This window comes from Triticum urartu, chromosome 7 (assembly GCF_003073215.2).
Source record: "Triticum urartu cultivar G1812 chromosome 7, Tu2.1, whole genome shotgun sequence".
Classification (NCBI taxonomy): domain Eukaryota; kingdom Viridiplantae; phylum Streptophyta; class Magnoliopsida; order Poales; family Poaceae; genus Triticum; species Triticum urartu.
This window is the reverse complement of record NC_053028.1, coordinates 11,171,394-11,243,482: the sequence shown is the minus strand read 5'-3', so window position 1 is coordinate 11,243,482 and position 72,089 is coordinate 11,171,394. Positions and strand designations below refer to the sequence as shown.

The 72,089-nt window shown below is 45.8% G+C and overlaps 3 protein-coding genes and 1 long non-coding RNA gene across 5 annotated transcripts; 3 read left to right on the top strand and 1 right to left on the bottom strand.

Annotated features, from left to right (window-relative positions):
- Window positions 1-12,236: 12,236 nt before the first annotated feature.
- Window positions 12,237-14,091, top strand: LOC125525135 (benzyl alcohol O-benzoyltransferase-like). The gene is made up of 2 exons (XM_048690156.1): window positions 12,237-12,684; window positions 13,064-14,091. The coding sequence occupies exons 1-2, from the start codon at window positions 12,244-12,246 to the stop codon at window positions 13,991-13,993; spliced, it is 1,371 nt and encodes a 456-aa protein (XP_048546113.1). The 5' UTR covers window positions 12,237-12,243; the 3' UTR covers window positions 13,994-14,091.
- A 31,367-nt stretch (window positions 14,092-45,458) lies between these two features.
- Window positions 45,459-52,061, bottom strand: LOC125525957 (F-box protein At3g57580-like). The gene is made up of 3 exons (XM_048690957.1): window positions 51,708-52,061; window position 51,601; window positions 45,459-46,279 (listed from the first exon to the last, which is right to left on the bottom strand). The coding sequence occupies exons 1-3, from the start codon at window positions 52,059-52,061 to the stop codon at window positions 45,459-45,461; spliced, it is 1,176 nt and encodes a 391-aa protein (XP_048546914.1).
- Window positions 52,062-60,203: 8,142 nt separating this feature from the next.
- On the top strand, window positions 60,204-61,613 carry LOC125518099 (aspartic proteinase nepenthesin-1-like). Its single transcript, XM_048683037.1, has one exon. The coding sequence runs from the start codon at window positions 60,204-60,206 to the stop codon at window positions 61,611-61,613; it is 1,410 nt and encodes a 469-aa protein (XP_048538994.1).
- A 228-nt stretch (window positions 61,614-61,841) lies between these two features.
- Window positions 61,842-64,053, top strand: LOC125523293. 2 transcript variants are annotated; one of them, XR_007290161.1, is made up of 3 exons: window positions 61,842-62,154; window positions 63,189-63,639; window positions 63,719-64,053. It is a non-coding gene; the product is annotated as an uncharacterized LOC125523293 (long non-coding RNA). The 2 variants fall into 2 exon arrangements; XR_007290160.1 differs by lacking the exon at window positions 61,842-62,154 and adding an exon at window positions 62,610-62,765.
- The last annotated feature ends 8,036 nt before the right edge of the window (window positions 64,054-72,089 follow it).

Below are 72,089 nucleotides of genomic sequence, written 5' to 3'. Positions count from 1 at the left end.
CGCTATTGGTTATTGACCGGAGACGTGTCTCGGTCATGTCTACATTGTTCTCGAACCCGTAGGGTCCGCACGCTTAAGGTTTCGATGACAGTTATATTATGAGTTTATGAGTTTTGATGTACCGAAGGAGTTCAGAGTCCCGGATGAGATCGGGGACATGACGAGGAGTCTCGAAATGGTCGAGACGTAAAGATCGATATATTGGACGACTATATTCGGACATCGGAAAGGTTCCGAGTGGTTCGGGTATTTTTCGTAGTACCGAGGAGTTACGGGAATACGGGAGAAGAAGTATATGGGCCTTATTGGGCTTTAGGAGAGAGGGAGAGGCAGGCCGCGCGCCCCCCAAGGCCTAGTCCGAATTGGACTAGGGGGAGGGGCTGCGCCCCCTCCTTCCTTCTCTTCCCTCTTTCCCTTCCTTGTCTCCTACTCCTACTACATGGAAGGACTCCTAGTTGGACTAGGAAAGGGGGAATCCTACTCCCGGTGGGAGTAGGACTCCCCTAGGGCGCGCCATAGAGAGGGTCGGCCCTCCCCTCCTCTCCCTTCCTTGTCTCCTACTCCTACTACATGGAAGGACTCCTAGTTGGACTAGGAAAGGGGGAATCCTACTCCCGGTGGGAGTAGGACTCCCCTAGGGCGCGCCATAGAGAGGGTCGGCCCTCCCCTCCTCCACTCCTTTATATACGGGGGCAGGGGGCACCCCATAGACACACAAGTTGATCTTCATGATCGTTCTCTTAGCCGTGTGCGGTGCCCTCTTCCACCATAATCCTCGATAATATTGTAGCAGTGCTTAGGCGAAGCCCTGCGACATTAGTACATCAAGATCGTCACCACGCCGTCGTGCTGACGGAACTCTTCCCCGACACTTTGCTGGATCGGAGTCCGGGGATCGTCATCGAGCTGAACGTGTGCTAGAACTCGGAGGTACCGTAGTTTCGGTGCTTGATCGGTCGGGCCATGAAGACGTACGACTACATGAACCGCGTTGTCATAACGCTTCCGCTGTCGGTCTACAAGGGTACGTAGATCACACTCTCCCCTCGTTGCTATGCATCACCATGATCTTGCGTGTGCGTAGGAATTTTTTTTGAAATTACTACGTTCCCACCAGGGAAGACCTACTCCAGCCGCCGTTGCCGTCCCCGGCCAGTCCCAGTGGCGTCTTGAAGGAATCAGGACGTCGAGAAGAACCTCTGCTTTGACTACATCACCCCTGCATCACGCCTGCACCGAGCAGGCGATCATGTCGACTCCCGTGACGTGTAAAGGATCTCTAAACCCTCTATGCTCATGTTTATTAGGTGATCTAGATGCAATCTGTCTTTGCTAATGGCATCCCATAGATGCATAATTAATCCAACATTATCTAGATGAGATTTAACTAAGTAACATCTAACACCTACACCACTTGATTTTAGGCGAAGATTTGTGATGATTTTTTCCTTTTTTTCTGTTTGATTAATCAAATATTGTAGGTGTTAGATGGGACTTTGTTAATTCTAATCTAGATTAGAATTAATCTAGATTAGAATTAGTAAATCAGTTAGTTTATTCCTCCATAGCAACTATGAGTGAGTCGGCAAACTAAAACATTAGAACCCCAATAACATCTATACATAAACAATATCTAATTAATAGATTATCAATGGCCCAGTTGCACCAATGCTGAGGATATTTCGATGAACATTTATAAATTTCGATAAATCAACCTGTAAACTCCCATGCGGCATACACTAGCTATTACAAACAGAGATCGGAGGCATACCTATCTTCTCTGCAACTGTAATCTCGCCATGACGGTCGGAGGCCTCTCGGCAAGCCGGCGTGGCTGCGTGGGAGAGGCAGCGACCTAGTTAACGCCGGCGGTCCGGCCCTTCCCCGACGGATGAGGCTTGCCTGCTCCCGCCGCCTGCTCCCATTTATGCTTCCGCATCACTCGTTTTTAATCTAACGGCTGCTTCCCGCTTTCCTCCCCCTATCCCTTTTTTATAGGAAAGAAAAACGAATAATTCCCGTATTTCCCTATCCCTTCCATACACAAGTCTGGACTCTAACAAATCATACGCAACCCGTGCAATCCCGGCGGCGAAGTGAGGATACAACTTGGCGGCGAAGTGAACCGTCAAAATACAGAGCATTCGTCAAGCTCATCCTGCCGTCGTGGCGACGGCGGCGGCCACCAGGGACTGCTTGTTCTCGACCAGGGCCTTCGGCACGAGCGGGAGCTGCAGCCCGATGTTGTACGGTTAGGGCATTGCCCCCACAACGTCCGCCTCGCCGCCGACGTCGCTGAGAACGGGCATCGCCTGCTGCTCATTAGGGCTGGACACGAGCCGAGCCGAGCCGGGTTCAGTCCGAGCCTGCCTTTGGCTCGCCTAAAGCGAGCCGAGCTCGGCTCGGCTCATTGGTTGAACGAGCCTATTTTTTATGGCTCGGCTCATTTTGCCACTGGCTCGGTCCAGCCTGAGCAGCTCGTCTGTGCACTCCTAATGCGTGTACAAGCCTGTGCAGTGTGTGCATGTGTGTGTCGGGGCAGCCGATGCTTGGCTAGGCACCATAGGAGGGACGAACGGCGGCATCGCCGTGTCCGCCGTCGTTGCCGAGAGCAAGGTGTCCAGTGTCCCGCGCGGTGAGGACGAGGGCGGCATCAGGCCCGGCAAGGAAGACGGCAGCTACACTCTACACAATCAAGCATAAGCATTCATCCATCCATCGATCTAGCCCCACATCCATCCATGCATCCCTCGCGTGCGTGCGCAGCCATGCAAGGGAGCGTGTGTGTCGTCTGCCGTCCGTGCGCCTGTGCAGGGGAGCGCGCGTGATTGCATGCACCAGCTACTGCTAGGGATTGGAAGGAAGGAGAGAGTACCTGCTCGTCATGTTCAGCGAGAAACCAGGGGAGGCGCGTCAGCCTGCGTTCGGGGTGGTGAGGAAAGGCCGCGTCCGCCCGTCGCCATCGGTCCAGTTTTGCGGCACGGCGAGGAGATGGATGAGGCTGCGCCGAACAGAGAAAGGAGAGACTCTGCGTCGCTCGTGCCCTAATCCGACGATGGCGGATGGGAATTGGGCTGGGCCTCGAGCGAGTCACCGAGTTGGACCGAGTGAAGGTCGGCTCGGCTCGGTCGGGAATCGGGCCTCATTTCACCAACTCGGCTTGCTCATTTTCCTATCGGGCCGAGCTGTAACGGACCGAGCTGGAGCGAGCTTCGGGCCGAGCCGAAAAGCTCGCTCAGACATCCAGTCCTACTGCTCATCAACATGATATTTAACCAATTCTGCACCCCCACAAGGCATCGTGGGTGTTCGTCAACTCCTTCGAGCCATAGCATGACATGGTTAATATGCTCCCAGGCGTCGCACCGCCGCTCATCCCCGTGGGTCTGCTCGTCAAGCTCAAGAAGAAGGCCGCCACCCGTGGCAGCATGATGAAGGCGGCAGACAACTACCTCGATCGTATGGCTGGATGCTCAGGAGCTGCCCTCCATGGTTTAGGCATCGCTCGACAGTGTCATGTGTTGCACGCGGCGGATCTGGCCGAGATGGCGCACGGCCGGGCTCGCGTCAATTGGCCGCCCTTGCCTGTTGGTAGTGCATTAGTGCCGCCGGACATCAGCACGTATGCTACTTTGTCGGACATGGCATGCTGGTGTTGTGGAGACCGCGGGACCTTGTGCTCACGCCTGTCGAGCGCAGCCGTAGAGCAACCGCAATGTCTCATGCATCAGCGGTGATGCAACAGCTTGCTGAGACTATGGTCCTGTCGAGCGCGGTCATAGAGCACCGTCGCTTGCACAGGCGGTGGTGCAACAGCTTGCCGAGACTATGGTGAACTGTTCTGTTTGTGCCAAGTTAGAAGATCTGCATGCATGCACGGGCTCCGTCCTGTATACGCGCGGGGAAGACATGGAAATACAACACTGTTTGCATTTTTTTTTATGGAGAAAAGGGTATGGGAGAGGAAAGTCCGTTGGATGGAAAATTAGTAGTCGGGAGCACCGATGGGAGCAGGCAAGCCTGGTCCTTCCCCGACTCGGGTCTCTACAGGAGATGGATATCAGGGAGCGATCTATTTTCTCCCTCGATCCACTTGGCCTGGCTTTTTTTTTGAGCATCAGTACAGACACAAGCGCTCATATACACTCCTCCCACTGAAAGCGCATCGCCGGAAATCCTGAAATAAATCCAAAAATAATGCGAGCACCAAGATTTGAACCTTGGTGGGTTAGGGATACCACTGTCCACCTAACCAACTCAACCACAGGTTGATTCGCCACTTGGCCTGGCTGTATGATGCTAGTTAGTCCAAAAATTAGGCGCACATCTCAAAACAAAATAATTGGACGCACAATTTTTGGTTGGTGGATAAGGCGGGAAATCAGGAGTATTTTTGGCAACAACTCCTAATCATTCGCATGCAAAAACTGATACACGCATCAATTGTAGCGGCAAGGGGATCTCAAATTCAATCGTAACAGGAAGGTAATCAGGGGAAAACGATCTACGCCCATTTTTCGCGGCATCTGTTTTATCATTTGGGTCAGGGCGATAGGCGCCCATGGAAGAGCACAGAACATATCCGGGGGGCCCTTGGCACCGAGGGGCCCGGGTCGGGCCTGCTCGCTAAGATGGTGGTTGGCGGCGCCGATGGATAGCCGCGTCCAGTCTGGCGAGTGCATCCAAAGGGGAAGGTAACAGATGGGGATGGAGATGACAGGTGGGCCCATGTCGATCTGCCTGGTTGACGTGGTGCCACCTAGGCACAAAACCAGGGTCAAAACTGGGGAGAGGGTTGTGTTGGGAGTTTTTTTTGAACACAGTACAGACGCAAGCGCTCATATACACGCGAATACACTCACCCCTATGAACCCTGACGAGCTGGGGATACCACAGTCTCTTTAACCATCCAACCACAAGTTGGTTCGCATTGTATTGGAAGTTGAGGGGTATCTAAGCTTCGGTTTCAAGGACAATGGACTATATACTTCTCGGGGATATATCATATGGGGTTCGAAAGGCGGTGTCATTCGAGCCGACCTCCTCCCTTGGTGGCCGCGGCATCGTCAACTCACGGCTAGCGTATTTGCCGACGCCATCGCCAAGCGCGTACAAGGCCTTGTCATCGTCGAAGTCGTCCTTCTTGGTCTTGAAGGCAAGACAGAGCGGGAGCGCAATGGCGATCTAGTATTACTCTTCCCCATGACCATCCAAGGGCTCTAGCGCCAATCATGCACCCAGGGTGCTTCTTCCAACGAACACATACAAGAGAGAATTAGCTCGATGAACAAGACACAAGTGTTCTGCTCTGTTCAAACTTTCACAGCTTTTTCTGCTTCTTCTCGTTGGTAATTTGTAACTAACAAACACTAATAGAAACAACCGAGAGTTCGGTGATCGTGGGTCTTGTGTGAATCATGTCATCCTATGACTCGAGGATCACCCCCATAGCTCACAAACGGTGCTAGACTTGGCGCACCAGCAAACTCGACGTGCCCGCTATGATATTTTGTGTGAGAAAACAAAAGAGAAATAAACGTGTCAGGGCATTGGGGTTTATGTCAATATTAGTGTACATGATCTTTAAGCTAGACTACTCTCTGCCCTACCAATCCCCCCAAAAAGATCACTCTAAACTACACATGCAAACAAACACTGCGGTAATATATGACAAACGTACTTTGGTACTTAGTCATGGAGAGTGGGCAAGCGGCAAGCCTCACGGACTACGGGTTGCCAACCTACTTTTATTCTAGATCTAAGGATGTGGTACCAATTGTTGTTCCAGATTAGAGGGGAGGCGACAAACTACTAATTATAGGGTAGGCATGGAGGCTAGCGGGTGCTAGCGAGAAATTGCAATGGTGCACAAGAGAAGACGACACGACGAGGCGATACCAACTCAACATTCAAAGGATCGCTTACTCCCGACAATGTCTTACACCATGCCTCAAAAAAGTCAAGATGAGGCATCACATCCCCTCCCTTTAATGTTGGTACCCAATAATATATGGACTCCTTTAACAAAAGAATCGTTGGTTACAACTTGATTACAAGGGAAAACTCAGAGAAATTGTGGAGATCAAGGAGGAAGATGAACAATGTAGATAGACGGGGAAGAGAAGAACAACTAACACATGCCGACCAGGCCTAGGCTGAAGCCCTTTCCATATGGGGTTTCGTATTCGGTGTGCAGGTCGCCTGCGAAGAGCGACCTGGCGTGCACCCCCTTGCGCGCTGGCGCTCATATGGGCTGACCCATTTGCTGGTTTTCTTCTTTCAGATTTTCTCTCTTTTTATTTTTTATATTTTTTCTTTGCTCTTTTTTCTTTTTTGTCACTTTTATTTTTTTCAAATTCCAAACATTTTTTTTGTTCCCCGAATTCAACAAATGTTCATCAATGCAAAAAAATGTTCAGCAATTCAAAAAACCTTGAATTCAATTTTTTCATCATCGGATTTAAAAAATGTACATCAGAATTCAAATTTTGTTCATCAAATTAAAAAATTCATCATATTCAAAATGTGTTCACCCATTTTTCAAAAAAAGTTCTTAAATACAATTTTTTTCATCAAGTTGAAATATGTTCATCGAATTCAAATTTTTTTCATGAAATACAAAACAATTATCATTATTAAAAATGATCATTATTTTTTTCATTAAATTCAAAATTTGTTCATCCATTTTTTATAATGTTCTTGAATACAAATTTTGTTCCTCATGTTCAAAAAGTGTTCATCAAATTCAATATTTGTTCATTGAAATACAAAAAATGTTCATCAAATTCAATATTTGTTCATTGAAATACAAAAAAATTTCATCATTATTAAAGAGTTTTTCATCAAAATAAAAAATGTTCGTTAAAATTGAAAAAATGTTCGTTCTTTTGAAATCGCGAACATTTTTCAATTCAATAACTGTTTTTTACAATTCACAATACATTTTTTGCAATTTAGAACATTTTTGTAATGTGAATTATTTAATATAGAATAAAAGGAAAACAGAAAATATAAATGAAAACAAAAAAGGGGGTGTCCCGCCCCGTACATGGGTTGACGAAACAGGGCACACCCGGGGGCGTGCGCATTATCGCATCCTGGGCGCACAGGTCGCCAAATAGGACCTCCCTTTTCATCCGACCACCCTTCACCTCTTTCGTTTCTCCTATTAATAGTTTTTTAGGGGTGAAACCAAGTTTATTCATCAAAGTCCACATGGTGTGGGATACAACTTTGGTCGTGGGGTCCGCCAAACCAAACGCAGCGACCTGGACCTCTCGAAAGTGAAAACTAGGCTAAGCTTGGTGCTTCATAAATAACATCACGACTCTAAAAAAGAAAAGTTATAATAAAAGGTAGATGCCTTAAGGTTTATTTCAGTGATAATTGCTCCATATGTCCCCCGTGCGCTCCTGTTGATACTTGCTGACAGTCCAAAGCCACAACAAAGTTTTGGATACCCAAGTCCTCTGCAAGAGAGAGAGAGCCTCCTGGCAAGCTACAACTTCTAGGGTGGCTGGATCAAGAACTTGTTCGACAACTTGTGTCGAACTCCCCTTATATATAGTTTCCCCCTCAACTCTGCAGACTGCCACTGCTGAGCCTCCTCTTCCTGCTAAACTCCTACATCAACATGTATCTTACAAATCCCAAGGGTGGCTTTTTTGGCCTTTGCTGAACAAGCTACAGTAAAACAACACTTGTAACCGAGCTTCTTTGATTGTCTCTAATGATGCCTAGGTCTTCGGTGAACCTGCCAATGAAACTTTAAGTTGCTTGAGGGCTCTGGAAGATAGACTCATGAATGGCGTTGTTTAGCAGGTCCATGAACAACTGAACAACGGGCCTCCAGAACTCCAAATGCCCTCCCGGCATCCTTTTTAGCTACTTCTTGTCTTTGGGTAAAGTGAGCCTTTTTCTGGTCAACTAGGTTTGAGATGGTGCTGACAAAGGTAGTCCATGGAGGATATATACCGTCAACCAGATAGTAGTCCATGTTGTACTCATATCTATTGACAATATAGTGGTAATGAAGAGCTTTTCCTTCAGTCGGCCTCGCAAACAATAGCGATCGTTGCAGCACATTGATGTCATTGTGACACCCGGGCATGCCAAATTGAAAGATTATGTGATGCAACTACTTCAAAAATGATGGTGGGCTTCTTAATATGACCCTGATATTGTCCTTGTAAAGTCTTGCCTTCAAAGATTCAGGCTGCATTTTGTCTAGTACATACTGTGATTGCTTACCTAACATAAACCCTTGGCGTCGTGTTAGTTTCTAGGTTAAGTAGTCAACACTTTACATCTGTGTACACAAGTGTGATTGGACGTGAACTGTACAACCTTGTAATTCTGACAGCGAATCTTTATTCTCTCGTTTTCTTCAAACTTTTAGACTGACTGTTCAAACTGTCATTTGAATCTTAACTGTCATTTGTTGGAACAACGCAGTCCATGGCCAAGGCTATCTCGTACGCACGGGAGAAGGCACCTCCTAGAGCAGAGCAGGTGGAGCGGCAGTTGATCCCTTCCTTTGTAGGAGAAGCTCCAATGAGAGAAGAATTGGCATCCCCTTTTTGTTGGAGAAAAAATTGTCATGTTAATTATCCGTAATCCAATGCAAAAATGTGTGTAGAACACAAAGTAGTAGATCTTAGAAATCCCTTCAGAATTACAAAGCAAGGCGGAAAACGATGACATCAGAAACTGTTTTCTCGAGGCGAAAAAGTGTGGGACATATACCACTCATGCACACTAAGGGCATGTTTGGTTCGAATAAGTCACCTGACTTAAAACCAGTGACTTATAAGTCACGCATGTTTGGTTGTCACCTGACCACACCTTTTCACCTTGTTTTTAATGTAAAGATGATGAGACCCACGCAAAAAGAGTGAATTATAAGTTTTAAGTTGGGGTGAAGCAACTTATGACTTATAAGTTGGGGTGACTTATAAGTCGGCTCCGTTTGGCAAAATAAATCACTTTTTTCACTTTTCGACTTATAAGTTGATGACTTATTTGGAACCAAACAGGCCCTAAACACCACATTCACGCACACAAGCAAATTGGGAGTGTGCACGCATGCACGTACGGAAGCACATGATGCAAGCGTGCAGACACGCACAAGCATAACACCTAGAAACAAAATTTGCAAAAAAAAAAGGCACGCACACAACGCACAGAGCATGCGACACATGCAAGCAACGACCATAGACACAATATAATAGGATACTCTCTCTGTAAAAAATAATATAAGAGCTTTTAAATCACTACATATATTTTCTTTTGTTCGGTTTGAACACAGACTTGTCTGTCTTAACTGGCTAGGGCTGGGGTTTAAATCCCGCAGAAAAGTTTTACTTCCCCTTGTTAACTGATGCTTAGTTGGTTGGACATGTGGTGGAAATTGGTTGTTGGTTGCTGCTTAGTTGGTTGTCAGCTGATGCGTATTTCTGTAGTACTCCCTCTGTAATGAATACTATATAGTGTACTCGGATTGAAATTATAAATCAAAGGACCATGATGCAATGTGAACTATTAATCGAGTCCGTAGATGGTTGACAATGCTGCAATTCAAAGTATAGTACCTACTACAGTACACCAAAGGTACTGTTATTTACTAGGGTCATAGAAAGAATGTAAATGTTGAGCTGCTCGCGTCTGTCATCCATCTGTGCACATACGGCGTACCTGGACTGGCCAGCCGCTCCGTAGATGGCACACGCACTGATAACTGAGCCGTGAGACTGGCAACTATGCTCTGCAGGGTGTACACCAATCACAGGCACTTTAGCATGTATTGAAAGATATGGCTAAGAAAGAAGTTAAAGCAATAATGCTTGCAACTTGATAGTTGTTTTTGAAAGGTTTCGGTTGAGATTGTTTAAGATGGATGTAGTGCAAGTACGAATTTTGAGTATGCAAACCTTGCTAGTACCCGTGTAATATTAACTGGTGTTGTGGTGGGGGTTGACAGTTGGCTTGTGCGCAGTTAGCTGGTGGTTTAGATAAAGTTGGTTGGTAATGTCAGTGGCGGAGCTAGATGCAAGTTATGTCTGGGGCTGTGCTATGTTGAGTGATAAACTTCTATGATTTTCTATACTTTGTATGAAGAAATTATAAAGGAAGTTGTTTCTAGGCCTGGGGCTATAGCCCTAGCTGCTCCAGGCCAGTCTCCGCCACCGGTAATGTAGTCAAATGTTGGTTGTGGCTCGGTGGCTAAGAGGTGTATTTAACTTTGTCGCGACAAAAAAGAAGTCAGTGTGTAAAATTGCGTGATGGGTGGTTGTCTTTCTCTTAAGAGGTGTCTTGTTTGAAAACATCAATGTCGGTGATGTGGTAGTTAGGGATGCTGCTTTCAGGGTATAGTTTTCCTCGCAAAGCATCTTGAAATCATCACTAGTTGTTCTTGTAGATTCGTCTAGGTTCTTCTCTGCCAACGATCTTAATGGGTCGAGAACTTCGAGCCTCTTGTCCCTAATATTCACGTTTTTTTTGCGAGGTCCTGATATTCACGTTGAATAGCCAGTAGTGGTTTGGCGCACTCTCGACGCCTTGGACTAGCAACTATATAACTAATATCATGACCTCAAGAATTTGTGGTATTAGATAGGTCATCATGAGTATACTTTTTCCCCACTATTCCTATCTAAAAAAGAAAAAAATGTAAATGCTAAGAAAATGAATATCATATCTTTGAGGTCAAGATGCATACTCTTGCTGAATTTTGCCAGACTTCGTCACCGATAGTTTCAAACTTTTTCATTTTTCTCTACATTTTCAGCATATAACAAAAGATGGTTTTCATGTTTAATCACGTTCTGAAAACAGCTTGTTTATGTGTTTTCGTGTAGTTTTCAACCTAATTATGGTGATTATTCATGTAGCGTGTAGTCTAAATTTAATCATATATATTAAATGCCTAGGAATGCACTTAATAGATTAAATATAGGAAACACGCACGGGTAAATGCATATTTTACATGATACGTGTAATGGCATGTGTTGAGTGTGGAAAACATTTGAAGGACAAAGGAGAAGAATTAGTCGCTTCGTAAACAACCCAGATTCGCTCCCTTCTGAAACCTAGTTTTTTTCATAGACGGTCGGTCTTGTAAGAAGTATATGTGAAAAAAATTGTCGAATATCTAAAAAAAATTTACCATAGGCTCCATGGGTGAAATATTGACACCATACCATGTTTGGTGCTTTTTGAATTAGTTTGAATTTTGATAATTAAGGAACCACTGAGCTATATGTTGGTGGTTGAGCCTTGCCCCCTGTTGTTTGGCACTCCATTTATTGACTTTTGTGTGGCCTAAATATAGACTAACGAACAACAATAAGATTTTCAACCAATTTCATAGCCATTTTTTTAATTGTATCAATTAAATGCCTGAAAATACACTTAATGGCTTAAATATAAAAAAATTACATGTCACATATAATGTTGTATGTTGAGTGTGAAAAAGGTTCCAAGGTACCTTTTTGTCGGAAAGCAACAATATCTTCGCATCCAAACCTAACCCAAGAAGAAGGAAGAAATAAGAGAAGAAAACAAAGCAAAGAAAAGTGTGAGATAGAAAACAAAGAGGAAATGAATAAAAGATAAGATAAGAAAGCAAAGGAGGAGAAAAGAAAGCAAATAAGAGAGAGAGAGAGAGAGAGAGAGAGAGAGAGAGCATTTTTCTAAGTCTTAGTTGACTGAGACCTGGTTAAGTCCCAGTCGATGCTATATTCGTTCGGTCTCACCTGAAGATCTGTGTAAAAAAAATTCTATTTAGCTTTTTTTTTCTTATGTGCTACGTCACTTAACTGAGGTGACTGCACCGTCGCCATTCAGTCCAACCATGGTAAGGGCAAACACGTTTCACTTTGTTTATCTAATGCCCGTCAGAAGACACTTCTCTTTGCCCAGTGGTCATTTTTTACACTCGGCTCAGGTGGGCTTTGTCGAGTGTTTTTTGTCAGCACTCGGCTAAGGTTGCTGTTTGCCGAGTGCACAAACATAACACACTCGGCCTAAAATGATTTTCCTATAGTGATAGATTTTTGTAGGACGACATAAATTTGAATCGGGATTTAGCCCAGGATGTTAAGTTGCTGTGTTTGCATGTGGCTGTTTGGTACGGACATACTCACTATATATATACCTAACAAATAGCAGCAGCTGATCGATCACACATGTGTGTATTGTCACCTTCCTTTTTACCTCCTCATACATACTCACAAGTGCATAGGCATGGCCAACTCGTCAGCGTTGGAATTCACCGTGAGGAGGAAGCTTGCCGTGCTGGTGCCGCCCGCGGCCCCTACGCCGCGGGAGCTGAAGAGGCTCTCCGACATCGACGACCAGGACGGGCTCCGCTACCAGGTCCCCATCATCCACTTCTTCCGGCAGCACGACGGCAGGGATGACGACCCTGCGCCTGTACTACGCGGCGCCATAGCAGCGATGCTCGTGCACTACTACCCGTTCGCGGGGCGGCTGAGGGAGCTCGAGGGCCGCAAGCTCGCCGTCGACTGCACAGGTGAGGGCGTGCTGTTCGTCGAGGCTGACGCCGACGTCCGCCTCGACCTGTTTGATGCGGCCTTGGGGCCACCCTTCCCGTGCCTCGACGAGCTCCTATTCGACGTCCCCGGCCCCTCCGGTATCCTCGACTGTCCGCTCCTCCTTTTTCAGGTATGCTTTCGTCAACTTTGGGCTTTTAGTAAACCTAAAAAACCAGTTGAGACTTCTCACAAAGGGGATTGCTAAGTCTCATTCGACTGAGACTTAATCAAGTCTAAGTCAATGCTATATTCATAGGATTTTATCTTGAGATCCGTGCAAAAAAAATCAGTTTTTTTTCTTTGTTACGTGTTATATCAATTGAATTAGACATGGTTAAGTCTCAGTCAACTAAACCTAGACACGTCCTTTCACAAAAAGTGCATTGGATTATTAGCGGGAAAAAAAATGCACTTTTTAAAATCAGCTGAGACTTTTAAAAACCATCTAAAATGTACCCTAATAACTATATAACGTGCCATCCAATACTGAGCCTCCTGCATGCATGCAGGTGACACGGCTCGCTTGCGGAGGCTTCATCATGGCTGTGAGGATACAGCACACGATGGCAGATGGGGCGGGGATACTGCAACTCATGGGTGCTATCGCGGAGCTGGCTCGGGGTGCCCCGGCGCCAACAGTGCAGCCGGTGTGGGGGCGCGAGCTGCTGCAGGCGCCGCTGCTGAACGATGATGTACTACTCTCATCGCGCTTTGTGCACCGTGAGTACGATGATGTGATGGACATGAATGGCGGCATTGTGCCCTTTGAATTCATGGTGCACCGCTCCTTCTTCATTGGGTGGCGGGAGATCTCCGCCATCCGATCCCACCTCCCGTCGGCTCTCAGTCGCGAAGCTACCAACTTCGAGGTCATCACGGGGTGCCTATGGAGGTGCCGTACAGCAGCTCTGGCCCCATGTGCCGATGAAGAAATGAGGATGATCTGTATCGTCAACATCCGTTTCAAAAGCAACACTATCATCCCTGTCAGCTACTATGGCAACGCCTTCGCTTCCCCGGTCGCCATCTCCACTGCCGGTAACTTGCTCGCCAACCCTCTAAGCTACGCCGTGGAGCTGGTGATGAAGGCGAAGCGGGAGGTGGATGTGGAGTACATCCTCTCCGTGGCAACGCTCATGGCACAACGCGGACGGCCACACTTTGCTGTGGCGCGCGGCTACCTCGTGGCGGACGTGACCAAGTTTGGATTCCGCGACCTTGACTTCGGCTGGGGCAAGCCGGTGTATGCCGGTCCGGCGAAGGGTGGAGTCCTCGCCATACCAGGCGTCGCCAGCTTCTTCATTGCCGCAAGGAACGCCATGGGCGAGGAGGGTATCGCAGTCCCCGTGTGCATGCCCGGCCCCACCATGGACAAGTTCGTTAACGAGATGGGCAAGCTCATGCGCCCGGCATTGGCTGACACGTTTTCCAAGATGTGATCTGCCATCTCAGTTGAATCGTCATCTGGTAGCACGGTTTTAATTGACCATCAAAATGACTGCGCTTGTACCTGAAATCTCGACCGGCTACATGCTTCTGCGTTTAGTCACTTTTTTCTTTAGCAAACTATGTAAGCGTGATTTAAATAATTAATAAAGATAGTTATGATGGCCTTCCCCTCAAAAAATGTAGAATACTGTACTATATATATCAGTACCCATATATAATGTGGGAATAACTTACGTTGTCATCAATTGGATCTACTTCATGTAACGGCTGAGAATTGGCAAACCCAAGAGTTGTAGCCGTCAGATCAATTCTTGTGTTGTACCATATCCTTCCACGTGGTCATGGCCTGCTCGGCGTGGACTCCCTAAAGGTTGCCACACAAATTCATTTTATTTCCATGTCATGTTTTCATGTTGAGTCTGAACAAGCAGCAATAAAGAGATTGGCCCATATCACCGTAGCGCAATTCAAAAATATATTAGGGGTGAGGAAAAAAAGCCGCGTCAAAGAAAAAAAATTGTAATCTAATGATAACCCAAGAGTAGGGGATCAGTTATAGACTTTTCGATAAGTAAGACCGTCCAACCCAACGAGGAGTTAAAGGTAAGATTAATATTCTCTCAAGTTCTATCAACCACTGATACAACTCTACGTGCAATGTTTTCTTTACCTAGAAATAAGAAATAAACTACTTTGTAGGTGTAATGGGACATATTTGCAAGATAATAAAGAACGTGAAAATAAAAGTTAGGCGTTATTTAAATAAAAGTGAAACAAAAATAAATATAGCGATTGTGGAAAGTGGTGGTTGGACGTGCAGAATTGTCCCTATGAAATTGATAACTAAACAGATAACCGCCATTGCAGCTATCCCTTTCCTTGGAATTTTATGCACTTATGATTGGACATATTAGTAAGTATCCGCAACTACTAACAAGTTCATTAAGGTACGCCCAACCCTAACATTAAGATAAATTTGGTCCATGTTCATCCCATATGCAACGACTCACGAACTGGGGTTGAGGTTTCTATAATTCCCGCAATCAACCATAAGCAAATCAATCACTTGCAACACCCTAAAGTGTAATCTATATATGTGTGCGCTCATATGATCAGCACCAAAGGACAACAAAAAAATAAACATGTCACTCAAACCTATCATGATCACCAATTAGCATATAGGACAAAAAGAAATTCTCACACATAATAGCGATTGTGGAAAGTGGTGGTTTGATGTGCGGAATTGTCCCAATGAAATTTTTAACTAAACAGATAACCGCCATTGCAGCTATCCCTTTCTCGGAATTTTATGCACTTATGATTGGACCTATTAGTAAGTATCCGCTGAAGGAAATATGCCCTAGAGGCAATAATAAAGTTATTATTTATTTCCTTATTTCATGATAAATGTTTATTATTCATGCTAGAATTGTATTAACTGGAAACATAATACATGTGTGAATACATAGACAAACAGAGTGTCACTAGTATGCCTCTACTTGACTAGCTCGTTAATCAAAGATGGTTGTGTTTCCTAACCATAGACATGAGTTGTCATTTGATAAATAGGATCACATCATTAGGAGAATGATGTGATTGACTTGAACATTCCGTTAGCTTAGCATTTGATCGTTTAGTTTACTACTATTGCTTTCTTCATGACTTATACATGTTCCTATGACTATGAGATTATGCAACTCCCGATTACCGGAGGAACACTTTGTGTGCTACCAAACGTCACAACGTAACTGGGTGATTACAAAGGTGCTCTACAGGTGTCTCCGATGGTACTTGTTGAGTTGGCATAGATCAAGATTAGGATTTGTCACTCCGATTGTCGGAGAGGTATCTCTGGGCCCTCTCGGTAATGCACATCACTATAAGCCTTGCAAGCAATGTAACTAATGAGTTAGTTGCGGGATGATGCATTACGGAACGAGTAAAGAGACTTGCCGGTAACGAGATTGAACGGTATTGAGATACCGACGATCGAATCTCGGGCAAGTAACATACCGATGACAAAGGAAACAACGTATATTGTTATGCAGTTCGACCGATAAAGATCTTCGTAGAATATGTAGGAGCCAATATGGGCATCCAGGTTCCGCTATTGGTTATTGACTAGAAAAGTGTCTCGATCATGTCTACATAGTTCTCGAACCCGTAGGGTCCGCACGCTTAACGTTCGTTGACGATATAGTATTTATGAGTTATGTATGTTGGTAAATGAATGTTGTTCGGAGTTCCGGATAAGATCACGGACATGACGAGAAACTCCGGAATGGTCCGGCGATAAAGTTTGATATATGGGATAATAGTGTTTGGTCTCCGGAAGGGTTCCGGAATTCACCGGAAGGGGTTCCGGATGTTTCCTGAAATGTTTGGGTACGAGAACACTTTATTTGTGCCAAAGGGGAAAGCCCACAAGGTTTTTGGAAAGCGCAAAAGGAAGTTTTGCGGAGTCCAGGGGCCAGACGTTAGGGTTCCCGGCGTCTGGACCCAGACGCCAGGAACCCTGGCGTCTGGCCCTGGAGTTCGAGAAGGACTCTTGCCTTTCGGGTGAAACCGACTTTGTGGAGGCTTTTACTCCAAGTTTCGACCCCAAGGCTCAGCATATAAATAGAGGGGTAGGGCTAGCACCCAAGACACATCAAGAAACACCAAGCCGTGTGCCGGCAACCCCGTCCCCTCTAGTTTATCCTCCGCAATAGTTTTCGTAGTGCTTAGGCGAAGCCCTACGGAGATTGTTCTTCACCAACACCGTCACCACGCTGTCATGTTGCCGGAACTCATCTACTACTTCGCCCCTCTTGCTGGATCAAGAAGGCGAGGACGTCATCGAGCTGAACGTGTGCTGAACGCGGAGGTGCCGTATATTCAGTACTTGATTGGGACGGATCGTGAAGGTGTACGACTACATCAACCGCGTTGATAAACGTTTCCGCTTTCGGTCTACGAGGGTACGTAGACATACTCTGCCCTCTCGTTGCTATGCATCACCGGGATCTTGCGTGTGCGTAGGATTTTTTTTAAATTACTACGTTCCCCAATAGTGGCATCCGAGCCAGGTTGATGCATAGATGTTATATGCACGAGTAGAACACAAGTGAGTTGTGGGCGATACAAGTCATACTGCTTACCAGCAATGTCATACTTTGGTTCGGAGGTATTGTTGGGTGAAGCGGCCCGGACCGACATTACGCGTACGCTTACGCGAGACTGGTTCTACCGACGTGCTTTGCACACAGGTGGCTGGCGGGTGTCAGTTTCTCCAACTTTAGTTGAGCCGAGTGTGACTACGCCCAATCCTTGTTGAAGGTTAAAACAGCACTAACTTGACGAAATATCATTGTGGTTTTGATGCGTAGGTAAGAACGGTTCTTGCTCAGCCCGTAGCAGCCACGTAAAACTTGCAACAACAAAGTAGAGGACGTCTAACTTGTTTTTGCAGGGCATGTTGTGATGTGATATGGTCAAGGCATGATGCTGTATTTTATTGTATGAGATGGTCATGTTTTGTAACGGAGTTATCGGCAACTGGCAGGAGCCATATGGTTGTCGCTTTACTGTATGAAATTCAATCGCCATGTAATTGCTTTACTTTATCACTAAGCGGTAGCGATAGTCGTGGAGGTAATAGTTGGCGTGACGACAACGATGCTTCGATGGAGATCAAGGTGTCAAGCCGGTGACCATGGTGATCATGACGGTGCTTTGGAGATGGAGATCACAGGCACAAGATGATGATGGCCATATCATATCACTTATATTGATTGCATGTGATGTTTATCCTTTATGCATCTTATTCTGCTTGATTGACGGTAGCATTATAAGATGATATCTCACTAAATTTCAAGGTACAAGTGTTCTCCCTGAGTATGCACCGTTGCCAAAGTTCGTCGTGCCGAGACACCACGTGATGATCGGGTGTGATAAGCTCTACGTTCACATACAATGGGTGCAAGCTAGTTTTGCACACACAGAAATACTCGGGTTAAACTTGACGACACTAGCATATGTAGATATGGCCTCGGAACACTGACTTCGTTACATAACGGTTCACCATACATGCATGCTACGGGACTCTCAAACATTAACACAAGTATTTGTCAAATTCACAACTACTCACTAGCATGAATCTAATATCACCATCTTCATATCTCAAAACCATCATAAGGAATCAAACTTCTCATAGTATTCAAGGCACTTTATATGAAAGTTTTTATTATATCCCTCTTGGATGCCCATCATATTAGGACAAATTCATCACGGAAGCAAACTACCATGCTGTTTAGAGACTCTCAGAATGATATAAGTGAAGCATGAGAGTTCAACAATTTCTTCAAAATAAAACTACCACCATGCTCTAAGAAGATATAAACGAAGCACTAGAGCAAACGACAAACTACTCCAAAAGATATAAGTGAAGCACAATGAGTAGCTGAATAATTATGTAACTATGTGAAGACTCCTTCTCATAAATAAAATTTCAGATCTGAAGTACTTTATTCAAACAGCAAGCAAAACAAAATAAAATGACATTGCAAGGATAGCACATATCATGTAAAGAAGCAAAAACTTAGGCTCAACCAAAACTGACCGATAGTTATTGAAGAAGAAAGGTGGGATGCCAACTGAGGCATCCCCAAGCTTAGATGCTTGAGACTTCTTGAAATATTAATTAGGGATGCCTTGGGCATCCCCAAGCTTGAGCTTTTGTGTCTCCTTAATTCCTTTCATATCGCAGTTTTCCTAAATCTTAAAAACTTCATCCACACAAAACTCAACAAGAACTCGTGAGATAAGTTAGTATAAATCCATGCTAAACCTTATCATTCTCTACTGTACAAAATCACTAAAATTATAATTTGACATTGCATACTAAATGCCTCTACATATTTAATACTGCTATCATCAAATAGAATCATTAAACAAGCAAACATATGCAAACAATGCAATCATAACAGCAATCTGTCTAAACAAGATAGTCTATAAAGAATGCAAGAAGAATCATACTTATTTAACTCCAAAAATTATGAAAAATTACCACACTGTATATAATTTATTTTTACTCATTTTGTAAAAATTTCAAGATTTTATCATGTTCTGACTATTCACAAATAATCAAAACACAACAGCAAACTTTCTGTTTTTAAAACAACAACATATGGACTTGCAAAATAAGCATGGTAAAGGCTATACTTGACCTTTTTATTGAAGTAAAAGATGCAAAATATTACTCTAAATAACAGCAAGAAAATCCTAATAAAATAAAATGACGCTCCAAGCAAAACACATATCATATGGTGAATAAAAACATAGCTCCAAGTAAGGTTACCGATGAACGAAGACGAAAGAGGGGACGGCTTCCGGGGCATCCCCGAGCTTAGGCTCTTGGTTGTCCTTGAATATTACCTTGGGTGACTTGGGCATCCCCAATCTTAGGCTCTTTCCAATCCTTATTCCGTAGTCCATTGAATCTTTACCCGAAACTTGAAAACTTCACAACACAAAACTTAACAGAAAACTCGTAAGCTCCGTTAGTATAATAAAACAAATCACCACTTAGGTACTATCAAGACAAGATTCATAATTGTTCTCACATGATTCCTACTGTACCATACCATTTCTACAATTTATATTAAGCAATATAAGCCATAGAAACTAGAAAACAAGCAAACTATGCATCGAAAACAGAATCTGTCAAAAACAGAACAGTTTGTAGTAATCTGTAACTTTAGAATACTTTTGTAACTCCAAAAATACTGAGAAATTAGGAAGTCCTAGGAAATTTGTTTATTAATCCTCTGAAGAAAGAATCTGTATTTTATCGCACTTCTGCTAAAAATGAAAACTAATCTCCTGGGCGCAAAAGTTTCTGTTTTTCAGCAAGATCAAATCAACTATTACCGTAAGCCAATCCAAAGGTCTTACTTGGCACTTTATTGAAAAAAAAGCTATAGAACATTATTACTACAGTAGAATAATCATGTGAACACACAAAAACAGTAGCCACACAAAAACAGTAGGTACTAATTCAGCGCTTTTCTTTAATGCCTTTCTAGCTAGGCATGATGATTTCAATGATGCTCACATAAAAGATAAGATTTGAAATATAATGGGAGCATCATGAGCATATAACAAGCACATTTAAGTCTAACCCACTTCCTATGCATAGGGATTTTGTGAGCAAACAACTTATGGGAACAAGAATTAACTTGCATAGGAAGGTAAAGCAAGCATAACTTCAAGATTTTCAACACATAGAGAGGAAACTTGATATTATTGCAATATGTAAAAGCATATGTTCCTCTCTCATAATAATTTTCAGTAGCATCATGAATGAATTCAACAATGTAACCATCACATAAAGCATTATTTTCATGATCCATAAGCATAAAAAATTTATTACTCTCCGCATAAGCAAATCTATTCTCATCAATAGTAGTGGGAGCAAACTCAACAAAATAACTATCATGTGAGGCATACTCAAATTGAGAAATTAAAATCATGATGACAAGTTTCATGGTTATCATTATAGCATACATGTCATCACAATAATCATCATAGATAGGAGGCATGCTTTCATCATAATATATTTGCACATCAAAACTTGGGGGACTAAAAATATCATCTTCATCAAACATAGCATCCCCAAGCTTGTGGATTTGCATATCATTAGCATCATGGATATTCGGAGAATTCATACTAACAACATTGCAATCATTCTCATCATTCAAATATTTAGTGCCAAACATTTTAATGAATTCTTCTTCTAACACTTTGGCACAATTATCAGAATCCTTATTTTCACGAAAGACATTAAAAAGATGAAGCATATGAGGCAACCTCAATTCCATATTTTTGTAGTTTTCTTTTATAGATTAGACTAGTGATAAAACAAGAAACTAAAAGATTCGGTTGCAAGATCTAAAGATATACCTAATACGTCTCCAACGTATCTATAATTTTTGATTGATCCATGCTATATTATCTACTGTTTTGGACTATATTGGGCTTTATTTTCCAATTTTATATTATTTTTGGGACTAACCTATTAACCGGAGGCCCAGCCCAGAATTGCTGTTTTTGCCTATTTCAGTGTTTCTGAGAAACAGAATATCAAACGGAGTCCAAACGGAATAAAACCTTCGGGAACGAGATTTTCTCACCGAACGTGATCCAGGAGACTTGGACCCTACTCCAAGGAGTCAAAGAGGCGGTCACGAGGGTGGTGGGCGCCCCCCCTAGGGCGCGCCCCCTGCCTCGTGGGCCCCTCAGAGCTCCTCCGACGTACTTCTTCCTCCTATATATACCTACGTACTCCCAAACGATTAGAAAGGAGCCAAAAACCTAATTCCACCGCCGCAACTTTTTGTATCCACGAGATCCCATCTTGGGCCTGTTCCGGAGCTCCGCCAGAGAGGGCCGTCATCACAGAGGGCTTCTACATGATCATAGCCTCTCCGATGAAGTGTGAGTAGTTTACCTCAGACCTTCGGGTCCATAGTTAGTAGCTAGATGGCTTCTTCTCTCTTTTTGGATCTCAATACAAAGTTCCCCCCTCTCTTGTGGAGACCTATACGATGTAATCTTATTTTTGCGGTGTGTTTGTTGAGATCGATGAATTGTGGGTTTATGATCAAGTCTATCTATGAATAATATTTAAATCTTATCTGAATTCTTTTATGTATGATTAGTGATCTTTGCAAGTCTCTTCGAATTATCCGTTTGGTTTGGCCAACTAGATTGGTAGTTCTTGCCATGGGAGAAGTGCTTAGCTTTGGGTTCGATCTTGCGGTGTCCTTTCCCAGTGACAGAAGGGGCAACAAGGCACGTATTGCATCGTTGCCAGTGAGGATAACAAGATGGGGTTTATTTCATATTGCATGAATTTATCTCTCTACATCATGTCATCTTGCTTAAAACGTTACTCTGTTTTTAACTTAATACTCTAGATGCATGCTGGATAGCAGTCGATGAGTGGAGTAATAGTAGTAGATGCAGAATCGTTTCGGTCTACTTGTCACGAACGTGATGCCTATATACATGATCATGCCTAGATATTCTCATAAGTATGCTAAATTCTGTCAATTGCTCAACAGTAATTTGTTCACCTACCGTAGAATACTTATGCCCTTGAGAGAAGCCACTAGTGAAACCTATGGCCCCCGGGTCTATTCTCATCATATCAATCTCCATCACTTTAATCTTGCTTTGCTTTTACTTTGCTTTTTACTTTCACTTTGCATCTTTATACCAAAAATACCAAAAATATTATATCTATCAGATCTCACTCTCGCAAGTGACCGTGAAGGGATTGACAACCCCTAATCGCGTTGGTTGCGAGTAGCTATCGTTTTGTGCAGGTACGAGGGACTTGAGCGTGGCCTCCTACTGGATTGATACCTTGGTTCTCAAAAACTGAGGGAAATACTTACGCTACTCTGCTGCATCATCCTTTCCTCTTCGGGGAAATCCAACACAAGCTCAAGACGTAGCAAGAAGGATTTATGGCGCCGTTGCCGGGGAGTCTACGCAAAAAGTCAACATACCAAGTACCCATCACAATCCCTATCTCTCGCATTACATTATTTGCCATTTGCCTCTCGTTTTCCTCTCCCCCACTTCACCCTTGCCGTTTTATTCTCCCTCTCTCTCTATCCTCCCTCTCTATTTGCCTCTTTTGCCCGTTTGCTCTTGTTTGCTCGTGTGTTAGATTGCTTGTTTGTCGCGATGGCTCAAGATACTACCAAATTGTGTGACTTCACCAATACCAATAATAATGATTTCCTTAGCACTCCGATTGCTCCTCTTGCTAATACTGAATCTTGTGAAATCAATACTGCTTTGTTGAATCTTGTTATGAAAGATCAATTCACCGGCCTTCCTAGTGAAGATGCCACTACTCATCTGAATAGCTTCGTTGATTTATGTGATATGCAAAAGAAAAGAGATGTCGATAATGATGTCGTTAAATTGAAGCTATTTCCTTTTTCGCTTAGGGATCGTGCTAAAGCTTGGTTTTCGTATTTGCCTAAAAATAGTATTGATTCTTGGAACAAGTGCAAAGATGCTTTTATCTCTAAGTATTCCCCTCCCGCTAAGATCATCTCTCTTAGAAACGATATTATGAATTTTAAGCAACCTGATCATGAACATGTTGCACAAGCTTGGGAGAGAATGAAATTAATGATACGTAATTTCCCTAGTCATGGTTTGAATTTGTGGATGATTATACAAAATTTTTATGCCGGATTGAATTGCTTCTAGAAATCTTTTAGATTCGACCGCGGGAGGTACTTTTATGGAAATCACTTTAGGAGATGCTACTAAACTCCTAGATAATATTATGGTTAATTATTCTCAATGGCATACTGAAAGAACTTCTAATAAAAAAGTGCATGCGATAGAAGAAATCAATGTGTTAAGTGGAAAGATGGATGAACTTATCAAATTATTTGCTACTAAGAGTGTTTCTTCTGATCTTAATGATATGCCTTTGTCTACTTTGATTGATAATAACAATGAATCTATGGATGTGAATTTTGTTGGTAGGAATAATTTTGGTAACAACGCTTATAGAGGGAATTTTAATACTAGGCCATATCCTAGTAATCCTTCTAATAATTATGGGAATTCCTACAATAACTCTTATGGAAATTATAATAAGATGCCCTCTGAATTTGAGAATAGTGTTAAAGAGTTTATGAATTCACAAAAGAATTTTAATGCTTTGCTTGAAGAGAAATTGCTTAAAGTTGATGAATTGGCTAGGAACGTTGATAGAATTTCTCTTGAGGTTGATTCTTTAAAGCTTAGATCTATTCCTCCTAGCATGAGATCAATGAGTCTCTCAAAGCCATGAGAATTTCCATTGATGAGTGCCAGGAAAGAACCGCTAGGATGGGTGCTTCCAAAGATGCCTTTATTAAAGTGTGTTCTTCCAATTCCTATGAAAATCAAGATGAAGATCTAAAAGTTATTGATGTGTCTCCTATTAAATCTTTGTTTTGCAATATGAATCTTGATGAAACTGAATATGATCTTCCTTTACCTAGAAGGCGTTCTAAAAATTCGGAGTATTTAGACCTTTATGATGAAATTGACAAAAGTGGGATTGAAAGAAATAAAAATGTAGATGTTGCTAAACCCACTATATTGGATTTCAAGGAATTTAATTATGAAAGTTGCTCTTTAATTGATTGTATTTCCTTGTTGCAATCCGTGCTAAATTCTCCACATGCTTATAATCAAAATAAAGCCTTCACCGAACATATTGTTGATGCCTTGATGCAATCTTATGAAGAAAAACTTGAGTTGAAAGTTTCTATCCCTAGAAAACTCTATGATGAGTGGGAACCAACTATTAAAATTAAAATTAAAGATCATGAGTTTTATGCTTTGTGTGATTTGGGTGCTAGTGTCTGTACTATTCCCAAAACTTTGTGTGATTTACTAGATTTCCGCGATTTTGATGATTGCTCTCTAAAATTGCATCTTGCGGATTCTACCATTAAGAAACCTATGGGAAGAATTAATGATGTTCTTATTGTTGCAAATAGGAATTATGTGCCCGTAGATTTCATTGTTCTTGATATAGATTGCAATCCTTCTTGCCCTATTATTCTTGGTAGACCTTTCCTTAGAACGGTTGGTGCGATTATTGATATGAAGGAAGAGAATATTAGATTTAAATTTCCATTAAAAAGGGCATGGAACACATTACAAGAAAGAAAATAAAATTTCCATATGAAACTATCATGAGAGCCACTTATGGATTGCCTACCAAAGATGGCAATACCTAGATCTATCCTCGCTTTTATGCCTAGCTAGGGGCGTTAAACGATAGCGCTTGTTGGGAGGTAACCCAATTTTATTTTTATTCCTTGATTTTTGCTCCTGTTTAGTAATAAATAAATTATCTAGCATCTGTTTTGGTTGTGTTTTTCGTGTTTAATTAGTGTTTGTGCCAAGTAGAACTGTTGGGAAGACTTGGGGAAAGTCTTGTTGAACTTGCTGTAAAAAACAGAAACTTTAGCGCTCACGAGAACCACTGTCATTTTTATTTGAAGTGTGCTATTTAGTTAATTCTTTTTGAAGATGATTAATAGATAAATTCCTCACGTCTAGCAATTTATTTTAGAATTTTTGGGGTTCCAGAAGTTTGCGCTAGTTACAGATTACTACAGACTGTTCTGTTTTTGACAGATTCTGTTTTTCGTGTGTTGTTTGCTTATTTTGATGAATCTATGGTTAGTAAAATAGTTTATAATCCATATAGAAGTTGGAATACAGTAGGTTTAAAACCAATATAAATAAATAATGAGTTCATTACAGTACCTTGAAGTGGTCTTTTGTTTTCTTTCTCTAACGGAGCTCATGAGATTTCTATTGAGTTTTGTGTTGTGAAGTTTTCAAGTTTTGGGTGAATTCTTGTGATGGATTATGGAACAAGGATTGGCAAGAGCCTAAGCTTGGGGATGCCCATGGCACCCCCAAGATAATACAAGGACACCAAAAAGTCTAAGCTTGGGGATGCCCCGGAAGGCATCCCCTCTTGCGTCCACTTCCAACGGTAATTTACTTGGAGCTATATTTTTATTCACCAACATGATATGTGTTTTGCTTGCAGCGTCTTGTATTATTTTTGTCTTTGTGTCTTAGTATGCCACAATCATCCTTGCTGTACACACCTTTTGAGAGAGCCATACATTAATTAAAATTTGATAGAATACTCTATGTGCTTCACTTATATCCTTTTGAGCTATGTAGTTTTGCTCCATGTGCTTCACTTATATCCTTTTGAGCTAAGTAATTTTGCTCTATGTGCTTCACTTAGATCTTTTAGAGCATGGTGGTGGATTTGTTTTAAAGAAACTATTGATCTCTCATGCTTCACTTAAATTATTTTGAGAGTCTCTTAATAGCATGGTAATTTGCTTAATAATAATATGCTTGGTATTCAAGATTTGTGAAACTTTCTTTTGAGTGCATTGAATACTAAGAAAAGTTGGATGCTTGATAATTGTTTTGAGATATGGAGGTGATAATATTAAAGTCATGCTAGTTGAGTAGTTGTGAATTTAAAGAATACTTGTGTTAAATTTTGTGATTCCCGTAGCATGCACGTATGGTGAACCGTTATGTGATGAAGTCGGGGCATGATTTATTTATTGATTGTCTTCCTTATGAGTGGCGGTCGGGGACGAGCGATGGTCTTTTCCTACCAATCTATCCCCCTAGGAGCATGCGCGTAATACTTTGCTTTGATAACTTCTAGATTTTTGCAATAAGTATATGAGTTATTTATGACTAATGTCGAGTCCATGGATTATACGCACTCTCACCCTTCCACCTTTGCTAGCCTCTCTAATACCGCGCACCTTTCACCGGTATCATACACCCACCATATACCTTCCTCAAAACAGCCACCATACCCACCTATCATGGCATTTTCATAGCCATTCCGAGATATATTGACATGCAACTTTCCACCGTTCCGTTTATCATGACACATTCATCATTGTCATATTGCATATCCCGGTACACCGCCGGAGGCATTCACATAGAGTCATATTTTGTTCTAAGTATCGAGTTGTAATTGTTGAGTTGTAAGAAAAATAAAAATGTGATGATCATAATTATTATAGCATTGTCCTAAGTGAGGAAAGGATGATGGAGACTATGATTCCCCCACAAGTCGGGATGAGACTCCGGACGAAAAATAAAAAAAAGAGGCCAAAGAAGCCCAAATAAAAAAAGAAAAAAAGAGAGGCCATAAAAAAAGAGAAAAGGCCCAAATAAAAAAATAAAAAAAATAAATGAGAGAAAAAGAGAGAAGGGACAATGTTACTATCCTTTTACCACACTTGTGCTTCAAAGTAGCACCATGATCTTCATAGTAGAGAGTCTCTCATGTTATCACTTTCATATACTAGTGGGAATTCTACATTAAAGAACTTGGCTTGTATATTCCAATGATGGGCTTCCTCAAATTGCCCTAGGTCTTCATGAGCAGGCAAGTTGGATGCACACCCACTTAGTTCCTTTTTGAGCTTTCTTATACTTATAGCTCTAGTGCATCCGTTGCATGGCAATCCCTACTCACTCACATTGATATCTATTGATGGGCATCTCCATAGCCAGTTGATACGCCTAGTTGATGTGAGACTATCTTCCCCTCTTTTTGTCTTCTCCACAACCACCATTCTATTCCACCTATAGTGCTATATCCATGGCTCACGCTCATGTATTGTGTGAAGATTGAAAAAAGTTTTGAAAAAGTTAGAGTATGAAACAATTGGTTGGCTTGTCATCGGGGTTGTGCATGATTTAAATACTTTGTGTGGTGAAGATAGAGCATAGCCAGACTATATGATTTTGTAGGGATAACTTGCTTTGGCCATGTTATTTTGAGAAGACATAATTGCTTTGTTAGTATGCTTGAAGTATTATTATTTTTATGTCAATATAAACTTTTGTCTTGAATCTTTCGAATCTGAATATTCATATCACAATTAAGAAGATTTTCATTGAAATTATGCCAAGTAGCACTCCGCATCAAAAATTCTCTTTTTATCATTTACCTATTCGAGGACGAGCAGGAATTAAGCTTGGGGATGCCTGATACGTCTCCAACGTATCTATAATTTTTGATTGATCCATGCTATATTATCTACTGTTTTGGACTATATTGGGCTTTATTTTACACTTTTATATTATTTTTGGGACTAACCTATTAACCGGAGGCCCAGCCCAGAATTGCTATTTTTTTGCCTATTTCAGTGTTTTGGAGAAACAGAATATCAAACGGAGTCCAAACGGAATAAAACCTTCGGGAACGAGATTTTCTCACCGAACGTGATCCAGGAGACTTGGACCCTACTCCAAGGAGTCAAAGAGGCGGTCACGAGGGTGGGGGGCGCCCCCCTAGGGCGCGCCCCCTGCCTCGTGGGCCCCTCGGAGCTCCCCCGATGTCCTCCTATATATACCTACGTACCCCCAAACGATCAGAAAGGAGCCAAAAACCTAATTCCACCGCCGCAACTTTCTGTATCCACGAGATCCCATCTTGGGGCCTGTTCCGGAGCTCCGCCGGAGAGGGCCGTCATCACGGAGGGCTTCTACATCATCATAGCCTCTCCGATGAAGTGTGAGTAGTTTACCTCAGACCTTCGGGTCCATAGTTAGTAGCTAGATGGCTTCTTCTCTCTTTTTGGATCTCAATACAAAGTTCTCCCCCTCTCTTGTGGAGATCTATTTGATGTAATCTTCTTTTTGCGGCGTGTTTGTTGAGACCGATGAATTGTGGGTTTATGATCAAGTCTATCTATGAATAATATTTGAATCTTCTCTGAATTCTTTTATGTATGATTAGTTATCTTTGCAAGTCTCTTTAATTATCCGTTTGGTTTGGCCAACTAGATTGGTAGTTCTTGCCATGGGAGAAGTGCTTAGCTTTGGGTTCGATCTTGCGGTGTCCTTTCCCAGTGACAGAAGGGGCAGCAGGGCACATATTGCATCGTTGCCATCAAGGATAACAAGATGGGGTTTATTTCATATTGCATGAATTTATCTCTCTACATCATGTCATCTTGCTTAAAGCGTTACTCTGTTTTTAACTTAATACTCTAGATGCATGTTGGATAGCGGTCGATGAGTGGAGTAATAGTAGTAGATGCAGAATCGTTTCGGTCTACTTGTCACGGACGTGATGCCTATATACATGATCATGCCTAGATATTCTCATAACTATGCTCAATTCTGTCAATTGCTCAACAGTAATTTGTTCACCCACTGTAGAATACTTATGCTCTTGAGAGAAGCCACTAGTGAAACCTATGGCCCCCGGGTCTATTCTCATCATATCAATCTCCATCACTTTAATCTTGCTTTGCTTTTACTTTGCTTTTTACTTTTCACTTTGCATCTTTATACCAAAAATACCAAAAATATTATATCTATCAGTTCTCACTCTCGTAAGTGACTGTGAAGGGATTGACAACCCCTAATCGCGTTGGTTGCGAGTAGCTATCGTTTTGTGCAGGTACGAGGGACTTGAGCGTGGCCTCCTACTGGATTGATACCTTGGTTCTCAAAAACTGAGGGAAATACTTATGCTACTCTACTGCATCATCCTTTCCTCTTCGGGGAAATCCAACGCAAGCTCAAGACGTAGCAATACCTTCAAGCGCTAACCTACCCGGCAACGGCGCTAGAAAAGCGCTTGATATCTACTACACAACCTTCTTCTTGTAGACGTTGTTGGGCCTCCAAGTGCAGAGGTTTGTAGGACAATACCAAATTTCCCTCAAGTGGATGACCTAAGGTTTATCAATCCGTGGGAGGCGTAGGATGAAGATGGTCTCTCTCAAACAACCCTGCAACCAAATAACAAAGAGTCTCTTGTGTCCCCAACAGACCCAATACAATGGGAAATTGTATAGGTGCACTAGTTCGGCGAAGAGATGGTGATACAAGTGCAATATGGATGGTAGATATAGATTTTTGTAATCTGAAAATATAAAAACAGCAAGGTAACTAGTAGCAAAAGTGAGCGTAAACGGTATTGCAATGCTTCAAAACAAGGTCTAGGGTTCATACTTTCACTAGTGCAAGTTCTCTCAACAATAATAACATAATTGGATCATATAGCTATCCCTCAACGTGCAACAAAGAGTCACTCCAAAGTCACTAATAGCGGAGAACAAACAAAGAGATTATTGTAGGTACGAAACCACCTTAAAGTTATTCTTTCCGATTAATCCATTGGTCTATTCCTATAAGTGTCACAAACAGCCCTAGAGTTCATAGTAAAATAACACCTTAAGACACAAATCAACCAAAACCCTAATGTCACCTAGATACTCCAATGTCACCTCAAGTATCCGTGGGTATGATTATATGATATGCATCACACAATTTCAGATTCATCTATTCAACCAACACAAAGAACTTCAAAGAGTGCCCCAAAGTTTCTATCGAAGAGTCAAGACGAAAACGTGTGCCAACCCCTATGCATAGATTCCCAAGGTCACGGAACTCGCAAGTTGATCACCAAAACATACATCAAGTGAATCAATAGAATACCCCATTGTCACCACGGGTATCCCACGCAAGACATACATCAAGTGTTCCCAAATCCTTAAAGACTCAATCCAATAAGATAACTTCAAAGGGAAAACTCAATTCATAACAAGGAGATAGAGGGGGAGAAACATCATAAGATCCAACTATAATAGCAAAGCTCGCGATACATCAAGATCGTGCCATATCAAGAACACGAGAGAGAGAGAGAGATCAAACACATAGCTACTGGTACATACCCTTAGCCCCGAGGGTGAACTACTCCCTCCTCGTCATGGAGAGCGCCGGGATGATGAAGATGGCCACCGGTGATGATTCCCTCCTCCGGTAGGGTGCCAGAACAGGGTCCCGATTGGTTTTTGGTGGCTACAAAGGCTTGCGGCGGCAGAACTCCCGATCTAGGTTTCTTTTCGGGGTTTTTTATATTTATAGGAATTTTTGGCGTCGGTCTCACGTCAGGGGGGTCTTCGAGTCATCCACGAGGCAGGGGGACGCGCCCAGGGGGGTAGGGCTCTCCCTCCACCCTCGTGGATGGTTCGGGACTCTTCTGGCCCAACTATTTTACTCTGGGGCCTTCTTATGGTCCATAAAAATCATCAAAAATTGGCACGTCAATTGGACTCCATTTGGTATTCCTTTTCTGTAAGACTCAAAAACAAGGAAAAAACAGAAATTGGCACTGGGCTCTAGGTTAATAGGTTAGTCCCAAAAATCATATAAAATAGCATATAAAACATCCAGGATGGATAAAATAATAGCATGGAACAATTAAAAGTTATAGATACATTGGAGACGTATCAGTTGCACCTACACAAACAGACAAATATTTGCACCCAACGCAATAAAGGGGTTGCCAATCCCTTCACGGTTACTTGCAAGGATGCAATCTGATAGAGATAGGTATAGAAGATAAGTAAACGTGCAAAATAAAGTAAAGGTAAATAAATTGCAGCAAGGTATTTTTCGGTTTTCGGTTTTATAGATTTGGAAATAATATGGTAAAAGATAGACCCGTGCCCATAGTATTCACTAGAGGCTTCTCTTTTGAAAGAAAGCATACGGTGGGTAAACAAATTACTATTGAGAAATTGATAGAAAAGCACATAGTTATGACTACCTCCAAGGCAATGATCATGAATATAGGCATCACGTCCGTGACAAGTAGACAGACTCCCGCCTGCATCTACTACTATTACTCCACACATCGACCGCTATCCAACATGCATCTAGTGTATTAAGTTAATAACAATGGAGTAATGCCTTAAGCAAGATGACATGATGTAGAGGGATGGAGCACTGCAAGATTGAACCCACTACAAAGGACCTCTCCCATTGCAAGAAAAGTCAGTCTAGTTGGACAAACCAAATCAGTAGATCGGAGAGAAATACAAAGCTATCTTAATCATGCATCAAAGAGTTCGGGGAATACTCAAAAAATATTCATAGATAATCTGATCATAAACCCACAGTTCATAGGATCTCAACAAACACAGCGCAAAAGAAAATTATATCAGATAGATCGATCTCCAAGAAATATCAAGGAGAACATTGTAGTGAAGATCCGTAGGTCTGTGGTAAACTACTCACACATCATTGGAAGGGCAGCAAGGTTGACGTAGAGGCCCTCCGTGATCAAACCCTCTCCAGCGTAGTACCGGCAAAGGTCTCCAGATGGGATCTCACGAGGACAGAAACTTGCGGCGACAAAAAAGTATTTTTGGTGCGCCCTCTGGTATAAGGGGAATATTTGGGTATTTATAGAGCAAAGATTAGAGTTGGAGGAGCATCAGGGGGCCCACAAGCTTTGGGGGCGCCACCCCCTAGGGCGCGCCCTCCGAGCTTGTCGCCAACTGGTGGCCCCTCTGACCCCCTCCGAAGGTTCCTGGGTGTCTTCTGGTCTAACAAAAATCCTCAAAAAGTTTCATTCTGTTTGGTATTGATTTTCTACAGAAGACAAAAACAAGGAAAACCATCAACTAGCACTTGGCACTAGGTTAATAAGTTAGTCCCCAAAAATGATATAAAATAGCATAATAATGCATATAAAACATCCAAGATGGATAATATAATAGCATGGAACAATCAAAAATTATAGATATGTTGGAGACGTATCAGATCACTAGGCCCCTCAGGTAAAGCTGAGAACCTAGTGAAGATCAGATCACCCTGAGGGTCGGCGACGTACTCAAGGTTACCGAACTTGATTTCCCGCTCGGGGGCGAAACTGTCAATCTGGTCAAGGCGACCGATCGAGTTGGCGTGTCGAACGATCCTACCAAATGCGAAGAGCTGGCCGGGTACGAAGGCGTCCTCGGTGCGGATACCGTCGCCTATGACTAAGAAAGTCATCTGATCCTTTAACGATCCCACATCGGAACTCTCAATGAAAGCACCAATGCCAGTGTCAAAACTGATAGATCTCGGGTAGCGGGTCCCGAGATGTGGATCTTGGATCAGTGGGTATCAGGGAATGTAGAGACAACGTTTACCCAGGTTCGGGCCCTCTCAAAGAGGTAAAACCCTACGTCCTGCTTGGCTGTATCGATGTGTTTGTATGACAATTACAGAGTTGATCTACCACGAGATCAGATGAACTAAACCCTAGGTGGGTATGGCGATAATGGTTCTCTCTTCTAGGGGCTAAACCCTCCAATTTATATAGACACCAGGGATACCTAGGGTTACACATGGTCGGTCACCATCAGGGTATAAACATGCCGGTTTCTCTAACCAGACGTGGAGGATACGCCAAGTCTTCGAAGGTTTCCTTCCGAAGCACGGGGTTGCCTGTAGTCCGACCTTCCTTCGATGAATCAAGAGCGGCCCACCAGTCCGGCCCATGATAGATAGGCCGGCAGCCCCGAAGACCCCTTAGTCCGGGACACCCATCTGCAGTATAGGTATGTCTTCCATGTTACGGTTTTAGGAATTCTAGAGGATTTCTAGCAGGTTTTATCGGTTTTGGGAACCGTCTAGAAGGTTCCTGAACTGGTTCAACTATTTTGCTTTTTTCTTTTTCTTTTTATTTTATTTTTCCTTTTTTGTTTTTCTGTTTATTTTTTATTTGCAGTTTCTTTTGTTCGAAATTTTCAAATATTGCTCACAATTTAAAAACTATTCTTGTTTTAGAAAAATTCAACATTTCTAAAAATGTTCGTGTTTAAGAAAATGTTCAGGACTTCTACAAAATGTTCTTGTTTCGAAATTTCTCCACAATTTCAAAAAATGTTCATATATCTGGAAAAATGTTCTTCTTTCCAAAATTTGTTCACAATTTTAAAAAAGTTCATGGTTCAAAAAATGTTCAGGAATTTTTAAAAATGTTCTCTTTCTCAAAATTTGTTTGCCATTTCGAAAAATGTTCTTAAATTTCAAAAAGTGTTCTCATTTCAAGAAGATTTCACAATTTCAGAAATGTCATGTTTTATAATTTGTTCGCGAATTCAAAACTGTTTGGGAGTTTCATAAAATGTTCATAGTTTTAAAATTTGATACTTCTTTAAAAAATTTGTTCACAAATTATTCAAAATTTGTTCACAATTTCGAAATATGTTCTCACATTTCAATAATGTTATTGTTTCAAAATTTGTTCTCAATTTAGGAAATGTCATGTTTTCATAATTTGTTCGCAAATTCAATAATGCTAGGGAATTTCATAAAATGTTTGCAGTTTTCAATTTTTTTTACTTTTGCAAAAAATATTCGCAAATTATTCAAAAAGTTATTCATAGTTTTGAAAAAGTTGTAGCTTTCAATATTGTTCCTTTTTTACAGAAAATATGTGAGGTTTCCAAAAAATGTTTGAGTTTTTATAAATTTTGTATTTTCTCTGAAAATGATCGTTTTTAAAAAATACTTTTATGAAAAAGAAGATCACATTTTGAGTTTTTATTAAAAAATTGTTGTAATGTTACACAACAAATCAATGAACAACTGTGGCTAGTGACATGGTTCCCTCACGGGAGGTCGTGTGTTCGATCTCACTAAAACACGTTTTGGGGAAACTTTTGCGAGTTTTCCTTGAAGTTTTTCCGCAGTTGTTCTTTTCTTTAAAAACCGCGCTGTAAATGTTACACTAAAGGCGGCAAGTCGGACTGGCTTTTTTATTACCACCTTGCATCCTATTTTTATTGAGTTCTAACGGTGCGCCACGCAAATGGGCCGGCCTAGGTCAGCTACCTCCTGTACGAACCCTCGACTGTTTGCCGCAATAAGCGGCATACAAGAGGTCCCCGTTGACGGACGAGACTTGCCTGATCCCCGTGCGTGTGCCCATCCATGCTCCTGCATACGTGGCTTGATTTAATTGGAACAAAATAAGGCCTGGGCCCACCCCCTTAAAATCAGGGGGGAGATGACTAGATTAGAAAGAAAAAAGAAAAAAGAACAACCGTGGAATGAAGTGGGAGCACAGATGGGAGCATGGGGAGGAAGCAGGCAAGCCGGATCCCCCATTGACACCACCCGCCCATCCTCGTTGGACTCGATTTTTTTTCAAAACTATGACCTTGTTTATAGCTAATTCTGAAACTATAGTACCCATTGCCAAAATATCATAAATATGACCCTGTCGGCCTTGTGGTGGCCGAAGTGGTAGTTTTCGGCCGGAACTAGGCCGAAAAGGTCTTTTCGTCCAGCAGTAGGCCGAAATGAGCCTCAGTTGGGCCGAAGAGGTGTCGTCGGGGTTGGGTGGGCCGAAAATAGTAGCTTCGGCCGGGCCTAGACCGAAATGGGCCGTTTTCGGCCAGCCCACAGCCGAAAACCTTTTCGGCCGGGCCTAGATCGAAAAGGTCTGGATAAGGCCAATCCCGTCATCGCCTTCCTCCTCTTGCTCGCCTCTGTTCTTTCTCGTTCCTCTCGTTCTTCTCTGTAGAGCTCGCGTCTCCTCCCTGATCTCCTCCAATTTGCACTCATTTACACAACCAAGGCACAGAATAGATAGATCATAGCATTCTCCACCGGCCTACGGTTTTTTTTCGTTATGGGTTAGTTTTTTGTGCGCTTGGGGGAGGAGCCATGGTGGGGTGGAGGAGGTCCGGTTGGGAAGGAGGTGGTGGTGAGGAGGAGGAGCAGCTGTGGAGGAGGAGGTGGTGAGGAGGAGCAGCAGCTTGGGGGTGACCGGAGTTAAACCTCCGGTCGTCGAGTGGGCGGCGCTGCCATTGTCCGGTGGCCGGTGCCGGTGACCGGAAGAGACGCACGCTTCGAAGGTATAACCATGGCGTCACAAATTTTCTCTAAATTGTATAGTTTATTAGTTAGAGTTAATATGTTTGTGGTGGCATTTTAGCGCGTAGTTAGTGTAGCGGGTAATATTAGTGTTCGTTGTGATTAATGAGAAGATGACAATGTCTGACAGGTGAAAATGTCTGAATCAGTAAATTTGAATGTTTACTACGGCGCTGGTAACATTCGATATAATGAGTTGGGAGTTGATCTTAGCGAGTTTAAAAATGGCGTCATGACACTAGCAGACCCGAACAGACTGGACATTAGACAATTGAAGTACTGGTTGACAACTAGTTTCGGGCTGGATCCTGAAGTATGTTATGTCAGTATTCACGCATTGTGGACCAAATCTTGTAAAAATGTCAAGTGGGAGTTGATGCCAGTAGATAGGAGCCAGCATTGGTTGTCCCTGTTAAGACGCTGCCGAGACCGAAGAATCCACCCATATGCACTTGTGCAACCTGTACCGAAGGAGGAGAATGCCGTACAACTCCACAGGGGGTATGAACCCGGCCAAGGTAGTGAAGTGGCTAACGAGATTGTTTTATCCGGGTCACAGCCACAAGATGTGGATGCTAGCCAACCCGAGAAAGAGTCAGACTACGTGCCACACAATGTTTGTGGTCCTGATACTGGGCAGAGTAGCCAGTCGATAATATTAGCTGGTTCTGGTTTTGCTGATGGGGATGAGGAAGGGGATGAAATGCAGAGGGTGATGGAGGAAGAGGACGAGGATGGATTGGTGGAGGAACTGGATTCTGAAAATTCTGAGCATGAAGTGGAGGTACCGATTCCTTCTGCATGGGAGCAGGACATATCCACCGGCCTTACGGTGAACGATGGCCATGAGACTCCATGGCAGTATAATCTGAACCAAGTACAAATAGGGGCTATGTTTGATACAAAGAAAAAATTGAAGTATGCGGTGATAAAGTGGGCTATGTCTACGCAGAGGGTTTTCCGGACACACATATCAAGTCCAACAAACTATACCGTGAAATGTGTTGAAACAAGTTGTCCTGGGAAGGTGCACGGGCACGTGCCGAAGTATGACATCCACTGGGTTGTCACCATTGTCGTCCCACATAATTGTGTGAGTAAGAACCTGCTGGTGAAGCATCCGAACCTGACTTCAAGTCTCATTGCGCAACTCATGAATACTGAGATAGTAGAGAAGAAAGATATGGAAGCAAAACACATCCAGACAGCAGTGAAGGTCAGATGGAATTATGTCATTCCTTATGGGAAGGCTTGGAGGGCTAAGCAGAAGGTTATGGAGGAAAGGTTTGGGACGTTCTTCGACTCATATGATAATGTTGTCCGTCTCCTGGGCATATTGAAGGAGAGGAATCACGGCACTTATGTGAACGTACAACACATGAGGTTGCTGAGTATACCAGATTTCAAGGTGTTGAAACGAGTGTTCTTCTCTTTTGCTATGTGCATCGAAGCTTTCCGGCATTGTCCTCCTGTTATATTTGTGGATGGTACATTCCTGACCGGCCAGTATAGAGGGCAAATCCTGACTGCTATTGGTGTGGACGGGAACAATCAAATCATCCCACTTGCCATGGCATTTGTGGAGGGTGAGAACTTTCTCAGCTGGGTATGGTTCTTCCGCCAAGTGAAAATTGCCATCATGAAGGACCGACCAAACGTGTGTGTCATTCATGACAGACATGCTGGTATATTGAAGGCTGTGAAGACACTTCGTAATCCAGCAGATGACGAACCAACACCTTGGAGGGACTTGCAGAGCCGGTGGTGCATGCGCCATCTTGGAGCTAATTTTTTCTCACAGTTCAAGAACAAGCGGTTGATGAACTTGTTCAAAAAATTATGCAAGCAGAGCCAGTAGCGGAAATACGAATTTATTTGGTCAAAACTAGATGAGTTTACTAAGAAGCAGGTCCGTGCAAGGAAGAAAATGGAAGAAGATCAGGTTAAATTAGCAGCACTCATCGCGGAGCTAGAGGAGCCAGTTGGTCTTTGTGACTTTCCAGCAATTGACCCTCCTACTACTAAGAGAAAGAAGGGAAGGGCAATAAAGAATTTTTCTGAGTGGATACAGAAAGAGCCTCCAATGAATTGGTCTTTGCTGCATGACACACATGGAGCTAGGTATGGCCACATGACAACCAATCTTGCAGAGGTGTATAACTTTGTGTTGAGAGGGAATAGAGCATTGCCACTCACAGCTATTGTGGAGGCTGTATTCCATGGCACTTTGAGATATTTCAGAGAAAGGCACGAGTTAGCAAAGAAGCATATTGAAGATAATCAGAACACACCTTATTATAGCCGTGTCATGGAATACATGGCAAAGAAGATAGAGAAAGCAAAGAAGCACAGTGTCAGACTCATAGGGAATCAAGAAAGGAGGTATGAGGTTCAGCTTCCTATCGATGGTTTTGGTTCTGGAAATGAGGTGAAGACACACGAGCTAAAAATTGGAATGGAATTTTATCCAACGTGTGAGTGTACATGCAACAAACCGAAGTTGCTACACCTACCTTGCTCTCATGTGTTGGCTGCCTGTGGCCAGATTCAATTGGATGCTATATCCTTCGTGTCCCCATACTATTTAAAAGAGGCAGTGCTCAACACCTGGACAGGCGAGATGACAGGGTTTAGAGTCGTCGGCAATTTCAACAAGGTAAACGACGGTGAGAGAGTATACATCCCGCATCCAGACCTTCGGCGAACAAGTAGGGGCAGACGAAAGGCCCGTCGCATCCGGAACGATATGGACCAGTCTGAAGCTGGTGGAGCAACCAGACAATGTTTGTTATGCGTGGCTTATGGGCATAGGATGAAATATTGTCCCGACCTGAACAAAGATGGTGCTTCTGCATCAACGAGTGCTTCCACATCGACGGCTGCGACAACAGGAGCAAGAGGCGGACGTGGTCGTGGCAGTCGAGGCCGAAGGGGCGGACGAGGAAGAAATAACTCACAAGCTATATAATGTGCCGTAGTGGGTTTTAATATGTAATATGTCAGGACTATGTTTTAATTTGTAATATGTGAGGACTATGTTTTAATTTGTAATATGTCAGGACTATGTTTTAATATGTAATATGTCAGGACTATGTTTTAATTTGTAATATGTGAGGACTATGTTTTAATTTGTAATATGTCAGGACTATGTTTTAATATGTAATATGTCAGGACTATGTTTTAATTCGTAATATGTCAGGACTATGTTATAATTTGTAATATGTCATACTATGTTTTATTTTCACCTGAGATTTGTTGTTTGAATTACAGATATGTCTTCGTATCCGTTGCTTAATGGTAACATCGGTAGAAAGCACCGGGGCGCCCTTACGGAAGCGGGCAACAACTTAGACGTGTTGGTCACTCGTACCCCAAAGACTAACTGGCTGATACACGATTCATGGGTTGATAGGTATGTGTGCATATAATGGAGACCATATAATGACTTACTATGTTTGACATACTTTTCATAACCGCTAACAATCTCTTTATTTTGTAGGTTAAGTTGGGCTGGACTTCTACCCTTGGCACGGCTGGTTGAGGGTACATTGGATGAGTGGATTGATGGTCCGGACTTAGATGAGGCAGGTGAACCATTGCAGTTACACAAGAGGCAAGTGGGACGTTTTTCTTACGACAAGTCACTCCTTACTTGCTTAGTAGATACATGGAGACCAGAAACACATACGTTTCACTTTCCTTGGGGAGAGATGGCGCCTACTTTACAGGATGTGTCTTACTTGTTGGGATTACCTCTGGCCGGTGCTGCCATAGGTCCCTTAGAGGCAGAATCTGGGTGGCAAGCAGCGATGCAGACCCGTTTTTTGGCTGCAGTCCCGACTGCTAGGGCTATAGACAACGATCCTCATGGACCTCTTTTTAGATGGTTGAGCCAGTTTCAGGTAACCATCACAACCACTTAAACAAATGTTGTTTTTTAGTTGTCCGATGTTCATACAATTATTACGTTTCTATGTAGATTGTCTCGTTAGGACATCCCGACGTTCAGTTGTCGGAGGCTCAGATTGACCGGTCCCTAGAGGCATATATTCTTTGGCTATTCGGCAAGACAATGTTTACGGAGAACCACGTGACCACTGTCGATGCACGACTCATCGGTATTGCACGAGAGATAGCTGACGCACGTTGCCCTGCGGATATTCTACAGAGGAGTTTTGGTTCTGCTGTGTTAGCGGCTACGTACAGAGGCCTGTGCAAAGCTTGCTTGTTGAAGTCTAGAAAATCTAGTCTTGTTGGATGTCCATTATTGTTGCAGCTTTGGTCACACGAGAGGTTCCCTATTGGACGACCCTATGTCTGCATTGATAAACCTTTTGGTTTGGAGGACTTAGCTTGGACTTATGTGCCTGCTATCAGCGACTTACCTACTATGGGATCTGTTTGGACACGGCGAGAGGTACTTTCATATTAAGTAACAATTAATTCAATTATTTCTTGACATTCAATAGTATTACTAATGCTTATTTGTTGTCATGCACAGAGACAGTTTGCGCATACTCAGGTTAGGGGATGCTACCCGTCCTTCATGGCGCAGTTTGATAGTTTGCACGAGGATCAAGTTATTTGGGAGCCATACTCGCCTCAGGCTATATCATCGAGGTACCCAGTTGGGATTTCTAGATTGTGCACTAGAGATCGGCACTTTTGGATGACCAAGGCCAAGTTGGTGTTCGACGTGATGGTTGAGGAGATGTTTCTTCATAGGGTGATGAGACAGTTCGGTCTATATCAATAGCCTGAGATTCCAGATATTCCACACTTGCCAGACCACGTGCACAAGTAAGTACTAATACTACTTTAGTTGGCAGCTCTGCATTCATAATATACCTAATCATGTATCGCGCATGTCAATCTCAGGGACAGTCGCCTAGGAGGAAACAAGTCCATGGCTTATTGGCTTGAGAGCATTACCCCTTACGTTGATGAATGGACCACCGCTGCGACAAATATCTGGGGTGAGGTTCGGCCCTTTAACTGGGAAATGTTCGGGTTGTATCTGCAGCGTTACCGGCATACAACGAGGATCTACTTGGTTCCATCAGCTGCTCCTGATCAGATCAAAGCCCCTCTCACCAGCGAATGTACCCAACTGCCTCTGCTGTGGGAACCAGACACCACGCTAAATGCCTTGGTTCTCATATGTTAAGTCTTTTGTTAATCTGGACATATTCGCTTGGTTGTCTATTCGTGGTGTCTATCATACAACGAGCATATAATTGGTTCATTCTTTGTGTACAGGGTGACTTGACACTACAGGCACGAGAGGAGGTTTCCGCTTTAATGCGGCGCTTTCAGAGGGGAGAAACTATCCCACCGCGAGAGGGCGTCTCATGGTTGAGGCGTCTTGATGACAAGCTACGCGGGATTTACGCAGCTGTTACGTGTAACGGACTTCGGATGTTGCACTTCCTCCTCCAGCACATCGTCCGCCACGTCCCTCTGTACAACATTCAGAACCACGACCCTCTGTGCACCGTTCAGAACCACGACCCTCTGTGCACCGTGCAGAACCTCATCCTTCACAGCCAGGGAGATCTTCCTGGCATGAGCCACCTCCTTCACAGCCAGGGAGATCTTCCTGGCATGAGCCACCTCCTTCACAGCCAGGGAGCTCTTCCTGGCATGAGCCACCTCCTTCACAGCTAGGGAGCGCTTACTGGCATCAGCAGATGAATCTAGGTAACACTACTCACTACATTCTTTTGAACAGTGTAGTAATCGTTCTTGCATTCTCAGCAGTCACTGATGCTTATTGGTGGTGCTTCGTTGATGCATTTGTATCAATTTTACTTTACCGCAGGCGGCAACCAGTCGCAACCGTTCATGCATTCAGAGCAGTCACCGATCCTTAGTGGTGGTGCTTCGTACTTTGAGGGCGACCGCGAGGATGATGACCAAGCTACAAACATTTATGGCTTCTCGCAGACAGTGTTTCACACTCCACCACCACCACTGACGCAGGAGACACAAACCGTGATAGACGAGGTTAACTATGGTCGTGGTTATCGCGAGCCTCGTCCACCACCTCAGCGCTTATCGCCTTCGGGTCCTCGCCCGAGGAAGACCCAGACTCGTCGTCGTCCCCCGCAGTGATATGCTTATCTATCTATGTATGAATCATTATCTATGTTAGTTTCAGACTATTCACAGCTGTGTGTCAGTATTTATGTATGAGACATGCTTCATGTATGTGTTACTATCGCACTTGCTTCTATGTGATCAGGAGACTACATTTCCAAATAGACTACAACCGATAATTAAGATACAAGTACATCTGAATTAAACGGTGCGGCTGAACTTGTGCAATACATCTTACATACTACAAAATGAAATTCAGATAGAACATAATGCCCTACAATAATACAATACAAACTAATAATGCAAATACATCTGAATGAAACGGTACAACTGGAATACATCTTACATACTACATGAAGTCATCATCGTCATCCTCCGTTGATGCAGCCCTCTTGCCCTTCGACGATGCGCTCCTCTTGCCCTTCGTCGATGCAGAACTCTTGCCCTTGGTCGATACAGAACTCTTGCCCTTCGCGGATGCAGAACTCTTTCCTTTGGACGATGCAGAACTCTTGCCCTTCGACGATGCAGAACCCGGAAGCGGCGGCATGAAGATATCATCGTCGTCCTCGCTCTCCTCAGTCCATAAAAATGGATGCTTTTCTGCAGTCCTTCTGAAAGTTTCACTCTTCGGCTCCACCACCTTCTTCCACCTTTCATGCAACCTAAGAAGTTCTTGACGTACCTCCTCATAGGTCCTTTCAAGCCACCCAGACCTACGTAGTTGGTGAGCCAACTCATTCATTATGGTGTCACTACCGGTGAGTTCGTCCCATGGAACTATCCTATTGTCCATCCTGAAATCGGTAGCTAGACTCAGCAGAGTGCTGCTCATCTCAGGGTGAAAACTACGATCGAATGGATAGTGGGACATCTCGACTACACTACACTGGAATGCTTATCCACCTCCGCCTGAAGGGGGTTTTATAGGTACAGAGGAGAAAATGGCGGGAAAGAATAACTGCGGTATGGCGGGAAAGGGTTGGCGGGAAGGGATTGGCGGGCAAATAAGGCGGGAAGGGATTGGCGGGAAAATAAGGCGGGAACGGATTGGCGGGAAAAAAGGCGGGAAGGGATTGGCGGGGAGGGGTTGCCGAGAAACGGGTGGCAGAAACATATGGCGGGAAGGGGTTGGCGGGAAACGGGTGGCGAGAAGGGGTGGGCGGGAAACGGGTGGCGACAAAATACAATTCAGCATGAGCCATGCAACTTCGGCCTAGGGTTGACCAAAAAGTGACTTTTCGGCCTAGACTTGACCAAAAAGTCTATTTCGGTCTAAGTGTGGCCGAAAAGTACTACTTCGGCCTAGCTGTGTCCGAAAAGTACTACTTTGGCCTAGCTATGGCCGAAAAGTACTACTTCGGCCAAAGAATAGCCGACGGGCTACTAGTTTTGGTTTTTTTTACATTACGTCCTATAGTTTCCGAAATTGCTACAAAAAATAACATAGTTTTGAAAAAAAATCGCTGAACTCAAGGATGGCGCAGGCTTCAGCAATGAGGGACGGGCCTACATAGACAGGGCCGTCGATGGAGGTGGGCGACCTCCTAGAGCCCCAAAATATTTGGGGCCCCCTATTCACTACATATTAGTCTATTAGGTGTAGGTTTAAAATCAGGAAAAATAAAGCTATGAGCCCACTCGCCCAAATCAGCACGTATAACAGGCCAAAGTTTTAATGGATCGATTCCGCGTAGCAAAGCCAGCCCATGAGGTCCTAGAGAATCGATCGTTTTTTTGCCCTAGTGCATCGATTGTTAATAGGCCCCAAGAACGCAGGTCGGTTTTGCTTCCTCCAACCGCCCACGAGAGACTCCGGCGCCAGATCGTCTACCTAAATGTGGCTCCTTCGGCGTCCGCCGATCGCCCACGGCATGTCTTCCACTAGCAGGTAATGAGTTTATTTATTTTTGATTCTTGAGTTTATTTGTTTTGATTAGATTAGGTGGGAAGAGGCCGAACGAGGCTAGGATTAGGACACAATTAAGTTTGACCTCAGTAGTTCTTGATTTTTCGGTTGTTGGAAAATGATCATATATGTATTGTGCGATTATTTACTTTGACCCTAGTGGAAATCTAGGGTCGTATTTTGATTTTCGCCCCGGGGCTCCAAATTTCTAAAGACAACCCTGTGCATAGAGCTCGACGAGGGCGGAAGCGTCCGCGTGCTTCGCCTTGAGATGCACCTCCCCCTCAAGGTGCTCTTCCACAATCGAGAGCAGAAATGCTCCCACACGTCCTCCATCAAGAGGTGGGGGTGATGCCGGCATGTCCACAGCGTCTTCGGCCATCTCCAACCAAGGGTCAACTGGATCGACCGCCAAGACCACCTTCTTCAAGCGTTCCTCATCCTTGTTTGAGCCTTCCCTACAGGTTTTCCCCCACCAGCTTTGAACCACCCCTGAACCGGTTATTCATTATTCTTTTGTTTGCGTTCTTCTTTGTTTTTTCGTTTTCCATATTTTACATTTATGTTTATTATTTTTCTTATTTTCCCCCTTTTTCATTTTTCACATTCACAAACTTTTTAAAAATTCATAAACTTTTTCTTAAATCATGACCATTTTTTAATTTACGTGCTTATATGAGAATCACAAATAATTTTTAAATTTTTACCATTTTAAAATATTTTTGATAATTTTTCTAATTTGAGAATATTTTTTTAATTCATGAACCTTTTTCAAACTCGTGATATTTTTTAAACTGACAATATTTTTGAAAGTATAATTATTATTTTAAATAATGAGCATTTTATTGGTATTGGCAAACAATTTTTTAGATTCTTGAACACTTTTGAACATGCGAACATTGTTTCACGTTAGTGAACACTCTTTGAACTTCATGGACAATTTTTCATTTTGTGACCAGCTTTTGAAAACCATGAACATTTTTCAAACTCATGAGATTATTTTTTTTTCAAAATATGAACATAAAAAAATAGAGGACCTCCTTTTGAAATTCATAAGAAAAATTAAAATCTTGACATTTTATTAAACAAATATTGTTTCGAATTTGCAAAGATTTTTGAAATTAATGTACATTTATCAAATTCATGGAAAAAAATCAAATATGCAAACATTTTTTCGAATTGGAAAACTTTTTGAATTCATGAATATTTTCTAAAATCAAAAACAAGTTTTCAAACTTGTGAACATTTTATGAATTCGAGGGCATCTTCAAATTCTTGGAATTTTGAAATTCTTTTTATGAAATTATGAAGCGAAAAAACAAATACAGGAAAATAAATCAAAAGGAAACACACATGGGCCGGCTCTCCCACTCGCAGGTCGCCAAATAGGACCTTTTTTCTTTTTCAAATTTTGCCTCATCGCGCTTTATTACAATGTCAACAGAGTTACATAAGGCAAGAGAAAATCGGGTGGATCCCCATCCCAACTAAATTCAGCATGAGACATATAAGAATATGTTTTTTCAAATGATGTGCCACTTGATTTGCTTCTCTCAAGCAGTGATGAAACGAAAAACCATCAATCATATGTGCTCTAGTAAAACTCCCTTTTTATCTACCGAACTCTATTCTAAAAAGGAACGGATAAAAACTAGCCTCGTGACCGCCGCCGGCGCCCGTGGCGCTTCCCCGCTGGTCCTACCTCGCTCCTTCTAAGGAGGTCACGGGCGCAATAGCAGCTCCCTACAGTATTGGCAGCAGATTTCTCAGGAAATGTTCACGCCTTCGGAATCTCCTCAGCTTGCTACAACACGGCTCAACTTCTCCAGGAGCACGCCAGTCTTCGCAAGCTGCTGGAGTTCTTCATCATCTGCTGTGGCGATCGGTTCGTGTCCTCTGCGGTTTAGAGATTTTTCCGTGTGAATGTTGGTAGGTCCTGGACATTCTAACAGCTGGAGATTTAGCGAGGTCACTGCCCCCTTACAGGCATACCAGGCTCAGATTGCCAAGTCTACACACCACTATTCAATTTCAGTATGAGTGAGCTGCAGAATTCTGACATGGTAAATTCCTTGCTTATATGCATCTGAGCCAATTCTCAGATGAAGGACAGGCATGGGTTGAAGGTAAAACTACTGCCCATATGCATCTGCCAATGACTCTGAGAACAGAGGAGCATAAGCTAGAAATCGTTGTGTACTGTTTTTCTCAAGATTAAAGATACATCCATCTTTCTTATTTCGCACGTCGTACGCTACTAAGGTATCACCACGTCCATGTGAAAGCAAGAAAATGGTGTCACAATCTGGATGAATCCCGACCACCCTGTGCTTCTTCCCAGTCATGCTCATAAGCTCGCTGAATCTGGCAGTATGCTTCAAGACCAATTCTTTACTATCACAATCCTGGAGGCACCAGAGTTCTATCCCAAAGATTTGCTTGTTATCATCGACGGAAGCTATACCATAGTGTAAGCACCCCTGCGACGATCCAATCGTACCAAGTCCTTGCACACTGATGGTCTTCCACACTTTCCCCTCCATGTCTACCCCCAGCAACACATAATCGTTGCTGATGTAATTAAGGTTGCCCATAACATAGAGCAAGCCGCCAACAAAGACGCATCTACTACCGTAAAACAACGTAACTTTCTCAACCATCCCACTATTCCTATGACTCCAAGTTCCTGTCCGGGAGGAGTAGATGTTCACTCCTGTGATGTAACCTCCCCCATATGTCTCCTCGAAATGAAAAACGTGGAAATGGGACGAGACTGCCGGGTCGAAAGCCAGACCTGTGGCATGGGTATGTCTGTTTGCCAGCTCCAGCGGTTGAGGTTGAGGTTGAGGGGGCAGCTCAACCCACCTCCCGGTGGCGGGATTGCACACGACCAAATGGGAATCATCCTTGCTGTTGTAGCGGCGGTAGAGAAGGAGGCCACTACAAGCGTCCACTGTTAAGCTTAGGGTTTGGGGAAACTGCACGACACCCTTAACGGGTGTGGCTATCTCATATATATAAGGGGTACACAAAGGTGTACGGTACAATATACAAGACCTATACAGAGGCTACGTATAAATACAGTCTAACACCCTCCCTCAATCTTAACTATGCCCTGAAGTACAAAGTATGTTAAGATTGCGCCTACAGCCTACAAACTGAGGTTGTGGAAGAGGCTTCGTGAAGATGTCAGCAAGTTGATCCTTTGAGGAGATGAACTTGATGTGAAGTAGTTTATGTGCAACACGTTCCCGCACAAAATGATAGTCAACTTCAATGTGTTCTGTCCGAGTATGAAACACTGGATTAGATGACAGATATGTAGCACCAATGTTGTCACACCAAAGAACAGGCGGCTCCAACTCTCTCAATAAGGACTGTACCCATATGATCTCAGCTGTAGCATTTGCAACTGCCTTGTATTCAGCTTCAGTACTACTCCTGGACACTGTAGCCTGTTTACGAGCAGTCCAGGTGATCAAGTTAGGACCAAAGAAGACAGCATGTCCCCCCGTGGATCGCCTGTCATCTGGATTACCAGCCCAGTCTGCATCTGAAAACGCAGAAAGCGTAGGAGACGGTGCTGGCTGAAGGAGTAAACCATATGAAGCAGTAAAGCAAATGTAGCGAAGAATGCGCTTCACCGCTGTCCAATGAGAAGTCCGAGGAGCATGAAGAAACTGACAGACACGATTGACTGCATATGAGATGTCAGGCCGAGTGATAGTCAGGTACTGCAGACCACCAACAACGCTACGATACTCAGTGGCATCATCAGAGGTGAGAAGATCTCCATCAAAAGCAGACAGACGGTCAGTAGCAGACATAGGAGTCATGACACGCTTGCACTGAAGCATACCTGCCCGTCGCAACAAGTCCATCGAGTACTTATGCCGAGTGAGTGTCAAGCCAACAGGAGAACGTGAAACTTCCAGGCCAAGGAAGTAATGCAACGTTACTAAATCCTTCACCGCAAAATCACCACTCAAGGAGGAGATCAGACGATCAGCAGCAGTATTAGAGGAGCTAATGAGGATGATGTCATCAACATATACCAGAAGATACATCGTCACCTGAGGCCGATGCAGAAGGAAAAGCGAGGTGTCAGCAGTGGAGGGAACAAAACCAAGTGACCGAAGAACAGAGCCCAATCTGGCATGCCAAGCCCGAGGAACCTGCTTCAGCCCATAGAGCGCCTTGACCAGGCGACAAAGATGACGAGGGCGAGCAGGGTCAACGAAACCTGGGGGCTGACGCATGTAAACCTCCTCATCCAGAACACCATGAAGAAAAGCGTTCTGAACATCCAGCTGACGAAGAAACCAGCCCCGAGTAATAGCCAAGGACAGCAGAAGCCGTATAGTCGTTGGTTTGATCACCGGACTGAACGTATCGTCATAGTCAAGACCATACCTTTGCTTGAACCCTTTCGCCACTAACCGTGCCTTATAGCGTTCAATAGAACCATCAGCATGCTTCTTAACTTTGAAGACCCACTTGGAATCAATAATATTGACACCAGAGACTGGGGGAACGAGCTGCCAAGTACCATTTGCCAACAAAGCCCGATACTCTTGCTCCATAGCTTGACGCCAATGAGGTATCCCGAGAGCAACCTGGAAGTGACGTGGTTCAGCCGAAGGATCTTCCTTGATGTGAGCAACACAGGCCGCAAGCCAAGCCACCGTCCCATCTTTGCGTTGCTTGGGACACACAATACCGGATCGACTGCGTGTATGTGGTCGAAGAGCAACAGTAGCAGGTGGTGCAGCAAGTGGCGACGACACCAGCGATGGAGAAGCAGTTGGCGAGGCAGCTGGCGACGAAACACTGACTCCAGGCGAGGACGAGGGAGAACCAGGCGAGGCAGCAGTCGACCGGGCGGGTGAGCCGATCGGCTCAAGACCGACCAAGTCACTGGTGGCCGGCCTAGGCGAGGCTGCCAGCGCGGGGGGAGCTGGCCCAGGCAAGGCCGCCGGCTCAGGGGAGGTCGGCCCAGGGGAGGCCGGCTCAGGAGAAGCCGGCCCAGGCGAGACTGGCCCAGGCAGAGACGCAGCCGGCTCAGGGAAGGCCGACACAGGCAAAGCCGGCGCGGGGGCGCCCGGTCCAGACATGCATGGCGCATGCACGAGACCGCTTCCCATGTCCGGGGTAGTCGATAGCTCCGGCTCCTCTAGCAACTCAAGGCGAGCTCCATGACCCGTTCCTGCAGCATGATTAGGCAACAACGCAGGAGAGTATGCAATATCAACAAATTGAGCAGGCAAAGGAGGGGTGGAATGCGAGGAGGGGACTAGAGGTGCAGGATTTGTGGACAAAGAAGAGAACGGAAATACACTCTCGTCAAACACAACATCACGCGAGATATAGACACGGTTGGATGGAATGTGAAGACACTTGTATCCTTTGTGAAGAGAGCTATACCCAAGAAAAACACAAAGTTTGGACCGAAACTCAAGCTTACGCTTATTGTAAGGACGCAGATGAGGCCAGCATGCACAACCAAAAACTTTGAGAAATGTATAATCTGGAACCTCATTAAGCAACAGTTCAAGTGGTGTTTTCATCCCAAGGAGTCGTGTAGGAAGCCTATTTATGAGAAAACAGGCAGTGGAAAACGCATCACTCCAAAAACGAAAAGGTGCCGATGCATGAGCAAGTAAAGTGAGACCAGTTTCGACAATGTGACGATGCTTACGTTCAGCCGTGCCATTCTGCTGATGTGTATAAGGGCAAGACACGCGGTGCGAAATCCCAAGCTTATTAAAAAACGAATTGAGGTTGTGGTACTCACCCCCCCAATCTGACTGGACATGGATGATCTTATGCTTAAGAAGACGCTCAACGTGAGCTTGAAATTGTAGAAACACATCGAACACATCAGATTTACGCTTGATAAGGTAAAGCCAAGTAAACCAACTATAAGCATCAATAAAACTGACATAATAATTATGACCGCTCACAGAAGTTTGGGCATGCCCCCATACATCAGAAAAAATAAGCTCAAGTGGAGTTTTGACGACACGACTCGAATCTAAAAACGAAAGCTGATGACTCTTGCCTTGATGACAGGCATCACAAACCGTGGCAGCATCTTTATTGGACACAACGGGAAGACTATGACGATGAAGAACACTATGAACTATGGGAGTGGCAGGATGACCAAGCCGTGCATGCCAATGAGTAGGAGACACACGAACACCACTGAGCGCTCGAGGAGCAGAAGGCAGATCAAGTGCATATAATCCATTGCGCAGGCGACCTCTAAGCAGAACGTCCCTCGTGGCCCGATCCTTGATAAAAAAATAAAAAGGATGAAACTCAGTGAAAACATTGTTATCACGAGTAAGCTGAGGAACAGATAATAAGCTACGAGTAGCAGTGGGAACTCTAAGGACATTACGAAGATGGAGAGATTTTTGTTTGTGAGTTAGGAGAGAAGCCTGACCAACATGTGATATATGCATACCTGCTCCACTGGCGGTGTGAACCTGATCATGTCCACAGTAGGGCTCTTGGACGGAGAGTTTGCCCATCTCGCCTGTCAAATGATTTGTAGCGCCCGTGTCCATATACCAAGTGGGATCAATGGGATATGATGGAGTGTGGCCTGCTTGGCGCGCAGGCTCGTGAGTGGCCAAGGCAGCTTGTTTCTCGTTGCCTTTGCCATTGTTGCCGATGCCGAGAAAATCCTGCTTAAAGCGGCGATGACAGCGGGAAGCAATGTGACCTGGAATGTTGCACAATTGACAGGGAAGCTGAACGCCACATGAAGGGCAACAGGCACACGAGCGGCCACCCCCAGTCGTGGGCAAAGAGGGAGCGACAGGCGGCCGCTGAGCTTGTGAAGTCAGAGGCACTGATTTTCCATCAGCAGATGACTTGAAGGGCTTCCCTTTCCCACGAGTGGCAGCATTGGCAGCAATAAAATTCGGGCTGGTATGGCGGGACTTGACACGCTGCTCTGTGGCGAGGAGGCGGGCGTAGAGCTCACGAGGTTCAAGCGGAGTGTCACGACCATTGATGTTCTCAGCAAGGTTATCATAGTCGTCGTCCAGGCCATTCATGACGAAGGTGGTGAAGTCCTCTTTGCGAAGCGGTTGACCAATGGAGGCCAAAGTGTCTGCGAGACGCGTCATCTTGCCGAAGTAATCGGTAATGCTGAGATCAAGAAGCTTGGTCTCCCCCAGCTTCGTACGAAGAGTGTGAGCACGGGCCTGCTGCTGAGATGCGAAGCTGGTGTGAAGGGCAGACCATGCCTCCTGGGACGTGGCAGCGAAGAGGACCAAGGAGGATACCGCCTCGGTGAGTGACGACTGGATCGCAGAAAGGATGGCTTGATCCTGAGCTACCCACGCATGATACGCAGGGTGATGTGGTGGAGGACACGGCAGGGAACCGTCGACGTAGCCCTCCAGGTAGCGACTGCGGAGAAGCGGCAGCACCTGTGCACGCCACGACAGGTAATTATCCGTGGTCAGTTTTACTGGGATAAGATGCGCGAAGTAAAACGGCGCACTGGCCACGGCATGATCAACAGCAGGAGGCGGCTTGTAGTAGTTCATGTGGGATGAACCACCAGATGCACCAAGACCCAGCGATGCGGAGGAAGTAGCAGCCGGCGGAGGAGCTCCAGGATAGGACACAGCGATTGCCGGCGGGTAGCAGCCGCCATAGGGCAACGGCGTTGGCTGGGTGCCATAGGGCACAAGCGGCGCCCTGTCCGCCCCGGCGGTCGCGGCGCCAGGTGCAGCCGCATAGGGTTGCGGGGTTGGGGCGGCGTAGGACGCCACGGGAATGGTGGCGTGTGGTGCAGATGCAGCGGCCGCGTAGGGCGAAGCGCCATACGCTGCGTTGTACGCGGTAGATAGCGGAGGAGCGGCCCCGTAAGGCCCGTAGGACGCTGATCCGGCAGAAACAGGCGCCGCTCCGTAGGGGCCTGCTGGCGGCGGAGGACCAGCTCCGTAGGGCCCGTAGGGCACCGATCCCATCCAGGGACAAGCATACGAAGAGTCCCCCAACGCAGGCGGAGGCGCGGTCGGTGATGGCGGCGGCGGCTGATCTGAGGAAGCACCCACCATCGAGGACTGGCCGGGGTAGACCGAGACCAGGGGGCCCGAGGAGAGGAACGGCGATGCAGGCGCCGTGGCAGAGGCCGGCGCAACGGCGGCGATGGAGGTCGGTTCGATCGCGGCGGCGGCAACAGCGGAAGTCATAGGACCGGTTAGGGTTGATACCATGTTAAGCTTAGGGTTTGGGGAAACTACACGACACCCTTAACGGGTGTGGCTATCTCATATATATAAGGGGTACACAAAGGTGTACGGTACAATATACAAGACCTATACAGAGGCTACGTATAAATACAGTCTAACATCCACCTGGGTGATGCCACTGTACTTGTTTGGCTGCAGGTAAGGGATGGAAGGGTCAAACGGGGCTGCGGTGCCGGAGACGCTCACGAAGTGGTGGTGTCCCCCGTTGTTGCTGATGGTCGTGTAGAGGAAGCCCGCAAGGGCCTCGGGAAACTTCTTGCGGTTGGCGGGGTCAGCGATGAGGTCATGCCAGAGTACAGAGACCGACTTGAAGCGATGGACGGATCTGACGGGGAGACGGCAGAGGATCTCCAGGATGAGGTCGTCGGTGAGGAGGCTGGCCGCCGTTGCCCCTGGATGGCTGCCCAGCCCCAGCTTGGTGTTCCTCCAGAATATCTCCCCCTTCTCTGGCTCCTCCATGTAGCGGGGAAGCGGAAGGGCCTAGGCAGGGGACATATCTGCAAATGGATAGAGGAAATCATTGATCTGCCTAATGAAAATCAACCCGGGTGGTTGCGGGTAGTGGTGACCTCGACATGGTGAGTCAGGAAAGATAGTACCTTGGTTTAGCTCGGCGATGGGTGACGGGGACGCCGCCGGCAGAGCTTCGCTTCTCGGAGGGCACTGAGCTACAAATAAATTGTTGGGCAGACTCAGCTAAAGAAGAATGCAGAAATTTCAAATTCTGAATAGTTTAAATAATAAGAAGTAAACAAAAGAAGCTATACCAGTCAACACATCTTTTCTTCCATAAAATGTTGTGTATGAGGATATCCATAAAAAAATCCATCAAAGCCCGCTGTCAACACATCTTTTCTTCCAGTCATATTGGAACGATCTCCAAGTTTTAAAGAAACCAACTGCACCCACGACGCAAAACAGAGCTGCCAGGCCGACCCACTAGCTACAACTGTCGGAGAACATGGCCAAGGTTAATGTGGATGCTACCAGCTGGGAGTTTGGGTATTGGGGCGGTTGCAGCGGTGTGCAGAGACAGGGAGGGCATATGTACCTGGCTTCATCAGCCATTGTCTTTAGGGGCATCAGCAACCTTACCACATTGGGGGCAATAGCAATAAGAGAATCAATGGCTCTAACAGAGGATCTCAATTTACAGTCTATCCATGTTGCATCAGATTGTAAGGTGGTGATTGAGGATATTAAGCGGAAAAGTGGGCAGGCTACGGTGCTATTATACATGAAATCATAGAGTATTTCAGTATTTTATTTTATGTAACTTTGTCCATGAGTTTAGGTGCTGGTATTTAGGGGCATGCTACGGACGTATTTTGAGCATAATACAATAGCATATTTCAACAACAAAGGGCCTGTCGTGTAGTCGATGTTCGAAGCTGGATTAGTGGATGGGTAGAAATTGGTGGATCAATGGATATGCTACGTATTTTGATGGGTATGGCATGTTTCGTGTTCGGGTACTACTGAAATGGGTTTGAACCCATGAAACATGTCGAGTTTTATAATATACCCAATAGCAGCCCCACGGGGCTAGAAAGACGCCCATCCATGTCCCCTAATAGTGTAAAAACCCATAGGGACGCGGATTTTGGGGCCCCCATTGCCATCTTGAGCTGTAGAAGAAGGGGGGCGTGGTGGTGCGGTCGAGGTGAAAGAGAAGAACGTGCCGAGGAGCGGGAGGGTGAGGAACTCCTGCACCCTTGCCTCGTAAGTTTTCGAGAAGAAAGATGCCCCCGCGACAGATCGCGAGAGAAACAGAGATTTTCAGAAAAGAGCTATCTCGATTGCACAAAAAAAATTGGAAACACAGAGATTTTTTTTCGCGAATACGCAAAGCTTGCGTATCATTCCATTAATAGAAGAAGAGGGAATACAAGGTATGGGACAACACATGCACGATCGCAATATGGCATGACATGGTGCCCGGAGCAGAGGGACATGGGTGCTCAGCCCAAACAAAGAAAAACACCACGGCATAACTCTCCCATCCCTAAGAAGCAACTCGAACCTAATGAAGACAACAACAAATCCTACTCCACCGTCGGGATGCCACGAGTAATCAAGACAACGCCTTCATGAAGGGAACGACGTTAAGGACGCCGTCGTCGTCCGGTCCAAGAGCTCGGACCTAGGGTTTCCCCTGATTCTCCCGTGGCAACGCCTCCAAGAAGGGAATGGCACCCATGGGTGTCGCCGCTGCCAGCACCGGCAAGCCGAGCAAGGATTTCGCCTTGGCCATAATCTGAGCAATCCCATGCCCCGGGGTAGACTTCGGAGAGGAGGAAGTCGAGACACAGGTCGAGGCCGCCAATCACAGGGAGGGGAGCAACGTCCGCCGCCGAAGCCAACACCGGACGTCACCGGGAGAGCAAGCCACAGATCTGGCAGTAGAGGGAGCGAGGCGCAGAGGTGAACGGGGTTGGACGGCGGGGCGGAGGGGAATGCGACGGCGAGGTAAGGTGGCTGGCAACGCGGACGGGCCAAGATCTGGAGAGAAGCGCAGATCCGGGCCTGCCGGAGCCAAGCCCGCGGGGACGCCGTCAAGCTGAAGAAGCTGGAATAGGGACACAGCTCCTGGAGCATGTCGGGTCCAGAGCCGCGCCAGCATGGAACCCGGCCGACCATGAACGCAGGAGGAGGACGCAGGTCCATGGCCAGTAGGGCCGTAGCCGGAGCAGACTCGCGGGGGAAAAGACCGCCATGGAAAACTAGCGCGCCCACGCCATAGGGGTACCACTGGAGAATCTCCATGGATGCCACGCCACTGCCATCACTGCATCTTGCAAGGGGGGAGGGGTGGGGGCGGAGGCGGAGGGCAACGCGGCCCGAGGGCAGCCGCGGGAAGCCGGCAGGAGCAGCCAACACGGGAGCCGCCGCCAAGTGCGACCAGAAGAGGGGCACACGAGGAATCGGCCAGAGTCGCGCGTGGTGCCCCTGAGCGGGGCGGGGCGGAGGCCGAGGGCACCACGGCGGATGACAGCCGGCAGGAGCAGGCACCGCAGGAGCCTCCGCCAAGTGCGCCAAGAGGAGGAGCGCCCGAGGAGGGGGCCGGAGTCGCGCGGGGGGCGCTCGTAGCAGCGCCAGGGCCAGGGCACGCCGCAGCCCTCGCTGGCCCAGCAGGAGGCGGCGGCCGCCGGGGTGGAGGGTGGCCCAAGCTGCGGATCGGGGGGAAGGGGGTGGTGGTGGCGGAGCGCGCGAGCGGAGGGGCTCAGATCCGCCCCGCCGCCGCCATCCCGGGGTCCGGCGCGGCTTCGCCGGCCAGCCCTCCGGCGGCGGCGATGCGGAGGAGCTGGCGGCGGCGGCTAGGGTTCCCCCCGGGTCGCCAGAGGTGGGCGACGCGGGGGAGGGGGGTGCAAACACAGAGATTTTCGGGAAATAAATAAAAAGACAACTAAACACAGAATGGGAGGAGTGGGGTGGACGTCGAGGCAGTTGGGGGGGGGGAGGGGGCCGAGGGGAGGATGGATGAAATAATGAAGGGGATCGTCTAGAAAAGATCTCATGCAATTTGAGATAAATTGCATCCTTAAATTGCGTGATTGAGCTTCAATGCCTCATAGCCTCAGAATAAAGTGGTCTGTGAGAATCGGTACAAAGGAAACCGGATAGGTGAAAATCGATGAGGAAGATCGCATGAGAGGTAGGAGGGACGAACGAAACAACGTATGGACACTCCTTTAGGACTAGATATGAGAGAGGGCATGGGTGGTATGTGAGGGCAAAACATTGTTGTGGCCTGCCTAGTTTGTGAGGAATTTTCTATACACACGACAGCCCAGCCCAACACAATGTGCCTGCCTTGCTCGCATCTAGCAGATTGATTAATGCCGCATTGGCGCATGAGGAGCAGGGAGCTGGCCAGCTTTGGCATTGTTGATGAAGGCGAGCAGCAGTGCATTGTGGCCTTGGGATGACAAATTTGGTGTTTTGACCCTTTCATGATAGTTGAGCCAGATCTAACCCTGGTTTGAAAAAAAAATCAAGATATGACCTTTTTCCTACCGAAGGGGTCGATGGCGGTAGGGTACCAGCCTACCGCCGAGGCCCCTGATGGTAGGCAACATATCCACATCAGCACAGTGCAACCCTACCACCAAATAGGCTGGCGGTAGCCTGTGCAACCGTATCGCCAAGGTGCTCGGTGTAGATAGGTACAAGTACCGTATTTGTTATTTAGAATATTTTGCAGTAGGACATGCAACCCTACCGCCAAGCACCTTGGCGGTAGCAGTTATACCCTATCGCCATCGACCCGGACGGTAGAAAAAGGGTCGGATCTAGCTGAACTTTCACAAAAGGGTCAAAACACCAAATTTGTCCGCATGGGGAGAAGTGGCGAGGAGCTAAGAGCATCTCCAGTCGTTGCCCTTCAGGAGGCGCTAAAAATCGCCCCCTCGGGGCGCACCGGTGCAAACCGCGTGCTGGGGGCGCGATGCCCCTCAGTCGCGGCGCCCACGTTATTTTTGAAAATTAAATTCCGGCACAAACACGGCGAAAATTCAACCAAACTTTAGCGAGTTCATACATATTTAAAATATTTTACAAAAAGCCGCTACTAGGCCCGCCATCTCCCTCGCCGCTCCTCGCCGCCCGCCGCCCTTGCAGCTCTACATGTCGAGGAGGCTGTAGAACCGCGTGTAGTCGTTGCCGCCATCGTCGTCGTCGCCTCCTCCTAGGCCGCCGTCCCTGCTGCAACCCTCCCCAGGTTGGCGCGGCGGGTTGGACGGTCCGGGGGCATCCTCGTCGTCGTCGCTGTCGAGGATCACCACGCCATTCTCGTCCTCGCGCCCACGCTTGCGGGCGGCTATCTCCTCCAGGGCCCGGCGCTGCCGGACCATCTCGTCGCGGAGGTAGTCGTCCCGCGCCCACTGTAGGGCGTCCTCGTCGGAGAAGCCGCGCCGGGCTATCTCCTCGTACTCCGCGGGGAGGCCGGGCTCCGGCTTCGGCCTGACGAGGACGAGGCGGCCAGAGGCGGGGGTGGAGTCGTCGATGCGGACGCCGGAGCTGCGGGTGCGCGCGCTGACAGGCGTGTCCTGGGGCTCCGACTTGACGGGGCGGAGGCAGGGGGAGCCGGACGAGCGGCCGGACGAGGAGGAGGACGCCCCGGGGTCCATGCACCTCGGCGTCCACGAGCTCCCATGCCGGCGAGAGAAGGACGGGGGAGCGGGGTACTCTAGCCTCGGCGTGTTGCCGCCCTCGATGTCCTCAAGGACGGCCTCCAGCGTGCGGTCGGGCACGCCCCACCATCGGCGCCGCCCTTCGGAGTTGAGCCTTCTGAGGGCACGACGCCGTTGGTGGACTAGAGCTGCTCGGCATGGCGGCGGCGGAAGTAGGGCTCCCAGAGCGGGCTGTCGGGGACGTACCGTGGACCTTCCCTCGCCGCCCGCGGCAGGGAGGCGCGGATACGCGCGATCTCCGCACGCCGCGCCGCCCCGGTGGGCGGTGATGGCACCGGGACCCCGCCAGCGCTGATTCTCCATGACCTGGGCACCCGCATGTTCGGCGGGACCGGGTACTCGGCCTCGAAGAGGAGCCAAGCTTCGTCCTCGTGAAGGTGGCGGCGGCCGAAGCCGTTCGCCGCCGCGCCGTCGCCTGGGGAGCGCTCGGCCATGCTTTAACTGGAGACGGCGAGAGGAGAGAGAGGAAAAGGGGAGAAATGGCGCATCGGTGGTGGAGACTCTGTGTGTGTCACCGGCGCGCTGTGCGTCGTCCGGTCTTCACTGCGCCGCCCGTGAGGCATCAATGGAGGAGGCTGACCGGTGCGGCAGATTTGGCATTGATTCGCCGCGGGAAACGAGGCGATGAGGACGACGAAGCGACGAGAAGAGAGACGAGTCGCTGGCAAGGAGGGCCCGCGGCTCTTTCGCGCCAAAAACGATTCACCCGGCGCCCCCGAGCGCCCCCCAGCGCGCCGGGTTCGGCCTGGGTCCGCCGGCGCCAATTTCGGCCCGAGCCGGCGAAAAATGGGCTCTTGAGGACGCGACTGAGCCGATTTTTCAGCGTCGACAGGCGGAAAATCGCTTGAGAGGTCTTACTGAGGACGCGGCTGGAGATGCTGTAAGGTCGATATCCCGAGCTGCACGTCACACCGTCGTACCAACCACCCATCCCCCATGCTGTTACGGCGCCGCCATTTCCCAGGCGTCAACTAACAGCGGCGAAGTGATGAGGCAACCACCCTGCCGCATGAACACAGCCACACATGTAATTTATTTTCCTTGCCAAATTCTTATTTCTCAATTCAAGATTTTTATATTGGTTGTGGGCTACATAACTTTGAGTTCAATCAGTTGATAGTCATTTAGGTACTACATAACTGCTGGTTTTAGTTGAAATTTATACTAAAAACATGTCATGTATTTCTGAATAGAGGGATCCATGCTAAACATGCTTGATGGTAAAATGGTTGATATAACCGCTGAAAACAAAAGTATGCATTTCCATATCAACTATGCCCACTGAGATAGTATTATCTGATTCATAATTTCAACTTTTTTATGCCTCTCTTTAGTTTGGCCCGTCCAGTCTTTTGTTTCCAGCTCCGTCACGGAGGGAGAGACACTTTCGTTGTTGCCTTCCTCTCGGAGATGAAGAGGCCAAACATTGAACGTCATGCATGCATGCATGTGCATAGAGACACTTTCGTTGGTGCATGGACAGAGTAATGTCTTTCTCGAAAAAAGAAATGAATAGAGTAAAGTCAGAATAAAACCTCGTTCAGTATTCATGCGCACGTACAAGGCCATGGTACTCGTATGTACGGTCCTACCTATGCACGGAAGTTGCCTCGGTCGCTTTACTCAATGCACTTTTGCTTTCAAGCATGGTTAATAATACAACCAGCATTGACTATAAAGAGTTGTCATGTCATCTCTACGGCTTCTGTACCATAATATTTGTCATTGGGGAAACTTGTAAAGCCTAATAACTGACACATACAATGGTAATCTTTAAAAGGACGTGCTATGCGTCAACCGGTGGGTCTTTCTAAAGATCCGCCGGGTTGGGAGCCATCGGATTGGTGTAACCTTGTGGCTGAGCGTTGTCCTCACTTTTTGTAACAGAGGTTGTGTTGCAAGTTTCTTTTTGCAACATAAATCTTGTTGCAAAAATATTTGCAATGAAGGCTGTCCTATAGATTTTTTTAATATATGTCTTGTTGCATAATTTTGTTTGCAACAGAGATCTTGTTGCAGAAAGTTTTTTGCTTCTCTCTTTTTTCTGTAACATAGGTGTTGTTGCGGAAATAACTTTCGCAACACAGATGATGTTGCAGAAAAATTACAAGATGCAGATCGAATAGTGCGGTGCGTGAGCCACACATAGGATACGCATCACGCGCTAGAGGCAACGGACACCCGTGCCAGATCAACCAGTTGTTCCCAAGCTTTTCCCATTTTCAAATATGTACTACTTACAATCTGACAAAGTGTCTTAAGCCTCGTACTGTAGCTAGCTACCTGCTTCTCTTCTTCCTCATCTTCTCTGTCCTCCAACTAAGCAAAGATATAAGAATACTATTTTAATCCTTTTAGTCTGCTTATGCCGCATTATTGTATTTGCTCTTATATATTCTCGGTGTGCACATTTCAATGTCCACAAGGCACAATGCATAGTTAATTCGGATACAGATGGTTTATTTTATTACTCCCTCCGTTTTTATTTAGTCCGCATATTAGCTTTGGTCAAAGCCAAGCATTGTAAACTTTGACTAAGTTTATAAAAAAATATTAATATATACAATAACAAATCAATACTATTAGATTCATTATTAAATGTACTAACACATTATATAGATTTGGTATGGCAAATGCTTGTAATTTTTTCTATAAAGTTGGTCAAACTTTATGAAGTTTGACTTCAGTCAAACCTAGTATGTTGGCTGGCTGTCAAGCATGCGTCACCAATGTTGTCATTGCCCAATGACCTCGCTTCATTATCTGGTGTACACTCCCATGATAAAGAGTGTAGTCAAGATCCGGCCGGGTCGCAGAGTTTAAGATTGACCAAATCACTGGTGTATCTCGTGGTTTGTACAAAATGCCCGCTTCCATTGAGAGGAGGAGACCCAAAGCTAAACCTCGGACCTGATATCTGATATTGGGGTACAGTGTCGCCGCACCAGAGATTAAAATCTAAATTTTGCCATATACGTGTTTTGTAAGACAAATTATTATCCTTTATGTCCAGGGTAACGTAGGAAATGTGTTTGTGTTTACTCATAGCTAGCATAGCAAGGCGTCAATTTTGAAACTCCAAAGATCCAGTCTTCAGTGAGAGTACACTTGTGTCTCACACAAAACACTTGCCATTGCCTTCCCAACCTGCAATTCTTTGGAGGATATGTTAATGCGAAGAAGATACCAATTACACCCAATATCTTAATATATCAGTCTTGCATAACGACGATATGAACAACGATGGTTTTTAGAACGACCGGCATGAGCTAGCAAACGCTGAGGTTTTTATACCCGGGCGATGTCCACTAGCTAGCTAGCCACTATATTACGTACTATAAATAGGTGTATCTAGTCAGTGTAAAACTGTAAATACATACAGTGCAGAGTCGTCGGAGTGAGGGCAGCAATGGCTCCGACTCCATTTCTTCTTCTTCTTCTTCTCCTTCTTCCTCTGGCTCCCGCGCCTGTCTTGTCGGCCGCCATCGGACCGGTTACCAAGACCGGCAAATTCATCACCAAAGAGCTCCGTAGGAGTACGACAATCAACAAGCCCGTCAAGGATTACATGGGACTGAGGGCGCAGCAGGGCCAGCGCAAGGACGGCCAGCAGACGGGCAGCGCGGCGGCGGACAGCTACAGCCCCTTCATCCTCGACCTCTCCGTCGGGACCTCGCCGCAGACACTCCCCCTCATGATGGACATCACCAGCGACCTCGTCTGGGCGCACTGCGATCCCTGCCCCTCGTGCCACATCCTCTCGCCGCCGACGCAGACGCCCACGTTCCTGCCCGAACGCTCCAAATCCTTCGCCGAGGTCGGCTGCGCCACCCAGACTTGCCAGCGCATGAGAGACCACGACTGCGCCGGACACGACCTCTGCAGGTACAAAATGAGCCATATGTCCGGCTTCCTCGCCACCGAGACGTTCAGCTTCGGGAACATCACGGGACCGGGGCGTACAGACGTCCCGGGCGTGGTGTTTGGCTGCAACCTCAACATCACGTTGCCGGAGATCAGCGGCGTCTCCGGCTACGCCGGCTTCAGCAGGGGGCCCCTCTCCCTCGTGTCGCAGCTCAACATCTCCAGCTTCGCCTACTTCATCGCGCCCCCCGAGCACGACGCCGGCAAGAGCTTCGTCAGCTGGAGCTGGGGAGGCGCCGCCGACAATGCCACGGCAGTGCAGACCACGACTACGGGAAGCAGCAGCAGCACGCCGCTGCTGGCGGCCACAAAAGCCCAAAACCCTTACTGGTACTACGTTAATCTCACCGGCGTGCAGGTCGACGGCAAGCTCCTGGCCGCCATCTCGGCTGAGACCTTTGACGTCCAGCGTTCCGGTGGGGTGTATCTCAGCACCAGGTTTGCCCTCACCTTCCTCGTCGAGGACGCGTACAGGGTGCTGAGGCAGGAGCTGGTGAGCAGGATCCAGTCCGAGGGTGTGGCTCCGGTGAACGTCTCCTCAGGCGACTGGGACCTGTGCTTCCTCACGGAGCACTTTGCGAACGCCAAGGTTCCAACGATCGCACTTGTGTTCGACGGCGCTGACGCGGCGATGGAGCTCAACGTGAAGAACTACTTCCAAGATTTGGGCCACGGGAGCACGTGCCTCACCATACTGCCGTCGCCCCACGGCTGGCCGGGCTCGGTCCTGGGCAGCCTGCTCCAGGCAGGCAGGACCATGGCCTACGACATCCACAGTGATGGCGGTGGCACGCTGACGTTCGAGACGTTCGAGACGGCAGCGGGTGCCCCAGCGCCGGCGAAGGTGCCGCTCATGATAATGACCACTCTTCTTCTCTGGGCGCTCCTTTATTAGCTATATTATTACTGCTTAATTTGCATAAATAAATTCTCTCTTCTAGGCTTCTGCATGTGTTCTACAGTAGCCACAGCGGGAGAAAGCGGTCAATTATACTCCTATCCTATGTCGCTAATAATGTGTACTCTGTCTCTTCTTTGCTTAAGATATCTATTCTATCTATATATCTATCGTCGAGCTCAGCTGCACCCTAAATCTGAGCCTTTGGTATGTGCGTTGAGATGGTGTCAATCCTGTCAGACGCGTCAGAGGTCGAGCAGGGGAAAATGAGGATACAAACTAAATACGGCAAGTACAGTGCGCGCTTGTGGGCCAATTCCGTACTTGGTGGCGTCGGTCCGTGAGGCTATGATTCTGAGCCGTGGCCCAGAACGTCTGGGTGTGGATAGTCCAGGTTGTATGGGGGTTTGCCGAGTAGTGAGATCAAGGAAGTGGTGAGGGGACTCATGGCGATGGCATCTGTGGCGGCTGCGACTTCCTGCGGCGGAGCGGCGATGGAAGCCGATGGCCTGGATTTCCTCATGGATCTAGTTGACCGGTGAGTTTCTCTAGCCCGGCTGTCGTCCTAGATCTGCGTGCTTCCATGGATTCACCATCTCTCCGCCGTGGAAGCTTACTCTGGCGCGGCTTGAAGGTTTCCACTGAGGGATAAGTACGCGGCCAGCTTTTCCGGCGGTGCCTCTAGTGCCGCCGCCGCGGGAGGAAGCACCGGCTTTGCCGGCGTTTTCTACTTGTGGCTCCGGCTGCGCACAACGATTGGGGGACTGCAGCCCAGGAGGTCTGCGCAATCGACAGGGAACATGGTTTTGGGAAGCGCCTGGGTGGACTAAAAGGTCATAGTTTTGTTTCAGCTGAACATGCCCAAAATGTTTTTTAGACTTGCGAAATCGTTCGATTCGATAGCTGATTTAGCACGGTCCATTGTATCTGCCTCATGTTCCGTGGTTCTAGTGCAGTCTGAATGATGTAAGTAGGTGATCTACTAAAAGCGGTGCCTCTAGTGCCGCCGCCGCGGGAGGAAGCACCGGCTTTGCCGGCGTTTTCTACTTGTGGCTCCGGCTGCGCACAACGATTGGGGGACTGCAGCCCAGGAGGTCTGCGCAATCGACAGGGAACATGGTTTTGGGAAGCGCCTGGGTGGACTAAAAGGTATAGTTTTGTTTCAGCTGAACATGCCCAAAATGTTTTTTAGACTTGCGAAATCGTTCGATTCGATAGCTGATTTAGCACGGTCCATTGTATCTGCCTCATGTTCCGTGGTTCTAGTGCAGTCTGAATGATGTAAGTAGGTGATCTACTAAAATTTGAAGATTCAGGAGATGTGTAAACAAATAGTGCTTCCTGGTTAATTCAGGTTGCGCCTTGGTAGTGCTAGTGCACCTCCTGATAGGACACCGTGATTCAGGTTGTTCCTGGGTAGTGCACCTCATGATAGGAGCCTACTAAGACTGTGCACTCTACATGTTCCTAAAAAAAAGTTGTGCACTCTACATATTTTGTTAAGTAGTATTTTTAGTTCTGATTGGCTTGCATTTTCATATTGCTTAGTAGTTGTGGTGACAATCTTTGCAGATCAGAACAGAGCTGTGGAGATGGAAAAGTTGACCGGGATTAAATCCGTAAGATGGACTTCAAGCTAATGAGATACAGTACAAGATTGAGTGGCTAAAAAAAGGCAAACCCATAGATCTACCATTATGTCCCATATGGCCATTCAGTCCGGATGCCCTCACATCGACGTGGTAATGTTGCAAATACTTAATTTCAGTTTTATGTTCCCGGTGTACTGCATGGATTGCTGGTCCTTGTACATCCTGGACACAGAGAAGAAGATCTTCAGGGTGTTGAACCCGACTGAGACACACCCCTGTGACGAGATGGAAACGAAACACAATGCCATTGCAAAGAGATCCCAGCGTCGATTCTGACAATGCTTCAACGACATATTCGGTGGATGATTGGTTGACGTGGACGGATGGACTTCTGTCTATCCGTTGGTGGCCCATCGCGATCCTTGTACAAGGTGAGTGAATGCCAAGCCAATTTTTGGAATGTACGGTAGTATAGAAGATATTGGTGTTGGACTAATGATTTGTTGACAGGGAGGAGAGCGGTGTTTACATTGTGCACTACATCCATGAGTTCAATGTGCTGTACCTGCATCTTGTGATGAACATAGGTTACAGTAATATGTGATCTCATTTGTGTGCCTAGATATTGTTTTTATCACCTACGGAAAAGTCTCGAATATGAGATCGTGACTATGAGAGAGTATCAGGGTGACCTGCCAAGTTTCATGTGCCTCGAAATCATGGATTGAGGGGATGAAGTCAGAATAGTTGCAGGGCGGCTCTATCTTTTGACCCTATTGCTCGTGTGTTCCCTAGTGTAGTTTGTCACTTTTGGTTTTCGCGCCTGCGAATTTCTAAAACTCAAGTGTGAGTTCTGTGGACATTGGATTTGAATGTGTATTGTTGGACGTAAAGTGCTAGTGGAACGTTGAAGTCGCGGCATTTCCCTGAAATTTCCATGAAATGTTTGAAGTCGGACCCAAAGTGCCAGCGGATATAAAACGACGGCTAGTGTTGTGTCAGGCAGTTTGTGAGTTGCAGATGGAACATGATGGCTCAGTATTAGAGCTGAGCCGCGGGGGACTGGCCGTTCCGGCTGGACGGTGAGGACGCCTACCGCAATAAATGAGCCAGGGCCCACATCATTTCTATATCACATACAGTGAGAATACCAGATGGAATACGAGTTATGACACGAATCCACATGTGACTGGGCGGCTAAGATATCAGGTTCAGATGAGCTTGAGCTCAGAAACGAATTTTCCTACATCTATCTATCTATCTATCTATTGTATCACTTTAGCTAAAGGTAAGTCGCGCAATTTCTCATTTGGGGTCTGTCAAATTGTTGGCCCTTCATTTTCTTTTTCCAAGATACGTGCTATTTTTTGTGGGTTGGTGCTGTTGCTGTTCGGTTGAATTTGACTTGTCACTATTTGTGGTTAGTCAATTTTTTCCCTGCTCCAAAAAGGTTGTTTTCTGCCCCACTCCTTCGGGCCTTGAGTAGCACACGTACAAATCATACCATTGGTCCGATTCATATGCAACGTGCACGCTGGAATGGAATAGGCGGAGGCGCGTAACATGTAAATATTTCTTTACTTCTTGCTCTCGATCCATCAGTTTGGCTATTTGTGGTTTGCAAACTCTGATCCGTGTGTGTATCTGCCTGCTGCATGGGCGCATGTTCTTGCCACTCTAGAGTCGACGCTCACTGTTGTTTTTTCTTTAAGAACACCTTAAGAAGGGCAGAGGATTCCTGCATTTCATTAAGAAGAAGAGAATTGCCCGGTTACTTTGAGATAACCGGACGAAAAGCTGATACAGACACACAAACCTACCACACGGGACAACCGTGGAGAGACCCTGACCACACGATTGATTAAGGGACAATTGAGCAAAAAACCCAACCACATGATTGATAAAGGGAAAATCATGCAAAAACCCAACAACCATGACAGACCACGCCACCCAAGAAGCGCTCGAATGCCAAAAAACACGGAGCAAAGCCACAACCTGCCTCATAGGGCCACCGCCGCACTTTCATCCAGGCCACCACCCTGGCATTCAACGAGCAAAACTCAAGGCCGTCGCCTACTTTCACCAACCCCACCGCCATTGAGACAAACCAATGCAACAAAGAAAAATTGAGCCGGTGTAACGACGTGTCAAGACTCCAAAGGCAACGCCCCCCAAGGAGGGATCGATGAAGACGCCAGCGTCATTCGCATCGGACGAGGCTATAGCTAAGTTTTCACCCGGAGAGTCCAGGAAGATGGGACGACGAGAGGTTGACAGTCCACGACAATGCCTCAAGGGAGGAAACGATGCCTGTGGACGCCACCGCGGCCGGCCCTAACCGAGGTCGTGGCTAGGTTTTCGCCCGGAGGAAGCCAACCACATACGTACGTCACATTAGACTCCAACAAGCTGGCCACCAGCCGGCCCTAACCGAGGTCGTGGCTAGGTTTTCACCCGGAGGAAGCCAACCACGTACGTCACATTAGACTCCGACAAGCTGGCCACCAGCCGGCAAGCCACTTCATCCCAGTCGAGCACCGCGCGTCGAGTAAGCAATCCCAACCACCATCCACCATTCTGGCAACCACATGCAGTAGCAGGACGTCACCCCATGGTGCCATGCAAATGCAATGTGACGCCGCCGCGCCACCTTCCAAGGTCCACAGCACACCATGGCCACTGGAGTAAATTGCACAAAACCACCTCTTTGAAGATAAGGTTTGTGAAAACCATTACAATACATTTTTTTTTAGAAAACACCGTGTCTTCGGTAATCTTTTTTCATAAAACACTGATCGGCGGATCGGGCTCAGATAAATGAGTTTATGGCAGAAGGGACCCGCCAGTCAGGCTGATGTGGCACCGCTTAACATCTCACATGTAACGGCAACGCCTGGTAACATTATCATCCCAATGTGGATCCACCTGTCATTGGAAGAAAAAAGAAAAAAACTGGTTCATCTTATCTTCACGCAGACTTCGTTATTGCCTCGCCCAGGCTCACCGCTGCCGTTGCCTCGCCAAGGCCCGTCCCCGCCGTTGCCTCGCCCAGGCCTGCCGCCGCCGTTGCCTTGCCCAGGCCCGCCGCCGCCGTTGCCTTGCCCGGGACCGCCGCCGCCGTGGTCTGCATCCCACTAGGCTGGAGCGCCGCCGTGGTCTGCATCCCCCTCGGCACCGGTGCACCCCAAGGTCTGCATCCCCTTGGGCACCGGCGTGCTCGAGCTCGGCGACGGAGCCGGTGCTCCCTCGGCACCGGTGTTGGAGCTTGCCGACCGCGGGCCGCCGCACCTTCTTAACGTCGGGAACCTCCTCGGCGCCCTCCAGTTCGTCCAGATCCCGTGATGAATACAGGATGATGAATCAAAGGTTCATTAATGAACTTAGTATGGTTTCTAGATGATTGTGCAAATAAAACACTATTCTCAATAGTAGTTCTATGGCTCAATCTAAGGAATCAAAGGTCCTGCCAAGCGATTTAATATATATGAATCTTGTTTCACATAAATTATGAATTCATGTGAAAGCATGACAGATGCAGTGAAATTTAAATGATACAAACGAATTTGAAGATTGTCATATTCGATAGGACGAAGTCTATACCATAAACAAAGCATGGACTAACACCGGATTGCCATTGGTGTAAAACTTAAACGTGCTAACAAGATTATTGACTTTAGAGCAAGTGAGAGACTGCTGGAAATTTGCCCTAGAGGCAATAATATTGTATTATTATATTTTCATATTCATAATTAAGTGTTTATATTCTATGTTATAACTGCTATGATTCTGAAATATGTGATTCAGTGAAAAACTCATATGCACGTGTGAAATGATAAACAGTAAAATAAAATGTTCCTAGTCTTGCCTCTGGGACTGGATCAAGTGTTGCGCATGATCACATTTTCAGAATCTTAGGGTGTTGTTAAGTGTAATGATGTACTAAAACAACATTGACATTATGACATTGAAAAAACGATCATATTAAACTGAACCAAAAGAAACAAAGAAAACCAAAAGAAGGAAAAAAACCAAAAAAAAGAAAGAAAAAACAAAGCGAAGAAACAAAATGAGAAAAATGAAAAAACAAGAAACAAAAGAAAAAAAGCGTTGAAAACCGAGAAAGAAAAAAATGAAGAAAAAAAGGAGGAAAATGTGTAAAAGCCGACTATTTCCCTTCTAATTGGTCATGCCTTGCCAATTGTACATCAAGTCGAGCCTAGCGCAGCGGTTAGCAATGCGCACTGATTTTAACTCTCATTTTTCGAAAATATTCGCTAGTTGGCCGGCCCAAACCGTAGCGCTCGACGCGGGACTAATCTGTACCATCGCTTAATGCGATAAACAGCTGTCGCTGTCAATATTTGAGCCACACGGGTCAGCAGTATGGTTATTCACCTGTTGGGCCCACTAGATTCTTCTGGAGGCCCAAGTCTCATTCTGCTGCCAGGGTCTCCAGAAAAATAGCCCGTTCATCACATGCAAAAAAGTGGAAACCAAGATCACGTCCCAAACAGATTTGGATACGCAAACAATATAAACAGAATATTATATTCTCCTCCCCGTCCGTGACTGCAGAAGTGCAGATAACTTCATCGAGGGAGTTGCTACACCGGGTTTTATCTTCAGTCGAGCTGGTGGAGATGGCACTGAACTCAGGTTCAGAGAAGCAACTGACTTCCTTGACCTACTTTGGTTTATCACTCATGGACACCTTGTCCCTAGGGCTGAAGCTCCACCACAGGAGCTTGAGGGGACCTTCCCTGTTAACTACGCTGCATTGTGTGCAAAAGTCTGTATGTGCATATGCCAGGATAACTCTCAGTGGTTTGTTCCTCGGAATGACACTTTCAATCATCTCCCTCAGCTGCCCCAAGATATATCTTTATCAACAGAATTGTCTGGGATCAGTTCGCTACTCTGTGGAACATGAATGAACATGGTACTGTTATAATTGGTTTGACCCCCACGAGCACTGAATCTCAGCAGGAAATCTGTGCAGTTCAGGATCATCTGAATCCGAGCTTCATCATAACACAGTCTGAGCCTTCTCCATGTCATACTAACACTAACAGTGGTCTGGGGCTGGTTCAGAAGCTGGTGCAATCTGAAAAGACACATGTGGACACTACAACTCTGCGTCGTAGTTCTAGATCGAACAAATATGATGGGTTTCGTGTGCCGCAGCTGACTGATACTAAGAAGGTGGTTCCAATGTAAAGCCTAGGGCAGCCCCAAGTGTGCACTATAGTCCTCTGTCATCAAATCAAACATCTTCCGGTTCGAAAACTATTGGGTCAAACATGGGGGGTACCATCAAACAGTCCAATCTTCCTGGGAGAAGCTGTGTCAATCAAAAAATTCCGCGGCCATGATATGCAAAAAGTTGAAAAACCTGAGATACACTCTTAAAGATTGGAGTAGGAAAACTCGGTTGTCTATGCTTATTGACAATTCCAATCAGGTCCTGCTGCAACTTGATGGGCTAGAAGAGGGAGAGTTGTGGCTGCTCTCGGGTGTGCAAATTGCACTGTTGTAGCAGGCCATGGCTCAGATCTCGACGCAAGTGGACATGCTGTGAACGGTTTGGATAGTAGGGTGTACCTACACTAGGGAGTAGAAAAGCTGGTGAATTGCTGCCTGAAAATCATCACCAAAATCTTGGCGAACAGACAACAAAAAGTTGTTCTGCGGATGATCACTAGTAGAAAACAGGGCTTTGGTTCGGCCAAAAAAGAGCGTTAGTACCGGTTGCATTACGAACCGGGACTAATGTGAACATTAGTCCCGGTTCGAGCGGCTAGGGCACCGTACAGGCATTACTCCCGGTTCAAATGGGACCTTTAGTCTCGGTTGGTGCCACGAACCGGGACTAAAGGGTGCGATGCCCATTAGTACCGGTTCGTGGCACGAGCCATTAGTACCGGTTCGTGCCACGAAACCTTTAGTATCGGTTCGTGTGCAATTTTCAAATCCTACCCCCCCCCTTATCGCCTTTTCAGTTTTTAAAAAGCAAAAGAAAATGATAAAAATTTCAAAAGTTAAAATCCTTCGAGATGTAGTTATGTTACTACATCTACTAGTTAGGAAAATTTAAAAACTTAAATTTGGAAATGTTTTGCAAAAAGTGTAGGGAAAATGTAAAACAGCTATAACTTTTGCATACGATGTCAGAAAAAAACGTATAATATATCAAAATGTTCAGCACGAAAATCCGCATCCTTGACGGCCTATGGCCTGTTTCAAATTTGTAGAATCCTCAAATTCCAAAAGGAAAAAAAGTTATGCTCAAATTTCTGTTTTTTTTTATTTTCGTTAAATCTGGTCAAACTACTTATTCAAGAAGTATTAGTGTTGCTAAATAATTATTCAAGAATATTAGTGTTACTAAATAATTATTTCAGTTTTTTTGAATTTTGGTCAAATCTGGTAAAACTGTGGTCAAACTGTGGTCAAACTACTTATTCAAGAAATATTAGTATTACTAAATAATTATTGTTTTTTAGGACAATAGTTTCAAACTCAAATAGTGAAATTTGTGACTTCATGCTCAAGTTAAACTCCTCAGGGTTAATAGGATTGACATCTTACTATTGTCAGAAAAACAACAAGTGCACACTTGGAAAACGAGGGAGAATAGAACCCGGAAGTTAAGCGTCCTCAGGTTGGAGGAGTGGGAGGATGGGTGACCGTCCGGGAAGTTAGATGATTTGGAATGATAAGGGGTGATTAGAGATTAAATTGAGTAGTGATTAGAGATTAGAGTTTAAAATAATTCAGAAATTTAAAAATTGGGAAAATATTCCAAAAAAAATTAAAAAAATCATTTTTAAAAAAAAAACCTTTAGTACCGGTTGGTGTTATCAACCGGGACTAAAGGGGGGACCTTTAGTAACGATCCTTTAGTCCCGGTTCCAGAACCGGGACAAAAGGCCCTCTAGAACCGGGACAAAAGGCCCTTTTTCTACTAGTGGATCCATCGCAACTAGTACGGCTTCCTCACAAAGCACTCTATCCAAGACTGTTTGGCTTATGCGTTTGAGTACATTCATCAAAGTCAAGCTTCCAGAAGAGAGACCTTTGCACTCAAGTTGGATTTCGCCAAAGCGTTTGACACAATTGAACACGCCCCCATGTTGGAGGTGGCTGCGCTGGATCGCCAAAGTGTTATCAACCGGGACTAAAGGGGGGACCTTTAGTAACGACCCTTTAGTCCCGATTCTAGAACCGGGACAAAAGACCCTTTTTCTACTAGTGGATCCATCGCAACTAGTACGGCTTCCTCACAAAGCACTCTATCCAAGACTGTTTGGCTTATGCGTTTGAGTACATTCATCAAAGTCAAGCTTCCAGAAGAGAGACCTTTGCACTCAAGTTGGATTTCGCGAAAGCGTTTGACACAATTGAACACGCCCCCATGTTGGAGGTGGCTGCGCTGGATCTCCCGCATGTTCAGTTCGGCAAAATAGGCAGTACTGCTTAACAGTCTCCCCGGTTGTATGTTCGGCAAAATAGGCAGTACTACAAAAGAGGCGTGCGCTAGGGGGGGGGGGGCATTGTAGCACTTGATATTCGTTCTTGCAGCTGATCTGCTACAAGCGGTGATCTATGATGCCCATGCTAATGGGCGGCTGGCCTTACCAACACCGTCCCCCTGAAACGATTACCTCATCATACAATATGCAGATGACATGTTCGTTGTAATGCCCGCCTCCCCTGGGCAAGCGAGGTGTATGATAGGGATCTTGATGCACTATGCTACCTCCGTGGGTTTGAGTATTAACTTTGAAAAATCTACCTTGATCCTCATCAACATGCAACCCTCTGCTGCACTTGAACTTGCAGGTATCTTTGATTGCAGGGTGGGGAACATGCCCTTCACCTACCTGGGTCTCCCCGTGGGGACAACCAGGCAGCCAGTCACCGATCTGATGCCTATTGTATCTCGGTTGCAAGAAGGATCTCAGCTGCAACATCATTGCTGGACTACGAGTCAAAGCTCACATTCGTCAACTCGGTTTTCACTTCACTTGCTATCTATGCTATTTTTTTTATTAAGATCCACCCTCAGATCGTTGAGCACCTAGACAAGCTATGTAGGCATTGTCTCTGGAGGAAAAAAAAATCTGAGTATTGTGTTGTCAAAGAAAATTCTCTGGCAGCCTGGGATATGGTGTGTAAACCCAAAGCAAAAGGGGCCCTGGGAATTTGGACTTAGATCTGCAGAATAAAAGTCTACTTCTCAAACAATTACATAAATTTTATAACAAAAGTGACATCCCCTAGGTTCAGTTGATATGGTCGACTTAGGGCTTCTTTGATTCAAAGGATTTTCATAGGATTTTTGAAGGATAAGAATCCTTCGGAATTTTTCCTGCGTTGATTGTTTGATTCGTAGGATTGAATCCCATAGGATTTTTTCCTATGGATTCATTTGAACTACATTTCATAGGAATTGTAGCATCCACTCCAACCTCTTGGAAGAAATCCTTTATTTTTCCTGTGATACAATCAAACAAACTCAAATCCTATAGGAATTCAATGGGCATGTCATTTTAATCATACGTTTTTTCTATTCCTGTGTTTTTGCAATCCCACGAATCAAAGAGGCCCTTACTATGTTGACAAGGTGCCTCACGCCAATGAACCATGTGGATTCTTCTGGTGGCGAGATGTCTTCCAGCTATTTGATGTTTACAGGGGGATCACGTCTGTTGTTGTTGGAGATGGTAGTACTCTACTTATCTGGAAGGATCTGTGGCTGCAACAACTGTTGTTTGAATCCCACCCCAGGGACTTTTCGTTTGCTAAACACGAGGACCTCTTTGTTAGGTTTTTTCTGACAGCAAACTCTCTAAGTGACCCGTTCCACCTACCGATGTCA

Coding starts and splice junctions, on each gene's coding strand:
- LOC125518099 (XM_048683037.1), top strand. CDS start 60,204: ATGGCTCCGACTCCATTTCTTCTTCTTCTTCTTCTCCTTCTTCCTCTG.
- LOC125525957 (XM_048690957.1), bottom strand. CDS start 52,061: ATGGAGGAGCCAGAGAAGGGGGAGATATTCTGGAGGAACACCAAGCTG.
- LOC125525135 (XM_048690156.1), top strand. CDS start 12,244: ATGGCCAACTCGTCAGCGTTGGAATTCACCGTGAGGAGGAAGCTTGCC. Junction 12,685..13,063: donor GTCCGCTCCTCCTTTTTCAG/GTATGCTTTCGT, acceptor GCATGCATGCAG/GTGACACGGCTCGCTTGCGG.